Source organism: Lineus longissimus, chromosome 2, assembly GCF_910592395.1.
Source record: "Lineus longissimus chromosome 2, tnLinLong1.2, whole genome shotgun sequence".
Taxonomy (NCBI): Eukaryota; Metazoa; Nemertea; class Pilidiophora; order Heteronemertea; family Lineidae; genus Lineus; species Lineus longissimus.
The window spans coordinates 4,824,768-4,877,352 of NC_088309.1; the positions used below are offsets into that span (position 1 = coordinate 4,824,768).

At 40.1% G+C, this 52,585-nt stretch overlaps 1 protein-coding gene, 1 long non-coding RNA gene and 1 other non-coding gene across 5 annotated transcripts in view; all 3 read right to left on the reverse strand.

Moving 5' to 3' along the window:
- Positions 1-636: 636 nt before the first annotated feature.
- Trnan-guu (transfer RNA asparagine (anticodon GUU)) lies at positions 637-710 on the reverse strand. Its single transcript has one exon. It is a non-coding gene; the product is annotated as a tRNA-Asn (tRNA).
- An 11,308-nt stretch (positions 711-12,018) lies between these two features.
- On the reverse strand, positions 12,019-41,863 carry LOC135502874 (BCAS3 microtubule associated cell migration factor-like). 2 transcript variants are annotated; one of them, XM_064796047.1, is made up of 20 exons: positions 41,684-41,863; positions 40,623-40,677; positions 40,264-40,434; positions 39,859-39,940; positions 39,579-39,645; positions 39,140-39,327; positions 38,656-38,732; positions 38,291-38,374; positions 37,891-38,034; positions 36,807-37,037; positions 36,327-36,420; positions 35,918-36,064; positions 35,256-35,706; positions 34,966-35,045; positions 34,442-34,542; positions 33,916-34,112; positions 33,481-33,614; positions 26,713-26,883; positions 21,895-22,034; positions 12,019-14,889 (listed from the first exon to the last, which is right to left on the reverse strand). In XM_064796047.1, the coding sequence occupies exons 1-19, from the start codon at positions 41,749-41,751 to the stop codon at positions 21,904-21,906; spliced, it is 2,673 nt and encodes an 890-aa protein (XP_064652117.1). In that variant the 5' UTR covers positions 41,752-41,863; the 3' UTR covers positions 12,019-14,889; positions 21,895-21,903. The 2 variants fall into 2 exon arrangements, with proteins under 2 accessions (XP_064652117.1, XP_064652108.1); XM_064796038.1 differs by having other exon boundaries at positions 37,876-38,034.
- Positions 41,864-42,927: 1,064 nt separating this feature from the next.
- The window catches only part of LOC135502911 (uncharacterized), a 14,501-nt gene continuing 4,843 nt past the window's right edge, over positions 42,928-52,585 (reverse strand). For both annotated transcript variants that reach the window (XR_010449837.1, XR_010449838.1), the window contains exons 4-8: positions 51,197-51,878; positions 50,664-50,779; positions 48,911-49,153; positions 48,363-48,614; positions 42,928-44,870 (exon numbers count right to left, since the gene is read on the reverse strand). This is a non-coding gene — a long non-coding RNA (uncharacterized LOC135502911). The remainder of the gene's footprint in view (positions 44,871-48,362; positions 48,615-48,910; positions 49,154-50,663; positions 50,780-51,196; positions 51,879-52,585) is intronic.

Sequence of the window (52,585 nt, forward strand, 5' to 3'; positions counted from 1 at the left end):
ACGAGGCCTCCGGGTAATCGGTCGATCTCATCAGTCACAGATCTGAAACAAAACTGGTAGGATTTCTCCAAGTGATAACGCTTGGCTTTGTCCATCATCATTGTGGAGGTGCTCGAGGAGGGGGCTAAAGCCGCCTGCGATAGAACATCGAGTAATCAGATATATGGCGTTACTTCGGAACAAACCTTGTCGTTAATTGGACTGGACGTAAAGACATGCGGAGACCACCTCTGCGCCGACGCATGACCAATGGTCTAAGAAAGGCTCGGATAAAACATGATCTCGCATATTGTTGCTTTTCGCTTTTGGCGTCAACAGTCATATTCGCTAATGACCGGGATCGTCTCGCCCGTAAAAGGCATTCTGTGTCTTTTATTGTAATTGTCCATTAGCTTATAACTGTGAGCAACCGTCGTATTGAGGTTGCAGATAGTTTAGGGCGGGCAGAGGCCAGGGTTAGGCACCAGGTAAAAAATGCAGATTTAAATCAAAAACTTTTCTGGTCTATTGCTAGGGAGTGACATTAATTCTTTGTAGCCAAGTTCAAAGGGGAATGAGTGATTGATTAAAGTCATTTGCTACTGCCACTTCCCAGAAAAAATTCATTAAAAAATATTTTTTCCAAAAATGCTGGCTCGTCCCTGGGTGGGCTTGAACCACCAACCTTTCGGTTAACAGCCGAACGCGCTAACCGATTGCGCCACAGAGACCTGCATGTCAGAAGCAAGTTGACTCAACCCTTTGTGTTTCTGATCGGCTACCCCGCGTCCAGCAATTTCCAATTGCAGATACAGCGAATATCGATAGAAAAGTGCTTGTAGTGGAAATATGACGACAGTCGTTAGAATTTCACTTGACTTCCCCTCGGAATGAAAAATATTGTAAACCTGGCAGAAGTTAAGTACCACTGGATCCGCACTTTCGCCATTTTGCTTTTCTTCCTTTACAACGATATTTGAACAAATTCGAAGAATGTGTGAGTTAATCTTAGAGACGACATCCATTCCACCACAGGCATGACGGGACTGCAGCCGATCACATTATTCGGTCCAGGGACCGGCCCCAAAGGTCACGCAGGGCTTTTCTCCTTTTGTTCTTTGAAGAGGCTACTTTTCCAGTTGGGTGCAACTTCACGAAACCCGTGTCGCATCACACCACAAGAAAGTCTCAGACTTGTGTATTCTTCTTATCAATTACAACTGTCCTGTATCATCCCGTCTTTGAACCCAACGTCCACGGCCCGCACGAGTTCAAAACTTGTTTTTCTTTCACTTGCCCCAATGACTACATTCTCCAAGAGAACTGAAGCGCACCGCCCGGCGACGAAGAAATCTGCGCGAAAACAGCCGCGAGTCTTCTTCAAATCCTTCGGGAGACATCCTAACTCCTTGTGATGTCCTGATAAAGGTCTTCCCGCCTGATCCCGACAAATTACTATTTTCTTCCTCACTCATTTGTTTTTCATTTGCCTATTTCCCCCACCATTATCAGACTTTATCAGTTGGTTGTTTGTGCAGGGATTCAGTTGGGTATTACGCATGAAACTGGTGCTAACGTTGACACTTGCCATCATGAGACTTCGGGAAATGGTAAACAGGACATTTCTTATTGAGAAAAACTAAAGGAAGAAAGGAACGCAGATAGTCACATCAAGGAAGGATCGACATATTTGGGCCTATATCCCTCCGATCTTTTGCAACTCTAAGCACAGAGCTCCATTTTGGCTCCATTTTGCCAGTTTCACATCTCAAATCAACAAATGAGTTGATGCCCTTTGGAAACCCTTTCTTGCATCTCACACTGGAATGGTAACTGTCCAGAGGTCATAATATAGACTCACTAAAACTTTATTCCCACAGATTCAAATTCCCGAGAGCCAGTGAAAATTCCTCAAGGGTTTTATTTGTTTTGGATGCAGGCGAATCACTGGAAACCCAGTGGACCTGTCAGGAGTGGAACAGGTTGTGTGGTATATGGAAAATAGATAACTATCAACACAATGACACTTTTCGACCTGTAAAAGGGCATTTTGTGGGATAAATTGAATGACCGTTTGGTCATTACCGCACCGCGGACAGTAGAACGCTCCACCTTTTATTGGCGAAAACTTTGTCCATTTGATCCATTATCTTTGACTAACAATGAGATACCCAATGTCAACATTATTAAAAGCTCTTGCAGTGTTACAATGTGGTTTACGGTGCCATCTCTCAAAATTCCTTTGTATGGGGACACGAAAGTTGAGGAATCTGGCGCGTTCCTGTAACATATGGTTCCTTTAGCTACTTATCAGACCTCATCAACTGTACCCGAGGCCAGTGAAGGGTTCTTTGTGTCACCTCAGGATCCATGGGTGAAGAAGCTGGCCAAGGATGTCGTTCACACGGATCTGGCATTGGTGTTTCATCTCATCTATTCCCTGAAAGAAGCAACTTCCCTACTTCTTTTTTTACTGACAAACACTGTTAGGACTGGTTCCTCTTGGGCGTTTTCCCACTGCGGTTTTTTTAAATTCAAATTGAGGGAAGTGTCGAACTATCACCACAAAAAACTCATTTTATGGATGCATACAAAAAGGCAACAAAATAGCATATATTTTTGAATGATTGTAAAAATCGGAGTGATTGGTCTGAGGAGTACAATGAAGCTAGAACAAATCACTCGATAACGAATGATGCAAGAAAGTCCTAATTCTTCCAACGGTAGTTCATCATTGGATGCACTGAAGCTGGGTTTTTCTGCAACAGAAAGGAAGATTAGGGCCAACATGGTACAATAAAGTAGGGGGGAAGTACGATTCAGCTGACATTGCAAGTCTGCCAGTTGACGGTATGCAATAGATTTATGTTTTCAAAAGTGGTATTCGACATGTGCTCGACTAAGAACTGCAGTTTCTTCAGTTCTTCCTCCGAAAGTTGCTGACCCGAAAACCGGGACATCAAATCTTTTTTCAGAAGTGCATTCCTTTCTCAACATAGAGGGGACCAAAAATAACCCGGTGCCTGGGAAATCTCTTGGAGGCAAAAATAGGACAAAATCAAAATTATATTTGGCTGGTTGGTCTTCGGGGTAAAAGATTCAGAAATTTAGGAATCTCTTCCAAGTATACATGTAGATACGCAAAGAGTTTGATTTCCTGCCGCTATGATCAAGATTACTGGTGAAAAATGTGGAGGGAAATTCATCCGGACAGCCAGCATAATTAGAAAATCAAATCAATATGAACATATCATTCAAATCTACCAGCAGCGCTCAAGTAGAACGATAAAGATACTAGAGATCAATGCCTGACGCGGGCTGACAATTAAATGTTCAGTTTGGCGAATCGTGTGTAATTTGGGTGGCCTTTAGCCGCCATGCTCGCCAAGCTTTACAGCGATTCCCATCAAAGGTTATTAGAATTATGAACAGTTTCTCTAATTGGGACTGGCTCATCACTGTTGTATTAAGTCATTACGGGTGATATCATCAAGTAATTAACCAACATTGCCTATAATAAGGCATCTCTCTTTATGGCGCCAACTCATACAGTGATTAAATAGTGGAAATAACTTTTTATGCCATATCATCTTAAATTATGCTTGACAGTTTGAAATGACTGGAATGAGCGCATCGTTTGTTTGCTTCGCCTTGACAATGAGAGATTATTTGCAAATCTTGAATGATGCCATGGTTGGTTCTCTGAGAAGGATTGCTAGTTTGCTATATTGCAAGTTTAATCATTTAAAATGTAATTTGCTTACTAAAAACTAACTTCGTGATTATGAATAACGGCCAGCCTTCTCCAATCACTAATTTGGATGAAATAATAGAACATTGAGTCGAAATTGATGCAGCAGTGCTTACATGTATGATGTGCCATTTAACAATTCCAGTAAAACCTTCCTCTAACATCGCTGAAAGCTCGAACAGGGCGTTACCCAAGATACCACCAAAGGAGCAATATGAGATTCGGCCCAGCTGCCCAGGATTCTACCTAAATACTACTGATCCCTAAAAGCTATGATCCGTTTATCTGTTCAGAGATAGCCAGCTACCCATCCTCCCGTGATGAACGGCCACCCTACATTTTAATTTTATGACCGCGGCTTTGTCTCTATCGGTTAGCAATAACGCTTATATTTAGTCCGACATTGTCTCAAGAGATAATAGCCGGTGTCATCCTTTGCCGCTGGATAAAGGGATGACCATGATGCTCAGATAGGTCGAGGTGTAGCTCGAGGCGACCGACACTTATGGGCCCCAAGACTGTCCCTTGCCTTTGCGGAGCTGCTTCATAAATCGTCCAAGGCGGCTGGGCAGCTTACCCAAGAGTCTCAGTGACGGGATAATTGTAGTGTGACCGGCGAAGATGCCTCGAGTCCGCCTCATCCATAATCAAAGTTGTCAACCTCCGCAGTCCAACCATCTGGGACAATTACACGTGTCACGCCGAAACTGTGACCACACCACACCAGAATTGTCAACTTTTGACCCTCTCCGAGAGTCCCTTTTTCTACTGACAGTGACCGAGGTATTTCTAGTGCCAAACAGAGATATTTTTGTGGCATCCTTTTGAAAATATCAAATCGCTGAAATCAAGGGTTTGTGATTATGTTTGCCAGGGTCACCTGCTCTTGTTTGTCACCGATTGCGAGCACGCCTCACCAACGACCCCGGGGACCCCCGGATTTGAGACCCTGGGACGCATCCTTTAGTTATGCCGGAAATTATCCATCTTTCCTGCTGAGGATACTCCTTTTTTCTTTGGCCCTTTCCGCCTGTAGACACTGACGGGAATTATCTTTTGCCCCTTTCCCATGAACAGAGAGAGAATAAGTCATCGTACATCATGTGCTTGTATTGTTTTATAACACTTGTTTCATCAGTATCGCCCCTGTTTCCTTCTTTAGTCACAAATTGTATAGAAAAGAGACAGATATCTAACGTGTCATGTATCAGGTGACCAATAACAACATCTTCAAGATCTCTTCTTTCACCAAGACTTTCAGCTAGCCCTTAATGTTGATACAGTGTGTGCGCGTGCGGCCGTCGGGGACTCGTAAACTAGTGATGTCCCTTGCACGATGATCCCTTGCACGATGGTTATGAAGAATGAACAAGGGCAGTAAGAAGACAACAGTAGCAATACCTACACATGTACTTCCCTGGTCTGAAAGTCTACACCCCGCCAGAAACACAACTTTACGCTTCTCAACAGGCGACAGAAGTTACGGGCGCATTAACTTATGACACTTGAGGGCAGGCGCTCCCATAAGGTCTAACCACTACTGTGAGGGATACCACCGGGACCTCGATGCCTACACATTACCATCCAACATCTCTCCGGGATGATTAACCCGCGGGCCAAATCCTCCCTTGCGGCAAATTAAACTCTGTAAAATCTGCCCATTAGGACAAAGATATCAAAAATTGGATATTGCCTTTTACGCGTAGTCCCTACTCCCTAGTCTACACTCACCACACATTCCTTAAGCAGCACTTTTTCAGACTTCCAGTCGTTGACCAATTAGAAGTCATCAAACCCGCATCGCCGGTGCAGTCTTCAGAATTAAACCAATCCATCCCAAGAGGATACTTCTTGACTTCCGGTTTGAAGGAAGTGGTCAGTCAAGAATGAATAGGAAACGTTTCTGCTACTGTAGTAAATCTGATTTCTGGAACCTACATTGAAGCTATCTGCATCTCAATCTATGGTAACATGTTTTTAAAAGGGTACAACAGGCGTACATGTACATGTATACTCATTTGAAGAGAAAGGGAAAATGATGGCAACAACAAGACCAGAATTCCTTTAAGAAACAAACATCTTGTGATGGTGATCCTCAACAAGCGGTTAAACACACCGAAAGACACTTCGAAAGACATAAATCATCCACAAGCCCACAGCGACAACAACCTAGTTAATCAGGGGTGATTTTTTATTCCTCCTCTACCGCGGATGCTGCCGAAGACGCGGTCCTTGGGGAGGGGCTAATTAGAGTTAGTTGAAGACAGGCGGCATCTTAATGAAGATGGCTCTTTAGTATTGTTTAAGTTGTCCGTAATGGTGTAGAGGTGTGATCAGTCGTTAAATTAACAGGAATAACTTGCGCCTGGTTTGGAGACTACGCGCGCGTCCTGGTTGTAAAATGACAGTAACTGGGAGCGAAACGACTGACACCATCGCGGCCGGGCCTCGGGAAGATGCTTCAAGCCCTTGGCGTACATGTACTGGGGAATGGAGACTGATCTCAAGAGTGGGATTCTTCTTTGTACCACAATATGAGGAATGCACCTAAAGCGCTGAGGTCAGTCCTCCAACGTGTCCTCCCGGTATACATATAGGTTTCCGTGGCTCAGTGTTAGCCGATCTAGACGACCGCCGTGTGATATCGCCATCCCCGTTAGTTAGTGCGAGCCGTACGTCGTACACTCTATTAGTCCCATGAAACCATCTCATCAAAAATATGTCCCATCTCCCGTTTTGATTAATAGAGACAGATTAAAACCATGAGAGATAATTACCCATCTTATCCGAGCATCTTTAATTCTGATAGCTTTAGTTCAATTACACCCTCCACAGCACTGAAACACTTCAAAAGAACTGAAACGACGCTTCTCACAAAGACATCGAGCGCATCTTGCCTAATTCAACGCGAATTCTTCCATATTTTGCAAGAAATTTATTCCGGTTATGGATTTTCAAAACCTTTGGTCTTCCGTGATGAACTTCAAATTAAAGGGAGTTCGCCGCTGGTTGATACGTATCGAGCGACTCTAAGTTTAAACCGCCGTGAAATCTCCCACTGATTATAAACGTTGAGAGAGAATGGTTGCGTGCCACTTTCAACGAGCGAACAAAGTCCATATTTTCGTTATTTAAACTACATTTAAGCAAAGGGAAGTATTTAAACAGCCCACCCTTTGTCGGGGAGGAGCACGGATTCGACGATAAAGGCAAAACCCGGGAGGGCACGCGCGATTGGCCTTCTCAAGGCGAACGATTTCAACTCAATTTTACGCTATAATGTTGTTAAACATGTGATCATTAGCCAGAATGGTGTCTTTATTCTTGTGATAAAGTTGTATGATTTTATTTCAAGTTGATTAAACTGCTTGGACAGAGATCAAAACTTTTTTATTCGTCTATTGGTGATACCCGCTAGGTTTGACCTTGTGAGTGCCTCTATAATGTAACTGGTGCTTGGTGCAGAGCCTGAACAAGAAAAAGGCAAAACAAATACACAGAGAAGGTTTCATTGGTTACTTCATCTTGTTCGCACGGCTGTCAATGTTGGTGTTACACACGAACACTCAGAGGCGGGAAAAGTCTCGTTAACTAGAATAACTAGACGCCTGGAAGTGTGAAAAAAACAATAACACGTTCAGCAAAAACTGTCTTCAAAAATTAAAAAGGAAAAATTATGCCATTCTGGACTGTAGTTTATTACAGGGGTCAGATGTTTCTAGCAGTTAGCGAGTATTCCTTGTTTTAGTACCAGATGGCGTCAAGCTTCGCACTTTTTCTTGTCTTTTCCTTACTTCTACACCATGGTTCCGCTAAGTAGAATGTAAGGCCGGTTTAGCGTGACCGGGCCTCTGGATCAGCGTCTCTTCCATGCTCCCGCCGCGGGGTCTCCGCGAACGCTACGTAGCCAGGTGCGGCGCACGTTTCAGGCTCCACAACCGCAGCATCCACATCCTTGTTTCGCTATCTCTGGCATTCCTCAAACAAGTTCTTTACCATTAACTCGTCTTAGAGACATTAACTTCTAATCAAGCAGTTGTAAGGTGTCATGTCGATCCTAGCCGAAGATACATGGTATTTCCTTCAGTGAAAACACATGCTCAAGGTGAGAGGATTCCCGGTGTGTAAGGTGCAAGAACCTTACTCCACACAGCCAAGAGTCGTCTCCTCTTCTGCCCAACCTCTTATCTTGGCAAACTTTCGTATTTATTGACGCCAAACAACACCTGAACGCGTCTCGCCTCTCCAGAGAACAACTTCATTGGTGATGCTATACTCGCCGCCATTTACTCAAAGACGCAGGAATTCTATTCAGCTAACTCCATCTTCGCTGTTTCTTCATGGGTACTAACAATCCGAGAGTAAAGAGTATTTAAAGAACTTTGGCAGAACATCAAAGCATGTATTCGCTGGTGGTTGTTTTCGTAAACGCAATCGATGTTGGCAACTATACATGTGTGAAACCCACTTCCAGTTCTTTATCGAAGCCTGATCAAAAACAACCAAACATGATAACATATTAACATTAAGAGTGCCTAAATGATGTAAATCATAATTGGTAGTATCTGTTTTTAATTGGTGATTTTAATACGATAAGTTCAATCTCATTTTGTGACCTACCAAAGAACCACTCCTAGTTTTCTAGTTTTTCTGTTGTTTTTTTTTTACTAGAGCTATAGATCTTCCCCACATCGCTTGGGCGCGACAGAACTCGGGTGCAGCGGTTATTTGGTAGTTCAAATCACCAAATACCCGTTTGGGCCGAACATACCTTTCCCTCGGCGGATTGAAAGAAGAAATATTCAGGACAAGCATGATTCTTTACAGTTCGATTGATCCCGATCTATGAAACAATCGATAACTCATTGGCTATCAGTTCACCATGCCATATCTCCGTTACCTGCTGATGGCCGCAAATGTTTCGATCCTGTATCCAGAAATTCTACATCACCTCTCGAATTCCAATCACTCGAACATTTAAACTCCTCATTTTAGTGGTGGTATGATAACTTACACCTATACCTATGCCCTCACCACGTTCTTTGAGTAAACCTGAGCTTTGACCTGCGGTTGCTGCGAAGACTCAAGGCTGTTTTGAGGGACTTGGATATTTTGTTACTATTTTGCAGGTTGTGGTGTTATCTTCAACTAATCTGAAATACCGAAGATCAACTTGTTTCTTGGGGAGCAAAAAAGCCTTTACATTAGAGACAGATGAACATAATATAATTGGCCAAAGGCGTTTGGTTCTTTTCGAGTTAGTCGAAAGAAAAAAAAAAAGAAAGAAAAAAAAGGCAAGCACCATACCCTTGTCATGCCTGTAATCAATTTTAAAGGCATGGTATATATATCACTGAATTTGCGGAATCTTGTATATGGTATGTCGACAAATCGGGGTTTTTTCTTCAAAGAAGCATTCAAGAGCATTTTGTTCTTTCGAAAAAAACGACGATGATCTACATGTACATTTGTGTCACGTAGAAAACGTCATTGGCCAAGTTCTGGTGTTATATGTAAGGATCGTTTAGGCTTCAGCGCGGAGCCAGGTGGGCCACATTAAGTTTAGCAAATAAATTGATAGGTGTCTCTACTGAGCCTTACTCAACTTCCTCATACGCCACGCGCCATCTGCTAAAGGTAATTTTTAAAAGCTTTCACATGTATGGTTGAACAACTCAAAATATCAGGATGTGGCTTATGCTTGACAGAGACACATTCTTCGCCAATGCTGCTGAAAGAGTAATGGTTGATTGGAATATTGTGTTCAGAGGAAACTGAGTCGAAATCCTCACTTTAAAAACAAAAAGGGACACTCGAATGTAAAAAAATCCCCTTAATCGAAATACCGATGGTGAGATTATTATATTGCCAATTTGATTTTGCTAAAATGCATCTTGTCATGTGTGAACTTCATTAAAGCTGCGCAAAACCACGACCTATTCGTTGTGAAACTGTTGTTTCCGCCTGTTTCGCCTTGTGATATCAAAAGCACGAAATGTTCGCCCTGGGGATTATCCTGTCCTGTTGTCGGCCAGTTTTCCCACACCGCTTTCTCTCTCACCGGTAGCGCCAGTAACTGGCGCTAACCGACCATTAACCGTCCTGGTAACGGGCCTTGGCTCCTACCCTAATGGTAAGCAGCGACAGTCACTCTCAAGCCATCGCCTTCAACGCTTTGGAGGCGACAGAGAGTCGAAAAATTGCAATATCAGTCGCTGCTCCGCGGCTGTGGAACAATCTGTCCCATCAGATCAGGTGTGCTATAGTTCGGTGGATTCAAGGTCACGTAAAAACTCGCCTTAATAATACTTTCTAATCTTTTAAAATATTGTTAATAAAGTACATTGACCAGATCACATATGTTGAAATGAAATTGAAACTGCCCATCTGGTTGTGATGTTACATCTGTCATTGGTTCCTCGTCAATCGAAATGTCAGCGACACCTTGTATTCAAGCAAGCGTTAATACTTCATCTACCCAAGCGAAGAGAATCACAACATAATAAAGGCAAAAATTCAAATTTTCACCTAATACATGCGTGCGATATTTATATATTTGACAGATTTCGATATTCATTCTGCAACAAGCCTGTGACAAGGAGGCCTTTACCGCTATCCAGATACCAACTTCGTTAAATTCACAATAAAAGCGTCTTGTCGCTGGCGTTGAATCTGTCAAAACTGCAAATTTTGTGAATAAAACACACCTGTGCTGATGATGGAGTATGCAAATATGTGTCAGTTGGCAATAAACATCTTCTTCTTTCATAAAAATTGAGGCGAACTAGCGCATCTGCAAGAAACTTTGGCAAAACCATCACTTCTTGATTTCTTCAGTGTTTGAACTTCGCTCGTCTCATCAAAGTCTGTTGGTGATTGGTACGTGGCAAATTCTAGAAACATTCTGAGACAAATTCCAACCTGTATATATGTCAGTTCAGGCAATTCACTACATTACCAACACGACAGGCGCCCCCTCGCCATAACCTCAAGAACGTCTGACGGCTTTTGAACGCGACAGAGAATGAATGCCATTGCTCCGCGCGGCCAACAAAATTTCCGGGAGGCACTTTCTGCTGTTTCACCGATATTCACAGTGATAAATCCCTCCATTTAGCAAAGATTACACGATATGGGTGACAATGAGAAAGAAACGGGCCTTTCAATTCAAATGTCTGCGATATAGGCCTTCAGGGACCTAGAATGGCGCGGCGCAATGTTGTTTCGTCTGTTCGAGAATGTGACGGCCATTCCAAGATTGTGACGACATGGTACATAGCGGGCGAGCGCAACACACTCTGAGCGTCAGCGGACACTTCGAATAGAATACTGAAATTTGAAATCATACACCACTGGTTTATCAATAATTTGCTTCGATGGAGTATCATTTGAGGGTTGAGATCTGTTCACAATATGAATAGAGAATTGAATTCGCACATGCAAGTGGAACTCTTGTCAGAGACTTTTGTTGTGCCTTCGTCACCAAACTTGATCAGATAACCAGTCGGTGGAGGTTGTTGTTCTATTGTCTCACCTGTAGTCTCCAATGGCACCTTATTTTTGGATAACCTTTCTATTTTCGCTGGTACTAGACTAATTTTTACCTGGGATGATGGGACCACCTGTCTTCAAGGGCACAGAAAGCTAGACAGAGGCCCTTTCCGAAGTTCCCTGATGTTGTCCGAGGTACCGTTTTCGCTCAGTCAAACAGTTAACACAGTTAATACAGCCATCCTCATCCACAGTTGTGCCTCCGCCAACCAGCATGATCAGATAACCAGCTGGCTGAGGTTGGTTGTTCCATCGTCTCTCCTGTAGTCGCCAATGCCTTATGGGAAACTTACCATTGGAGAAACTTTGTATTTATTGTCGAGCTTCCATCGGCCGGCATGATCAGATAACCAGCTGGAGGAGTTTGGTTGTTTTATCGTCTCTGTGTTGTCTCCAATGCCTAATGGTAATTTATCATTGGAAAACTTTTTTGTTGTGCCTCCGTTAAACCAACGTGATCGGATAACCAGCATGCAGAGGTTGGTTGTTCCATTGTCTCTCTATAGTCTCCAATGCATAATGGTAACTAATCATTGGAGAACCTTTGTATTTCTATATGTCATGCCTCCAGCAACCAGCATGGTCAAATAACCAGCTGGAGGAGGTTGGCTATTCCATCATCTCTAGATCTCATGTAGTCTTATGAATCTCTGCTTCACCGTATCACAACGAGATGTCTCCATTATTTTTTCAAATCTATGGTGGCAGATTTGGAAAAAACGAAAACGAGTATAATGTATATCCTTGCTCATTGCAGATTTTATTCATTGTCAACAATATAATAAATGGTTATGTACAACCACATTGCGGCATATAGAAACAGTCAAATTAACATTGATAGCAAATCTCCATCACAGATACAAATTTCAAGATCTTTGTACATAAAGAACTGTTATTATGGGCCAATGCCATCCACGAAGGACATTCACAAACTACAGGGTGCCTCAGAATAAAATTCCAAGAAACAGTACACTGTATTGAGTGTCCATTATAGGGACATCTACAATGTACTTTCTGGGTCATCTTTTTGGGGCATATAATAACAGCCAAATCGACCACCTGCAATATTCAACCATTCCCTATTTTTGATATTACATCCTTCATGGATGGCCCTTAGATCTGACATCTACATCTAGAGGTAGAAAAACAGGCAATTAAAACTGCCCTACACTGCAAAGCCAAAATGCTTACTCTGACTATCATCAGGACAAGCTACAAAATGCAAAAGAGCTGAATGTGAGTGTCATGACTTTGACTCACTGGCAAAGGATGCATTACTTCCAAGTCCTTAAGGACTTTTGCTGTGTTATGTAACTCGATTAGCATTTACCCAGTGATCATCTATGCTGGTATATCTACCAAAACAAGTTTTCTACAACAGGTAGTTACTAGGACAGGACAAGGTTTTCAGAGTTGTATCAATACATCCAATGTAGCACATTTAGAGGACATCAAATGCTGCCAGGTATAAACTCTACCATACACCATTTACACATTTAAAACAAGGTGCAATAAAGTACTTCAAAGGGGGACTTAGGCAGCAGCCAGGTAGGTCAGATTATTAAAGCTTCACTAAAGTCACCAATAGGGTTCTCCCATGTCTCATGGTACATCAAAACTTCACGCTTGTATGAGGAATATTATTAGCATCAAACACAACACAGGCCCCTATTCAACTACATATACTAAGCACCTGAAGACTACCAATTTGACCCCCAAGCTCCTGCCTATAATCCCCCTCAAAAAACAGTAATTGTGACGGACATCATCATATTATCAATATTCCTAGGATTGGTGACCAATTCAACATTCCTTCTGCTTTGTTTGCCACCTAGATTAATTCATCTCTTCCCCTCTGAAGAGTATCAACATTGTCTTGTGCATTCAATTATTTCCCTCAACCTCAGGAGCAAAAAACCATCATTACCTTCTCAATCTATTCAAGATAACCCTCCATAAACAACCAGGTTCGCCAAATTGTTGGCAGAACTAATAAAACAGGTACAAGCAATAACCTAACGGTCAAAAGAGTGATCAATATTTGTCACATTTTTATACGTCAAAAACATTGTTGCATAAACTTGTGGAGACTTTTCTTGTTCCGTAAATCAAAAACATTGCTGTATAACTTGTGGAGAGTTTTCTTGTTTCATACATCAAAAACATTGTATTTATTTGTCTTCTTTCATATCACCAATTATGTTAAAGCTTTTTCTCCAGCCACAACAACTCCGACATGGACTTCCCCAAGCCACAATGAAATCTCGCTTGAGTTTCAGACATAAAGGTCCCAAGATCTCACAGAACTATCACAGAAAGGTTGCATTTTTCAAATAATCAAGCCAAATAATAGGGTGAGGCCTACTTACAAAATGCAACTGAAAATCAAAAATGCACACATCACAATATACACAAGTTATGCATAGAATGACACTGAGGATTGAATAAAGCATATACTACGACAATAAAGACACCCTTAATCAGGTGGTGACTGTCGGTTACGTCATGTACCTCAGCCTTTTGACTCAGAAAACCGACAGGACATAACCGATGGTCCCCACCTACCCTATGAAGCTCAAAGTGCTTCTTGTTGTGCTAGCAACTGGAACTGCTTTTTGACGCCACCAAGATACTATCCAAGCCGAGCAGCTCATTTTACAGAGTAGACAGAAAAGATACGCTGTACAGTAAAAATGATCTGTGGCAATATCAGAAAAAAATATCGATGAACAACCAATGCATAGAAAAGATACTCTGACTCAACAACAAAGAATAACGTCCAAACTGACAGTCTATTTACAAATTCTGTGAATTTGAAATTGCCTCAAAAGGTACATGTGTACAAATAAAGGTTTTTGGAGCTTTTGAAAAACCTTTATGTGGTGCAAATATGCACCTGTGGAGCTTTTTCGGTTAATGAGAGCCTGAAAACCTCTGAAAACTCTACGGTGTGCATACTTGTGTTGGCCGAAAACCAATAAAGTTTTCAAAAGCTCAAAAACCTTTATTTTGAGTGTGTATACTGAAGACATGGATTCTAAAAAGCAAAAAAGTTTGATGTGATCACAGACACCAATAATATGAGTGAATGCGTGTATGCTTCAAATGCTTCTTTCTTGATTACCAGTACTTCTACATCGAGATGTATCAAAATTTCTAAACTAAATAGTAATTTACTTTACAATAAAATCATTTTACAATAAAAAGTTCCATTGCTCCGAAAGAACACCCACTGACTTTGTGTTGTGCTAAAGTCTGATGATACATGGTTACTACAATGTAAACCCAAGGCTGATAGAGATTTTAGCAGGACATGCAAGAGAAGATAGATATGCACCACATATCAGGACCAGGAAAACATCCCCAGCAGACCAATCTGCCAAATTTTATTGGGGTATAGATGTAATCCAACACTATGCCACACAATAGATACATACTGCCCTGTAATGTAGTGCATTTAAAAGGCCAACACTAGTCAGTGCTATTAATACTGCAATAAAAGACACAAGAAACGGTCAAAAAAATTAGAAACTTGTCGTAGAAAATGTTCATCTGTGCAATTCCCAATTAGAATATTCCATTTCCTCTATGAGACAGCAAGTCATCATCTGAAAATACAACAAAAGCTTTCTGGCATGAGTGTATATTTGGGTACAATACGAGGTCCATGTTCGTGTCTAGGTTTCCCGTTCAAATTAAAAGTTAGACAACATCAGGACACGTTACAAACATTGGCCGCTTGGATAGGTGGCGCTACCAACCTCGGCATCTTAAGTACACAAAAGGTGAAAGGTTCTTCCTGTGTCTACAGGGGCTGAATTCTATCACAGGTTTCCTCTGACATTCGTCAACATCTCCCCCAAGGACAAGGAGGAACACCAAATATCAATCCCGCTTATCGTAACCGGAGCCAAATCACAAAGATTATGAACCATAACATTAAAGAAGGATGACGGTTTAACTCCGGTAGTCAAGTATCCCGTTGCATTTAATGCCTCAAGTGCAGGAAACTGACTCCACCATTAAGCAGAATGAATAAATGATATTATGTGAATCGGAATGTGCGCTGTGGATGTGTGGGTTTGGGGACCTCCATGTCAATCTGGTGTAAGGTTCATGCCAATACTAACGTGCCCTAATCGCCAGAATGTTGAAATGAACGAAATGCACAGAAGAAACGAGCCAAGTTGAGATGGATTAAAGGAAAGGGGAGAAGGTCTTCCAATGGCTTCTTGCTTACAATATCGCAGTTGAATAGATAAGTATTGTAAGAAGGCGAGTGCTGTCATGATAAATGCACCTGAGGTTACCAGACAATAAGAGGCAAAGAAAGAACAGTGCAGATTCTGGCTTCAGCTCTATTCACCAGCACCAACCAATATTGTCATAATTTGCCAAATGTGGTTACGGTGAAGACACGAGCAGCGGGAACAATATGAAACAGTAAATGCAAATTCTCGCATATGTCCGCTGGGTATCAACGGCTACGGCTAATAGGGTTGCGATGCTCACTATTGTCACCGGAATGCTAGATAATGGCTTCTTTCACAATGGTAAATATTGGTCGAAAGCATGGTGAAAATAAGAGTTGGTATTTTTGACAGGCAGGTTCTATTGATATGGAATGTAACCTATGATTAGAAGTATCGGATTATGACAATAAAGATGCCAATGGGACACCTCTCATTTCACTCGTCACTCAGTAATATTTGACATGAACTCCCCAACTCTCTAAGGGAGTTTGTGGCATTACGAAGTGCCATGATGGTGGTATGCTTTTGTTGTAATAGCAACAATATAGCTATATTTCAGAACTGGTATTAACTGCCACACGGTGTTTCCAGCTGACAACCTGAAATTCTCAACTCTTCACCTGAGCATTAGAAGGGATTTGATATGCAAAAGTGTTTTCTGGAAACAGAATTGAAAACAATCTCAAAATAGTAGTACTATTCCCAAAGAATGTTCAAACGAGAAGTTCAACTTTGAAAGATTGGTGTGAACATCTTATATCATTTGGGACATAAACCCACAATGCTCCCAGGAGAGGATGGCACTAATAAAGAAGGAGGTGCAATATGTCACTCATTTTCTCCTATCTCTACGGAGTTCCACTAAAGAAAGTGCTATGCGTTAATTACAACCGCCTTTGTAGATGAACAGTCTCAATGACTTAATCTGCCATGGGTCACTTTTTATCACATTTCAAGCATGGGCACCCCCGAGCTGCCACAAAGGGCTGGACACATACCACACGATGGACTGGGTGTAGCAGGGGAATCTGATCAAGAAGGCAACTCACTTGGGGGTAGTGCATCACAATACATCAAAGGTATCAACATGGGATGAGGAGACCTAGGGCGCTCTTGTGTTGACTTGTTCACATTGACACCACGTGGTCGTGTTTAAAATATGTTTCCGATTGACTTGTTAAAGAGATCTCCACATTGCCCCCAGTAGTTGAAATTTAAAATTAGCCATTTGTCTGTCATTTCCGTGATAACAACATGGTACACCCGTCTCCACTTTGAAGATGACTTTAATTAACTTTCACTTCATGCTGATATCATCGCCATTGTGACATCTCGGCATCATCAAACTAATCGAATCATTCCAGTAAACTTAAAATTTTTATCCTCAACAACTCAGGTGTGAAATGGAATTACAACCATATTTGGCAATTCGCACAAAAACACCAAATTCGTGGCGATGTGACATCACAGCCATCAGATTTCATCCAATTTTGGGAAATTTAATGAAATTAGTTTGATATTAATGAATCACATAAAGTAACAGAAATTGGACAGAATACCACTGAGCCATTTAATCTGATAAGATTTCAGTTTGATGTAGCAGTTCTTCTAAGTTATCACTTTGAAGTGTCTGGTGTTGACTGTTAATTATCTGGTGTTTAATTCATTAAGGTAACTCTGTCTTTATGGAATGGAATGTTATGCAAATCTAGAGTGTTGGGTAAACCTGAGTGCCATGATAGCAGGGGAAATGATTTTATTATGCCTGTGACGATGTTGCCACGTAATGTTGTACTTTGATTTGGTACAAGATTCCGAAGCCGAATGCCATTGAAAGATCATAGTATTGACACTATTTCAAAGGAACATGGCCTCTTGCTAATCTTAGTACCTCACTGGCCTGTTGATAACTAACTAATGACATAGCCTTAACTAATTATTAGTTTATTAACGCTCTATTACCTCATTAACAGCCAAAGAGACAACCCTGATGAGCACCTGGGACAAGCATGGCTCTGAGGCCCGTTGATTGTCCAGCTCATTTGAATAATTGGTTTTGTTTGACCTCAGCTGATGCCCGAAGGTTTCAGAGGTTTGCGGAGTGATGTTCTTCCCCAGTTCACGCAGTTTTTGAACAAAGGCTCAATGAAGTTTCCTTCAGGTTCACACTACTCATGTACTTGAAAATATCTCAATCATGCCAAGGAAACACCAGCCACAACCAAATCCCAAATTCGTCACAGAAGTTGTTTTTGTAAGATATGAACTGCCATTTTGAATGATTTCATTCATTTTCAACACAGGACTATTTTTTTGTTCTCTTCTTCAAATCCCTAGGCTAGCCTTGTTTAACTTTTCAACCATCTTCCTGGCCTGCTGTGACATTCTATCGACCCTATGGCTTAGGAAAAGTAGCAGCACAACAGAAACTGTCCCAATGGTGCCTTTCAAACAGAACTGGCAACATCTATTACAGCTTCATAACCTTCAACATTTCAAGAAGATTTGAAAAGGACGGTCCAACCCAAAGGAAAAGCTTCAAATTTCAAGGTCAATCTCCACAAATATGCTTTCAATGCGTTTGCTACATCTGTCATTATGATTGGCATGAATCGGCTCAGGATATCCAATTAAATGGTGTCAAACTATCAATTATTGCTTGACTATGGGTGTGAGTTTATGGGAATAACCAGTTAATAGTCTTGTTACAAGTTAGGCCAATGTAAACAACACAGTCAAAAAGGATGTAATTTGATTTGAAAAATGGTCTAATCGACTCCACCAGGAGGTTGGTCCAGTTCTCCTCATTACAAACGGGCATTATGCTGGCTTAAAATATAATGCACATTTTGATAAGATGATTAATCAAAGCTATGAAAGATGGAAATGTCTTTCTTTCGAATTTGTTAATTTCTTGAAAGCACACTATGTCCTTTTCAAGAAGTTGGAAGTTTTGCCAGGTTCTCATAACGCCAATCCATGAGAGTCTTGAACGTATAATTAGAGTTTAAAAAGACGTTCCCTTCCCAAGTGTCCGTCCTTGTATGGCCGTGTCAGGGGTATAATCAGAGACCTGTGGTGGGCCTTTCTCCCTTCTTATCTTGGTCCAAGGGTATAATCAAGAACATGTAATTATTTCAGTGAGGGTGATCCTGAGAACTTAAACTCATAATAGACAATAACGAGATGAGAGATGCACGGACAAAGGTTCAGTAGTTTGGATGAGGCTGACCGGCGGCAGTTTAGCCGATAAGGCCAGAACTTTGTTCACACATCCACGATGGATTAATATAATAACTGATGTCAGTCGTGTAGAAAAACAACCATTTAAGTGATAATTGCCAATTTGTTGTCTGGTGTGGAGGTGAAATATTTGACGAGTTTCGCTTTTATGATTTTTACACAAGTGTGAATTCTATCAGGGTCCAGTAATGAAATTATGGGGTTATGGTGAAGTGACAAAGACAAATGTGCTTGCCTGGTTAGTAGGATGACCTACCGCAATGATGGCTTCGATGGACCCAGTCAGGCTTGTGGAGTTCAAAGAAAAAATAGTGTCTATGCCCCAGAGACATCCCCTATACTGTCTAATGAGAATGCAACATATTCTTTGATCTAGCTCATCATTACATACATGTACTTTGCACAAGCCATCTCCAAAACATTCAGGACATCTCTTTTAGGCACACTTTGACTTTGCCTTGCTGCAAACACAGCCAAGGTGACCCTTGACGGTCACCCAGACTCACTCACTGTACATGTACGCTTTGCAAATCTGACTAAAACATTGCTTATCATTTTTTACCACCTGCAATTTCTCAAGCAAATTTATGAAGAAAATACACTTCCTACTTTAATGCCCTCATGAAAACTTTTTTATAAGACTTCGTTAAGAAGGGCAACGAGTGCAGAAAGTGACTAATTTTTGCCCGCCTTAAAATGAAAAGATTTTCTATCTCAAGTCATCATATGTAGTAGGGCTTCCTATATAAACGATTCTTAATATTCCACAACCAATATCCAATTCAGCAGAAACTTCGTATCTGACAATGATATCATTTCAAGCCTCGTATTTCATTATCACATGAATGATGATCCAGCTAGAGGCAGTCAACCCAAAATACCATCCGCTAAGTTTTCACTTCAATAACGCTATTCACTCAACAGCAGCTCGAAGATTTCACAATACGTTTAATGAAATAAACATCCACTTCCCATTTTGACATGAATTGTACGCCATATGACGATTCTCGTGCAAAATACTTGTCCGGCTTCAGAAAACTTCACTTCTATCATGTCTATTATAACAGCAGAGAGCAGAGAAGCAGAAACATTGTTAAAGAGCAAAGAAAGACGGGAACTGTCATGAAGCCTCATAAAGTCACACCAACAAACCACTCCACCCGCTCAACAAATCAACTTTATCATGATAAAGATGAACAACATGTGAATGACTAGCTTTTCGTATCATTTAATCATCTACGAATGAGTATTTGCAATGTCTTTCTGGAGGTTTGGTCAAAAAATAAGCGACCCTATGTGCCGAGTTTCAAAATCGAGCTGCACCTCTCAACATCTAAAACCTAAAAGGACAGCTGGGACTGATAAATGCTGACACCACTGGGACGGACAAATGCTGTTGGTATAGAGAACTGTCCTGATAACAGAGGAGAAATTGAATGGAAAATATATGGGACTATGCTGTTTTCAAAGATCATCGACATTTAGATAACGTTTTATAGTGACTATTTTTCCACAAAAAATTTACCCTCAAATTGTATCTGATTGCAGTAACAATAGCTTCACTTAAAGAGGCCATTTCTGAGCCTTATATGAAAAGTTTCTTACTGATCAGTTTGTCAATAGCTTTGATCTGACCCAGCCAATCTCAAATCGTGCCGTTTGATCCCATCTTAGCTGATAAAGCAGAACTTTTTACACCCACAGGCAAGTCAAGTAAAATACTCCGGCCCTCATACCAAACCTGTGGATGATGAGAAACCTGACTAGTGGCAAGGGAAAATAGATAATCGAGCTCTTAAATCTTTTTTGTCTTTTGTGCTCAGCATTGAGACTAATGGATATGGATGGCATCCTTTGTGAAACTGAAGAAATCTTTACCAAGCGATTCAAATTCTTTGCCAGAAACTAGCATTTGATTGTTTAGATTCCAAGCTATCATAAATGTCTCTTTGTTTTTATTCAACATGTAGAGATGACTTTTCTGTGAAATTCAAGACAGCCTACCCGAAATGCCGGAGGAAATTTTGCGGAAAACGAATGACTTTGTCATATTTGTAACCAAAGGATGCGCTCTTTGGCAGAAAGGGGGTTTTCTTTGAATAATCTGAGACAGATAATTAATCTTCATTAATTAAAGTTAAAAGATAAACTTTTGAAAAGCTATTTACTGAACTTAGAAAAGTTAAGACTGAGAAGTTGCAAACATTTTCAAGGTATCAAGTTCTGTCACAACAAGAGTGGGTGCACCATTAAGTTAATGGACTGCTAAAGGTGACATATCCACGCTGGCAGATTCCATCGAGGAAAAAATGTCCAACTTCGACTTGGTTAAAAGAGTATTCTATCTGGCCCCAGGCGCATGGGTTGACATCTCCTACTTAAAGGTGGCGTTTGTTATCAGTTTTGGTGAAATGTCTTGGTGAGTCATACGAATAAATTTTCTTCAGTTTTTTTGAGAAAAATGTATTTCCGTATCATATCAAAAAGTCCTTGTTTTTAGCTTGGAAGGGCAAGTGATTCAGAGGACCAGACGAGGTTTTTGTTTTCAAATTTCAATATTTCTCAATTTCAAAAATCCTTTTTCAAAAAAGAATTCCCTAAGTATGCCCCTATGCTGTTCGAATCCGATTTGTTTTCAATTGGTAACAGTCAGTTACAACTGGGTTGGCCTTTTTCTATGTCAAAAGAAATCACAAAGAAGCGAGTTTATAGTCAATGATTCTCTGCTCCTTTTGATGAGGAGTCTGAGTAGCTTGCATGCGGACATCAACATGGTAGAAGGTTATGGAGTTGACACCCGAACAATGATATTCTGTCCAAGCAATGATCCAAGGAACAGAGGCAGTAAGATCAAATGGGTTAAAAACAAAGGTGAAAGGCTTGGTCCTGCTTTACCTTACAATCGTAAAGGAGTCGGTCCGCTTATGTATGGTTGTTCTATTAGGTCTATTCAATGGCTGAGTTTTTATGATTGAGAGGTGCACCCAATGGCCACCAGCTGAGCGACCATGTCTCTGTCTCCGAGGAAAAAATGTCCAGGTTGACAGTATACACAGCATGCTTTGGTTGTAAACGTATCAGGTTCTTGCTATCATTTCTCCGATGAGATGGACTTACCTTTCGGACTTATTGTAAATGATCAGGTGATCCCGAAGCTGTTGGAAACACTAACACATGTTCTATGGAATGAGGTGGTGACGACCGAGCATCGAACGAACGAACATGGGACTTCATCGCATCAGCATTATCACTGCTATCTGAAATGATACAGAATAACACTGACATTAATAAAGACTTCTTGAAAATAAAGACATTTAATTTTTCTTTCTCCATTGAAAGTCTGATGACTGCCTCATGTACTTTTATCACCAAATTGTAAGACAGAGTTGCCAGAGTTTGAACAATGGAGTAATTTAAATTGCTGTGTCAACTGGTTACGAGTATTTCTTGTATCATAATTTTTCAAGACCACCCAGGCATTCTAATCACACAAAAATCCCCCATGAAAGTTTTTTTCAAATTAAAGTAAAAATTTATAATACTCCTGCTTTTCTGTAAAAACCGCACTGTATGGAAAGCCCCGCTGTTATCGCTGATAAGCTACCCACAAGTGTTGGAAAGAATAGCGAGAACAATATTCAATAAACTCAATTGAAGATGTGATCTTGGGTTTTGTTCAGGAATAAAATGGCAGGATTTAAGATGAGAATCATTCGTGTGGGACATCCAGAGTTTTTACTCCAATCCTTTCATTCTAAGGCTTCAATGCAAAAGAAACAACAGGATTCCGATTTAGAGAATTTGAGTTATTCAGAAGGTGTTTGATTGCGAATTCATCACGGTCACTCTTTGTAAAACACGAAATATTGATTGAAATTTCTCGTGCACCTGTATTGATAATTTGTCATAATGGTGCCAATCATGATGGCGCATATGAAAAGCGCCTCATTCACTATCAGACTTGTTCATTTTTATTCCAGTTGTAATTGTCCAGTGGACAACCCATACAGCAGCGTTATTGCAAATGTGGAAATTTAAGAAGAGAGATTACATGTCACATGGTCGCTTGGTTGGCGCTGACTTGGCATGAATTCTGCGTCAATTATCAACCACAATTTGATTTAAATGAAAGTTTTCAGATGTTTCTTGTAATTTATGATTATTTTCAATATGTTCTGTGTAGCCTACGTGACAGTCTATTGACTCATAAACGTGGCAAATATGTTCATTGAAATTCCTGTCACAACCAGAATATTCCCAATTGGCACACATTTGAAAAATGTTAATCAACACATCATTAACTTTATCATTTAAAACTGGATTAAAATGAAAATAAAATATAGATTTGAAAAAATATACAATTGGTTTAGTTCCTGACCAAAAGTATTTTGTAATCTGCCAAAATAAAAATTGGGAAAATTTTCTTCTATCAGAAAAATAAAAAGGCAAAATCTGGAAGTTTGCAGTTCCATACATATTACAATATCATCACAATCATAACGAGATTCATCCACCTAGCAATTTTAGCCGATCCATTCTCCATGCTGACCAAAGACCGTCTCCCCTGTTGACCATCTCGATAATCTCGCCAGATTTCCAACTCAATTACCAACTCATGAAACAATGCAGATCAATTTGAGCGTATAGTGAAATAATAAGATCAAGATGTAATCACTGGACAATCAGGGATAGGTCCGTTGGACAGCTTGGCTCCGACAAATCTTGAATTGTCTTGACATCTAACATGATCAACTCACTTGAATACTGGATTAGAACAGCAAGGGGAAAATGGAACTGACTCCACTGGTCAACACTTAATGGGTCAGGGAGTTCGGCTTCTTCTTTCATCATTGAGATTAGTTTATTGTAAATCTCTATCATCCCTATCTCTGGAACGTGTTTTCGCCACTTGAAAACTTTACCAATTGGTCCATAATAAGAATTCTCTCCTCTTCTGATGCAAAATGCATCAGTTCACCTAACTCTCAACCCGTCAGTGAAAAAACTTATATTTGAAAAAATTACTTATTTTGGTCCTGGTTTTGACCCAGAGATTTTTGATGCTCGCCTCTAGACAATATTATGGTGTCATGGTTTTTGATTCAGCAGGAGACATGTGCATGTTGTTGAAATATCATGTAGACCTCCAGATCATCCACCTCAAAGCAAATACAATACCAGTATTATAAAGTGTTGACCACAGAAATTCAGCTGATAAGAGGCCGTGACGAGAAGTGCAGGGGCGACATTTGATTGTAAAATGCTGTGAAGACATTTGGCCCGTTCAGACAATCTATTGTCTTGTCTCACCTGTTGTCTCAACTGATAGTTATAATGGTGTGTACTCAAATAGAGTCAACAAATTAACGTTATAAATTCAACAAATTAAATGATAAGACTGAAGATGACAAATTTATCAAGACAACCCAAATCGACATCTGTTTCCTGTGGACCACACTTCAAATTGTTCCCACTCTTGAACTCCAGCAGTTCAATTTGATATTACAAGTTGGTATAGGAACAAAGGGAATGACGTTGATTACTCAAGGTGACAGAATTCATCTGGTTTTTCATGTTGCGATTCCGCCCCTTGCTTCAATAGGAGCAATGAGAGAGCCACCTGGCCAAACTCTGTAGAACTAATAGAACAACAGAATCCAAAATGAGTTGCCTGACCTTCTCAACCTGATGAAAAACTAGCCATGTCTGTATAAAAGCGAGTCACATCAACTGTTATGGCACACCACCAAATCAAGCAAGCCACAGAGAACAAAATGATTGGAAACACTTCAATAAAAAAGAACTTGTTTGTCGAATTCGCTCGAGCAGAACTCCGAGCTCATGTCATGAAATTGCACGATTGGTAATTTTTCGCCGGCGCAATCTCAGCCGATAGACAATGGGGAAAGGTTTCTGCATCAACACACTAGATACGAATGGTAAATATCACTAGCGCTGGTATGAAATCTCACGGGATAGGTTCTAATATAATTTCTCCACCACTGTTTATCTAGCGCTGTAATCATTAAACAGTAGCTAGGTGAAACACAAGCAGGTGTGGAATCAGAGGACTCATAAGAGGCATGGTGCTGTTTTATCAGCGTTTAGCGTGAAAGTCACAAAGTTTTGATCAATAATGTGAAAAAATTTTCAGCTCCATTCTAAATTGTATTGGCAAGTAATGATGACAACATTTTCCGGTTGATTTCTCTCTCACAGTGGCAGCCTTTCCAAGGCAAAAGCAATTTAAAGTTATAACTACAGGCAGGAGCTACAGAGCTTGATTGGTGGTCTTCAGGTGATCGATGAATGCAATACACAGAGTTAGGAACATCAGGGGTCTTTCAGCTAAGGACAACTGCATGCAGCCCCTCATCTAACTGCAGAACCCACTATATTCCAACACCACAGCAATGAGCACAACACCTTTTTAGAAGCAAGGCACTTTCTGAATAAACTACAACTCACTACAATTTGAAACCACCAAACAAGTTCATATGCCCTTGATGTTTTGAAAGGTTCAAGTGCAAAATCAGACACACAGGTAGCATGTCCAAACTGCTATTTGCAATGTGAATCCTTGTTTATTCTTGCTAATACATCAAGGGATGATATGTCATACAATAGAAGCTGAGGCTACACATCATTTAATATTTAGGATCTCTTGGGTGTCATCAGATGTTTTCAGAATGATACATTCCCAATGGACTGCCGTCTGAGGGGGTAATATTACCATTTACACAAAATGACACGACAAACTTAAAAGCCTCTGGCATTGTTCTAAAACACAAAAGGTAACATTGTTTCCGCTGTGACATCTGAGGGATATTTACACGAATTCTATTGGAATTTCTGCATCATTAAACCAGGGAAATAGGTGTACTTTTTACAAAAGCTTCTAACATGTTACTGAAAGGTTGATGGTAGATGAAAAAACATCCATCAATGAGACCAATCAGTGCAAGTAATGGATATAAGTAATAGATACATCATGACGCATCGGGTCATCTGTTCTAAACAAACGTCACCAATGGTTTTTATCAAAAGTGTGTTCTAACATCATATTGCTGACCAGATTTGGTGCCTATGATGTACGATTGCATTTGATAACGGCTCACTCACATGAACACGTGTTATTCTGTAGTGAAATTGAAATCAGCCTGAACAAAAGGGTCAAAAAGGACCTCTAATAATAAATATATATGAGCCTGTCTCACAACCGGTACTAACATTTCTATTCCAATCCAAGTATCTGGCGAAATCAACAGGAAAATACTCCACTTTGTGAAATAATGCCCCCTACATCAACAAAGTGCCAGTCACAACACTACACACTTTAATCAAGTTAATTATAAGGAGGCTCAGTTGTATCCAATCTATCATCTTCATGCTAACTATGGTGAATTTCATCATAAAAGCAGCATCTTGAACTCCTTGTGTAGGCCCTGAGCTAAACCCATGGCAACACTCATTTTTTGTCAAGCTCCAAGTTTTGCATCACTATGGCTTTGAAAGTGACACTTCCTCGATCACCTTGAAAAGAGATCATCCACACAGCTTGGCATATTAGGAATAGATAAAAGTTGTTGTTTTTTCTCCAATGCCAAAAGATAGTCTTGTAAAAAAGGACAAAAGGGCAGACAAATCACCTCGTCCAGGATCACATCATAAGTATGTTCTCATAGTGGTATTGTTTTTCAAGGAAACTTACTTTTGCTTGAGCCCTTCTCCACCTTAAGGACTTGATTAGTAATCAGAGAAGAGTATCATGGGAGTTCAAGGACAAGTAATTTTTTTTTACATTCCGATTATTCTTTTGTGCAAATTTACCAATGCAACTGCTGATGTAGTTCAGCGGCAGCCTCTTCTGGGGGAATTTTTCATGTTCTTTACACATCCCCGCATTTCACTGCTTAGTTCTAAGACAAAACCTACCATCTTGATTTGCAACTCCTCCATCCCTGGTTGGGGTTTCAATCATGGCGTCGGCAAGGGTTTCTGTTATTTGATCATCGGTGACAGCCCCACTGGCAGTGGGCAAACTCTCCGGCCAGCTTCCGTGGCTGCCATATACTTCAACCAACTGTGGAGAATGCTCGAAGCTTCCTGCAAATACAGAGAAAGAGAGAGGGTCAGTATTAAGTTATTTGATGATCAGTGACTGCTCCACTGACAGTTGGTAAAATCTGAGGGGTACGCTTGAAAAGTCCTGTAACAGAGAATATTAAAGTGAATAGAAGGGTGATATCAGTAGTTGTTATGTGGCACTCAACACCGCCCCCCCCCCCCCCCCACCGCCAACTATGAATTAAGCAAATTGCGGACTTCCTGCATGAAGACAAGCAATTTCCTGTCACCTGAACACAGGACTTGATGACAGTCAACAGTAAGAGGAGACAAATCAAAGATCGGAATAACCAAACAAAGAGGCAACTGTCAATTGTTGATTCAGGATGATCTGCATCTGTGATTCCTCTCAAGTTAGACAGAGACCACGCACCTAACTTGTTGAGCATCTACAGCGCAGCAGCTATTATGATTAAAATATTCAACACCAGAAGACCATCCTTTGACATTGAAAACATCAGTCCAGAGTAGTTTCCTTGAATATTGGCCTTTTTGAAGATTCTAAGTCCTTAAGGAAAGCAAAGTGGTCTTGGAGAGGAATGCAGAGGGTCAAATCAAACATTTTCAAAATATTGACTGAGCTAGAGTACCCAGTAATAACACATCACTTAGCTGTTAATTTTGAGGTTTTCTAGGCAGTTGCCAGAGGCTTGGATCATTTTACCTTGTAGCCCTTGACAGATTTGCCCTGCAATAAGTTTTATATCAAAACTCACAAATTTCTACCAGTGGGTGAGAAAACTATGTGACTTTAATGAAGTAACTTTATCGTCTGATAATTTTGTTCATCAAACTATGCTTGTGACTATAGAATAGGTCCAGATAGAATGACAACAATGATTGGACCTCTCCAAACAGACATACAGCTGGATGACGATCGAATGATTTTTAAATGTTTTAAATTTCATTTATCAAATCAAACCTCAGAAATCGCCGTTAAACTCACAGAAAACCTGACACCATGCATCCTCTAGTTTAAATTCAACGTGAAGTTCTATTGACCCATGGAAATGAACATGCTATTTTCATAACTTTATTACTTTGGTGATGACTTCATGGCATGAAATGTCACCTTGTGCAAACAAGTCGCAGTTTACTTTTTTAATGATTGTGAACATGATTGAAAAAATTAATAAAGCAGGTGTGGCTATTATTGATTCAGCACCAAAACAGCTTCACTTGATAGTTTTTATTGTTGCTTTCTGATTTTAAACATAACTTGAAACAAAAGATTATATCAAGGGCCAAAATGAAACATTGACCCCCCTCACAAACCGTGAACTGAAGCGAGAAACAACACAATGACAATCATCAGGACAGCAAGGGTTAATTTATAGACGTCGCTTCTTTAACATGTAGAGATTACAAAAGTGCATAAAAGCACCTGCTACTAGTTAGGATGATAATGTTGTCTTATCCCGTGTTAGGATACTTTGCTATCATCATCATCTCTCCATTCCAGTCAATCTGTGCCCATAAATTGGGCAACATATCACAAAAGTCGACAGAAAGAATCACCGACAGCCTAGATAAATAGTAATGAATTCCTCATCATGGACTTGTTGAGGAATAACTTGTTAGATATGCGCCACGCTGGTAGTTATAATAACAGTTTGGTGTTGCGCCTGCGAGTGAATTTGATACATGCTCGTTAGCAATAACTGATTGCGTTATGAAAGAGATGGCACTAATAAACTATGTCTCGTTTTATCATTGACCAGTGTCATAATAGCAAGTCACATCTATCAATTAAGTCGGTACCGCTGAAGAATTTAGATATGACTCTCCTATGCCGAACATGCAATCCTTTTGACATTGTTCATTAATAAGAGCTTATTATATGACAACCGGAATGACTATCGCAGAATGAACTAGCGGTGGCAATTTTCTCGATTAGAAAAAATTTCACTGCTGTTTGTGTATGGTGTTCCTTCAACAGCTTTTGTAGTTTGATTGCCATGAGGAATAACTCAAAACTGGGTGGAATTGGAGAACTTGTATTCTACCATGAAATGATCTAGATGCTGAGCCTTCCCTTTGCGTCGCAGGGTTGCTTGAGGGCCCTACAATTCCCGATACCCCTGACAGAGATTTAGCGATATGTTATGTTTAACGAGACACATAGACTTTTTTAAGCTGTTCTAATGAGTATTTAGTTCCATTGTTTTGTAGTACCTTTGTTTGAAGAGACAAAAATCATTTTTGTTGAAACAATGTTGTGCCAAAATTAACTGAAAATAGGATTGGGTTCGGTGACAATTAAAGTGGCCTTCTCCCACTTTGATGTAAACATTCCCGTGAATTACTTTTGTGGGCTGTGACAATGTACCCACTACTTCCTGTTGTGCATTCTTTCGAAAATAAGCACTGTTGATCTAATATGACCCCTGTTGTGATGGAAATGCATAACAACACATCCTTCAGTGGTACACAGAGAGAAATTCTGTGGCATTGAATAGCTGGTTTTAAACTTTTTAGGACAAAGTCACCACCAGAAGGCCCAGATCAAGAACTGTTTAACTTTTGGTGACATCTATCTTGAGCACTAAAAACTAAGATAATCTTTTATAATAAACTTTTTGTCCTGTCCTGGCTCAATTTGTTGGGACTTCCTTCCCCTGCCACACCCCACTTAAACTGAGATAAGTCATTGTCAACTCAAGCAGTTATGGCTTCCTTGAATGGGATCAGCTGTCCGAGTTATGACCCAAACCGCCAAGGATAGCAATGAAGCATGATTCATCGATCTATGAAGAGGCAGTCACCGACAGGTGAAGACGCAATCATGACCATGTATTGTGAAATATGACCAGCATAATCAAGAAATTACAACTCGTCCCCTAAACAGGTTTCTTTCATTTCCAATTCAACTGAAGGAGTATGATATTGTAATAGCAAATTTATGGTCTAACATCTAATTTAGAGGTTTCTGAAAGTCCGAATCTTGTTTGTTTTGATTTCCATTGTCTATTGATAATGCAGCTAAGTCCACACATCCTGACAAGTCCTATTACCCTTCTTGATAAACCTACAATAAATGAAAACTAGCTGCTAACCTAAGCAAAGAAAAGAAACATAAATTTCCCAAACTTAATAAAAATTATCTACCAGCAGGTTAATAAAACGTCTTCATAGCTTTTAGCGCCAAGTAGCACTGAATTGGCAGCAAAACATGAAATCTTGATAAAGTTAATCTCGCATGATTAATGGCACCATTCACATTTTTTTTACGATTTTCTGCACGAAATTGGTTACATTTATTATGAGATTAGGTGAAGATCAAGACACACCAAACAAGAATAATGATGTCTTTCCAACAGTGACCTGATCAACCTAACCACATCACGTGACATTCACCAGAAACTCACAGAGTAAAGCTCAACCTTCACCTTGAACCCCTCTCTTGCGACCAATCAACAACGTTGTTTATTTCTTGTGTCAACAAACATCCATGTGGATAGGTTCCAAAAAAAATATGTCCGTCCCAACTTACACTCTTAGATAGAAATAAAGGTTTTTGAACTATAATTCTTTATAAACATCATAACATTATAACAACCAAGCGGGAAGAATGGACATACAGGAAAAATCAATGATTTAAATCAAAGATCAATTTCATTTCATGCATTAAGTTTGAAATTTAATCTGAACATTGCCACAGGTGACTTTTAAAGTTTTCAATTAAACCTCAATTCAATTTGTTAATTTCAAAATAATCTGTTGCCCAATCGTCATTGTGATGAAATTATCAACATGACTGAAAACATTTTCTCTTATCTCATTCATTATTCCAAGCTTTTGCATGAAAATGAGAGAGAAATATGTGTCTGTGATAGCGGACACCATCAGTGTGAAATGCTTCAGGCAAAACTGAATCTAACGATTTTGTTTTCAAATCATTCATCAGACAACTACAGGTTTAAACAGGATATGAGAATAGTCTTCACAAAGGCTGACCAGGGGGGATCTTCTAACAAATGTTTCATTTTTGTAAAAAAAATCCTGCGAAATATTATGATCTAGCTGTTTGAGGTCTAAAAGATAGAAAGTTTTCATGAACTATTTTTTCTTAACCAGAGTAAGATTCTTACTGTTCTTAGCAATGGATTCTCACAGGTGTTTAAGAAAGAGTGTCCGGAGTTTTCTTGTAGTTTCCTTGGATTAAATCTGGTTTAGAACAAGCCGTATAAACCCTCCAAATCAGTGGGATGATCAGGGAAGCCTCCAGCTGTTACCTTGGTGGCTGTAAATGTGAGATTTATGACAGCTATACCTGACTATCTAACATATATCAAACTCACATTTACATAATAATATCATTGATATTATCACTAACTTATTCTCAACGTGCAAAGACTTAACGACTCCAAACCCTCAATGAATTCAACAGATCTTTATGAATTCCACATCACATCACATCATGCTTTTAGTACACTGACCCAAAATTAACCAGTCCAAGAGCCAATACCAACCAAGTGATTACTGGTTTTGGCTGCAGACAAGAGTTTCTTTTGTCGCAAATATAGTAGCAATAACTGCAATATAAATCACTCGTTTGCATGGTCCTTTAGCGAATAACAATTGTGTAAATTCAAAATTCTTTCTGGGACAATATTCAATAAACTGATTCAATATAGGAATATAGTAGAATCGGCAATGTGGGAATCGAGTTCTCAAATCAAGATTTTTACAGATAAAACAGCTGGGTTTTTTTAAAGATGGTTTTAATAATAAATGTGATATTTCATGGTGAAGTGATTTAGTGCAAGACCCCTGAGAGGACTACAAGCATACAGAGTTAGTCATAGAATACTTGGGCAGGCCGACAATGAGAAATGAACAATAAGATTAAGAACCTGCCAACCACAAATTATTGTCCAAACACTCATAATCACCACACTAGTGGCATAAAAAACAATCTCATGTCACAGAGTGTAAACTCTAACAGGTTGTTATGGCATTGCCATGGTAACCTTTTTGAGACGATATTAAGCGGCAAAATCTACACCCAAGCAAGGATAAATGGCGCTAAGATCCAGTGTGTCAACTAGATTTTCATCCCGATATTGTTTTCAAGGGTTTACCCATGTCAATTTCAAGTAGAACTGCAGTTGTAATTTACAGCAATATGGTTTTGAGGGCTTCCACAGTATTGTTTCAAGCAAGGGAACATCTCAAACAAAGGATGCTTTCAGACACTTGGCAGGCTGATTACCAGCGCAATTGTGTAATGAAAATGAAGTATTTAGCATGTACAGGTGACAATGCAGATTAACCTCACAGATTGAAAGTCTGGTGTTAAACTTATACTTTGCACTCAATGCCCCAATTTGCTGATCGAGGTCCCATAGTTCAATTTCTCGAATCTGGCATTTGTCAGGATATTTTTTGGGGGGGATGAATGGCTTGAAGTGCACGAGACTGGTAACCCACTTTCGGCAAAATAGAGTTCTTGGTACTATTTTGTTGTCAGACTGCCCTCTATTGATTGAAGTCAACAGCACAGTTCAAATTGATCCATGGTGATTAAGTGAACTGTCTGACCCAGTAACTTTACAGAAACAAAAATTCATGCTGAATTTCTCGAAATGTGGGTTATCCGTTTCTTGCAAGCACAATGTTGATTTCAATACTTAGAACATATCAATCTGTGCAGTGAAATGGTCCCTTTATTTCATTTGGCATTATTTGCAAATAGAATGCAAAATGTAATGTAACACCACTGTGAAAGTGCTGTATTATGGAGCAGCCAGCAGTAACCTGAGCCGACCATTCTCGTCTGTGTCCGCTCTTCATTCTGCATCAGTCTCAGGTGAAGTGCTGTACTAATTATGAAAATATCAATACTCTCATCAATGGTGATCAATCATGTCACAGAATATTCAGTTTGCCTTTGTCTGTATTGCCTCGCAGTATTGCTTTGTTTCAATGAGTCTTGACACTTTGATGAATTCAACTGTTACTCAATCCTCAAATACTTTGTGAAGATTTATAAACATCTGAGAAAGGTGAGGAGGGACTCGAGTCAGTAGTCATCAAAGACTAGATTTCGAGTAGTGTCCGAACTTTGCCAAAATTTTGAATTCAACATGTACATGTACAAATGTAGATTGAAAACAGACATTTCGAACCATTATCTAAATTAATAGAAATAATAGATTGCTCAAATTAATGAGTACAGGTTAACAGTAACTCACAAGAATTTTATGATAACAGGAAGAATGGTTTATGGATAAGTGCCTTGCTTCTGCAGCAAATTCAAAGCCTGATTCTTTAATAGTCCTGAACATACTTTTATTAACTCATGTTTGAAGACAGACAAAAGCTAATGTCGTAATGACAAACGATAAAACTTGCATAAAATCCATCAGTTATTGTTTATAGGCAAAGATCTAACAAATTATGGCTGCAGCTTCGATAAAACTGCCAGCACATGTTCAGCTATTGTACTCTTTGCTAGGTGAAAGCTTTATGTGCGTCCTGCATGATTCGTAACATCATAAAAGATGAGTCAAACAGATTTGCAGTGCCATCTATGCTAAGATGAATGAATCATGTGAACAGAAATGATCTTACCAGCTTCAATGTAAAGTGGATGCCTTGTATGTCCTCCTATGCTTGGCGTTGGGCTTGACGTGTCACTGCTGACTGAAGCTCGGTGCACATTTTTCCCTGGCATTGCCACTGGACTAGAACGAGACTGATGAATCCTGGAAAGAACCAAGGTTTTTTTTGCAATACATCTCCAACCAGTCCTCTCAATTACACCAAGTACATGTACACACCGTTTAATGTTACCAAAATGATTAACGAGTCAAAAACAGAAGTTGTGAACTGTGAACACTACACTGTCCTAATTTGTAAGGTGTGAGAAGGTTAAGCCCCCATCCCCCGATTGATGGGGTTGAGTTTGGCAAGTTGACTCTACAGTTAACAACTCTTTCATGTAAATCAAGAGATGGCCCTCTATTAATCACAAACTGCAGAACCAGAATAGGATTCAACTCTTACCCTAGACTAAGCAGATCTACATCCTCAGACACAATATCCATTGTGGAGACCTGGTGTTGCTCGGGACTTTGAGAAAGTAGTGCGGAGGAATTCGATGAGAGGATTGTGGTATTCTGGGGTGTTTGAAATGTTTTGAAGGAAAACTGTGGTCCCATCCATAATCGCCTGTGAGGGCCGATATGAGTGACTATTTCTACCTGCAATTGAGGAAAACTTTAAGTAGGAAACGGATGTACAGACAACATTTACTCACTCAATCTAACAAACCAATGGTAAATGTTACAGGCTACATGACAGAGACCTATTATCAGCTCACAAAGGGATAGTGATGCCTGGAGTCTTCACTGAAGAAATCATACAGTCCTTTGATTGAGACTTTTTCTATCTACTGGGTACTCTCAATCTATGGACAGTCTTGTGCTGGTGACAAATGCTGTTGTCTGTTTTAAGTCGTCCTGGATTCCTTGTACCTGGTGCTTATGCCAGAGCAAGTGACAGACCAGACCTGAGCAGAAGCATAACCCACCTGTGAAAGCCATTGTTCATCCTGATCTGATTTTGAACTATGATCAGATGAAAGACTATCGTGGGATCCATATCTCGTCACTTGGTCATACCCTAATGGGTCTAAAATTAAAAAGAGTCGTCAGCGTCAAGTGTACATGTACACACAATATGAACAAGTCTAGAGGAGGCCATCGGTTTGTCAGGAGGCTTGCACTGGTAGTGTGGACCGAGTATGGAGAAACAGGAAAAAAGGTAAAGGGAAGTCTGGTTGTAGCCCCAGAAATAAGATCTAATTTTGTAAGTGGGCATCTGATATTGACTAATTGAGTGAACAGATATGCTCCTGGGGTTCTGTTTAATATTGAGTTACAAAACTGTTGCCCTGTTCGATGTCCAGTGTAAAAAGTTGATTGACTTGACGGGCCTGACTGGAGGATCAAGGCAATGGACGCTAATCGGAAGGAAGCAACCCAATTTTCAACATCCAAAGGACTAAATATGATGCTGTCATTGAATACTAAGAAATCTTTCAGGATGTCTTACCTTGTGCCACACCCTCATAAGCCATGATGAGAGGATTGTTGTTTGTCAGAGGAGGTTTGAACTCCACAGCAGTCACAGACCTGAAAGAAGTCAAAATAATTATTTCCAAATCTACATGTACAACTCAAGTCAAGCTTTTCTATAGCATTTAAAATTGACCAAGAAGAATCTCAAGAACTCTAAACCAACTGTCGCTCTAGCCCTCTTTTTAAGTTTCCACAACGAAAAGCCAACTGCTTACAATTACACCTCTTACAAGAGACATATCTGCCAGACACTAAATTACATACCTGATAAGTGTCCACTGTCCCTTGGGTGTTGCCGCTACTTCAATGGGTGAATCCTCGCTTATCTTGTCCTTATCTGCTGACATCTTAGCATGGGGATCGAGTACATATTCTACCAAGTTACCAGAACTGCTCATCACAAATAACGAATCCATGGCCACTTTCCTGTCCTTTTCACGAGTCACATTTGGGCTGCCAGCTGCCCAGAACCTACTAGCACTAAACACAGCAGCTACACAAACATTATCTGCACCATTAGAAGTCTGTCCGCTTGATTTCGTCTTCGTTGTCGTCCCTGTTACATTCGCTAGAGATCCAATTGATAAGGGTTGCCGAATCTGCACAAGAGGGTAAACTGTTGTTGGATGCGGATAAGGGGGCATCCGTGGGTTACCCATATTGTTCAATGTATTTTGATGATGCATCACTGCAGCATGGTGATCAAGAAAATGAGCTGAAACATAGGAGAGTAAAACATATCAAAGGAGACAAGTTAGGCTTCAGGTAAAACAGAAGGGGAATTCTGCCTCTAACTGAGAAAAGTGACATTACTGATATTTTTTTAAGAGATAGAATGAAACTACCCAAAAAAGTATCACCCAATTAAAGTTTTCCAACATAGTCAAGACAAACTTTTTAGAGCACCTGCCCTTACATGTACGCACCTGATGATCCTGGGCTGCTAGATAAGCCCACAGGACTGCTCCTTCCCTTGGGTCGAGACTCCATATCATCCAAACCAGCACTTTTGTGGAATCGACTGGCTCTGTTAACAACATGATTTGATGTGTGTGTCCGAACAGTTACAGGTCCTGCAAAGGTCAATGAAAGAGATTTTAAAGAATAGCCTTATCTAAGCACTAGAGATCTGTGACTGGACATCAGGTAGCCACACCAATATCGTCATGCAAACTGCCTGTAATTTTTCAACATAGTTGTCAGGTGAAGGGTTCTGACAGTACCCTGAAGTCTAGTACTTTAGGAAATGCCTACTAAAACAGGGATGTTATAATCAAAAACCTAACTTCTGTTCACAAGAATTGCACAGCTGCTGCATCTTGGATCTCGTCTTACCTCCATAGGGTGTAATGGGGAAGATATGAGTTGTCCCTCGTACTGAACTGACAGCTACCCATCTGCTGTCATGATGGAATGAAATGTCTTGTACCTAGGAAGCAAAACAAAACAGAATTATTCTAGGCTACAAAACATGGCCAGCTTGGTAGGTCTGAAGATACAAATCCCAAGGAAGGAAATTTACTAGACTTGTTAACTACCTTGGTTGCCAGCCCCCGAGGTTGCTCAGCATTATTGAAATTGAAACTGTTTTGGTTGTCACTATCTGACAATGATAAGCGCTCGACAACTGCAATGAATCTCTTACAGAAGTTTGTCAATGTGGAACCGAATTACATTACTTACGCAAGACAATCCAAAGTTTCCACAGAGAGTATATCATCATTAATATTATTGTTTCAAGATGTATCCGAACTGAACATTCATTTTATGCCCAATGTTAAGATGAGGATTATTCCCATCCCACGAACAACTAACCTTGGCGGTTGTGTCTCCTCTATGAAGGGTGTAGATGTGATGCACAGCTCCATGTGTTGAATTCCATGGATGCGCCATAATCTTGAACACGTGGAAGTTATGTCCAAGTCGACATGCTGTCAGTAACATTGTACCCGAGTTGTCAAATGCCATGGCTGCGATTGGCTCTGTAGCATGGGCAGTGAAATGGGCAATGAGTCCCTCACCCTCCCAGTCTGAGGACACATTGACCTGGAACAGGAGGGGTGGATAGTTTATAGATTCAATAAAGACACCTAGAACAACATTATGTGATATGTACACGTATCTCAAATCAAGTGTACTGTTGAATATATCTATTTTAACTTAGAAAAATAATCAACAGCTGCAGCAACATACACCTTTACAGTGCCATTCTTCAATACGCTACACCAAAGCAGAATGAGAATATCTCAAGTCAATTTAGATGAGAAGGCAAGCCAGTTGAGTCAATCAATATATGCAACCAATCTACTCTTAGACTCTGAACTTGTAAACAATAGTTATTCTATTTCATGCCGCATATAACGTACAACTTGACACTGCAAGCATACACTTAACAAATACCACACCAGCACCAAATAAACGATTCGGACCACAAACAAAAAGCAGCAAGCAACAAAAGTGAGCATAGAGAATTATCAGTGTGTGTCAGATTGAAAAGACATAAATGTCCAACTGAACTTCAATGTCCAACTGAACCTGAGCTTGGAGCTGCACTGACACAGCAGTGACTTTTGCCAATGAATGTGCTAGATATCAACTTTACCAGCTCTGACAATATTGGTACTCTTTTCACGTACTTTTAACAAATGCAATTAGTCACAAGATAGACTACTATATCATTCAGTCACTCAGCAAAAAGTCAGTTACAAGTATTGTGTCTACAAAGTTCTCATCTGTGTCAAAGGGTATGAGGCAGCCCCAACCTTACCCAAGCAACGAAAATATTAAATGTGAAAAAAAAGTGTACAAACTTAATCAAGCAATCCTTGTCATGTTTCTGTATTTTATAAGTCATGCACACCAAATAAAAAGATGGTAACATTACCTGGCCATCACCTACATTGACAATATCTAAAATAGTTACGATCCCTGGGGTATAATCGTTATCAGTCTGAGTTGGACCATCCTTCTTGACTTGTTGAGGTTTGCCTGTCATGCTGCTGACGACTGTCTCACCAAACATCGTCAGGCCTTTTGTTATTGTCTGAAATAGGAAGCAATCAATGAGCAAGGAAAATAACCATCATGTTGGAAAGGAGACTTCAGTGCTTAATGACAAATGTGAACAGAGGCAAAGGCAAGATGTTAACATATAAGATTTCGTCCAGGGTCTATTTTTTCAAAGTTGGATTGCAAGGACAATTATAGCAGTGCTATCATCCAAGAGGAATTCGTTTTCATTCTTCTAAAGCTGTCAGATCCAGTCTGACCACTTTCCAGTTGGAACAGCTTTAACATACCTTTGCTGCGCTGATGACTGTTGCAGCATAAGACTGGGCTCCATCCCCTGTCATGCCTCCAGATGACTGATGACATGATACCAACTGTAAATAGAAATGTACGAAAATTACTTGGATAAAGCTTATCCGTCGAAATATGGGACAGAGAACTACGGAGTACAGGCAAAACACATCTGTACAATACCATGGCACAGGTTAGAACTGTTGGTACATGTACCCCTAACTACAACAGACTTCAATCGCAAGAGGTTGAGAGGCCAGCGTGAGGCTTTTTCACAGAATCAGGTGTTTATCAACTCCACAGAATTTGCTCATTCTTTATATCTCGTCTACCAAACTTTATTGTACAGAATATCATCATTTACCTTTTTGTCAGCATAGGCAAGCCATCGATTTCCCAGTGCCACTGGGTTAGGGTTATACCCTGGAGAAGGATAACATGCTGAAAAGCAGTGGCAAAAATGTTTCAAATAGAAATTCTTGCACCAAAAGTTTCAACTATAAACAAGCAAGTCAATAGAATGCAAACGTATAAAGGCAATTATGCACTCATCAGAGAAACTCAACTCCTTAGTCTTTCTTTGCTGCACCCTACCATTGGTTCTTAAGATAGTCTAGATAGGTAGTCCAAATACTCCTATAGTTTTTTCAACCACAAACAGGCAGGGTAGGTAAGAAAACTGCACTATGGTCCACAAATTTGGGGGGGGGGGATTGCCTTCTCCCTGAGTGAAGAGTAGCTCAAACAGAATCTGTGTCGAATGCACATGCAATGTGGAGAAATTCCTTGATGGTCTCCAAGCTTCTATCCCTCCACGTAATGAGTTTAAATGTCGAGTCTAGACTTACTCGTGATAAAGAATCGCTGTTTGAACTGACAAGCATCAAATGCCGCTATCTTCTCCATGAAGCAAACCAAAATGATCCTACTGTTGCATTCAATGTTTGTCACATGTTTGTTCATGAAGGTGATGTTATGAACTTCATCCCCAGTTTTCATGGAGACAAACTTCACAGAGCAATAAGGTTGTCCAGCACTGAAAGAAAATTAGGAGAATGAACTGAAAAGTGAAAACTTTTTATCAGATTTTCATAGAGCAGCACCAGTGAAGACTTTCTGAATCAGTACCAGTACCCTTTCTTTAAAAAGTACCATGATAATAAAAGTAAATGGATTCATGGCAAGGGTGTTTGGTAGAGTTGGTAGAAACTGAGGTAAGCCAATCAATTTACTAGATGTCGGATAGCAGCGCAGTAGATACTGCAGCTCATATCTCCACGGACATACCTAGATGCATCAGATAGAGCTACCAACGGCCTCTTGTTGGAGAATGTATCTTGGGTGTCATCAAATACTGAAAAGATGATTTGTATAAGGTATAGTAATGCACTATTTGCATTCAACAAGGTTGTCGCAGTACGATTTCAACCAAGGTTTTGTGGGATATATATATTTTGGCCTTCATTCTGTTTAGTTGCCATACATACTGAAACACTAACATGACACCTCTCAAACTGAATATTATTATTAACTTTAATGTCATTATCTTTAAGATTAGAAACCTTACCTGGCTGGGGTGTTGGTAATACCCTCAACACCTTGACTGGTCCCTGCCTGAGAGACAACACTTCTTGGGCTTCACCACTTTCCTGCAACAAAATCAATCTGATAATGGAGAACCTGTGGGGCACAAATATTTAGACTTGGATCAACTGTTCATTGACTAGTAACCCTGGAAACACTTTAGCCTATCATTCATCCACATTAGACCTTAGTAATGAGCTATAACACTCTTCCAGGTAACCCTGGTAAGAAAATGTTATCATCCAAAAGCGGTTGAACTTGCAACTTGGCAAACAGGCCCCGGCCAAAGATGGAGACGTGATTCGAACTTATGTGTAACTGCTTTGAGTGCACAGCGATCCATGTAGAAGAAAAAATATTCCTAAACTATTTTCTGATTGAAACTTACAGGTAAAGTCCATATCTGTACCCCATTAGTATAGCCAATGATCAGTAGCAGGTTCAGGGCATTAGATCCTTCAACACCACTACCAGAAAGGGTATCTGACCCTTCTAAATGCTGGAACTTCACCCATTGCACCTTTTCTCTGTCATCAACCTTTTGTGTTCCAGAATACGCCTGAAATGGTGAAAACAAAATACCCTGGTTATCTAATAATCAACCACTTTTACAACAATTTATCAAATATAACACAATTCACAAATTTACAGATCTTGTGGTAACTATGCCACTCAATCATGTCCTCTGAATGGATTATATGAAAATAGGGCATCACCAGCATTGGTCAGAAAAAGTCATCAATTTACCTGTGGAACCACATCTTGGAAAAATCCAACAACACTTTCCAACACGGACTTGTCACTGAAAGCAGAAATGCATAGTTGGAAAATATTCAGTGACGAGTGATGTACAATGTATTCTGAATGAAAAGTCTTACACGAGAGCAGTACTGGTCACTGGTCAGTCAACATGATATTGGTACACAAAATTGTGGGGCAGTCGGGTATGCATAAGACAAAATGGGGGGGGGGGTGCAGTCAGGTACGCATAGGATAGTCGTCATTGTCATTTCACCATGGCGCTTCCCTGACCTTAGCCCGCCGGGCCCTTGCCAGGTGCCCCTCGTTAACAATGTCTGATTATGAAGTCGGACCCCTCTCCACCCTGATGTCCCGATTTTGACTTCACTTCAGAAATGTCAGCTGTTCTTCTACTCATTTATTTTCAGACTAGTTCAATGAACATATTGACATATGATGTTTGATGTCGCTTGCTGAGTTAATCATAGTCACTGAACCTAATTCTTGCGACAGTCGATTGAAATCGATACCTAGGCTATCCACCAACAGCCGGCGAATTGTCAATACTTTACTGTATGGTAGGGTACCTGGAAATATTTGGCTAAAATTTAGAATCCCCGATCGGAAATGACGTAGTTTGATCGCATTCAACTATAAATCCATTGAACAGTGGTGCTTGCTTCGATAGTCAACCGATGACCTTTTTTTGGGGTGTGATCGGGGATTCTAAACTCGTTCCAAATATTTGTGTCCTATGTTTTTGCCTTCGTCCTAATTTGATAATCGCAAAATTTATAAAAAAAATTGAAATTATGACCCTAACAGCGCCCCATAATACCAATAGGAATCTACAACAAATTTCAGGTCGCCATCAAAGGGTTTTTTTCGTTTAACCTGGGGGTACCAGAACCCGTTTGAGAACGTCTACTTATCATTTTAACTATTTGATGGTACTTTCAGGGTAAAGATAGGATAGTGACTGGTAAAATTTGTCCAGAAAAGTTTATTTCCGAATGCACTACGAAATGCACAGCAGTCTGCAAATGAAATGCCCGAACTGAACTCACCAAACTTGATGTGGGCGTACGACGGCCCCTCCGCTTCGTGAGCTTCTTCTAGGTGATTCTGCCGACATCCTCTTTATCTGAGGATTTGACAAATCACTAAATTTATTATTTTAATAATGTCTGATAGGGTGAAAACCGTGTAATTATCGACAAAAGTTGAACGCGCAAAAAAGATGTCTCGGTGACGTCACTTGTTATGATTTTTGGTACTATTTTATGCCGAGGGCGGCGCTGGCTGTAAGCAATCAGCTGAGCTAAAGGGAGCCAACTCTGCAAAAGTTGTCCCCACCCTTGTATTTATAAAATTGCTCTGTTGTGTGATCAGCTAAGGATTCAGCTCATCAGTCGTGGCTTCGCTGGTTATTGATAGTTGGACCCCAAATCCACGCCAGCGAACATATCAGTCTCTAAACTGTCCAGCAAAGTTTCCAGCAGAAACCGTTGTCATTCTTGATAGTCCAGAAGACATTCCTTGCCATAAAAAAATAATATGAGGAAGACTCGAGCCTTGATAGGGAGCTCTTCGTTAATAGGGCTGGTGAGCAAGAAGACTCAGGTTGGGGTGGGGGGGGGGATATAGTTAGGATGATGCCATCATGGCAGTTGACCCAATAGACGCTGTCGCAGTATAGAAAATAGGCGAGGAGAATGTGGGAAACTAAACACAACAGGATATGAGCATAATGATCCCAAGTCTGGTTCCATTTATCAAGAGATGGGGATGACCACGGCGTACATCACCTGCACATTGTGTACACAGTGCATGGGTGGTGTAAAGTGAAAGCTAGTCCCTCAAATCGGAGTCTTTCACAAATGTCTTTGAATGTTTATTCATTCTCAGGACCTGCTGTAGCATCTTGACAAGATAAACCATTCAATGTGAACTCAAATGATTGTGGCCATCTGAACTTGGCGATATGAATTCATAGTCATACTGGTGAAAAACCATTCAATGTGAAAGTAATTTAGGTGATCTGAGAAATATGGATTCACAGTCACACTAATGATCGTAAACCATTCAATGTGAATTCAATGTACATACAACGATTGTGGTCATCTGATAGATTTGGATTCATACTAGTGATAAACCATTCAGTGTATCATACGCTGAACATCCCATCATTGGGTCACCAGTTTGTTGGTTTAAATGCATTACCATATATAAAACAATACTAGTTGAAGTGTCGCAGCACCACCAGGCAAGTAAAGGAGAAAAGCAAATTTAAATCATTTTCTTTTGACAATTATTTATTGTTGCACATTACAAGAATTATCCTCGCATGGCAACTCGAAAAGTAGGAGGAAAACCGTTTCAACGGGAGAAAACCTACGCAATTAGAGTGAGTCGTAAACTCCATCACACAGGTGACAGGCACAGCGCTTCCGACCATAATGACTTCATACATGTACATTACATCGATCATAGTCACTGTGCCACTCCAACGCCCATTAAAGGACGAGACATGGAGATAATTGTACTATCACACATGTTCTCCTCCTTTAAAATGTCCAAAAAAGACACTGCTGAATAGAGATCTTACATGAGATGACTCAATAATTCCAACAATGAGCTGGTACTTAACCTCTGCATGCATTTATCATGTCCCTATACATTCTATACAACTTTTAGCTATTGTACATGTATTAAAACCTATTGTGTATGACTTCAGGAGAGCCATGTTCAGCGAACAATAGGTTAGGTCACTGCTCTCATTAATCCATGACTAAACAGGTTTAGGGTCCAATTTGAATAACAAAAGAACCACATTTCTCATGGCCAGGAACTGGACAGAGGCTGCCAGTTAGCATGACAAAAGGAGCAGAGGTGACATGTATTTGCATGACAAAAGAGGTAGCTTTGAACTGGCAAGACTGAATGTTGGTCTGCCAGGTTTTTTTTTCAAGTTGAGTCTTAGATCTCTTTTATTTTACTTACAAGATTTACATGCATTACAAATATAATTACAAACATATATGACAATATAAAACGTCTTACAAGTTGACGTTACACTTTTCTCAAATCATTCAGTACCAAGTCCAATAAAAATGTTCTTGATGGGGCAAAATGATATCTTTCATAACCTGCAGAACATGATAATTATGCTCTTGCAATGAAAGTCTTCTTGAATCGAAACAAAGAAAAAGACTAAAATTCTTTCCTGTGAGACCGCTATAGGTAGGATCAAGAACCAGTCTTTTTCTGATAAGTTTCAATAAAACAATAGTTTTATTGACACATTTCTATTTTAATAGTTTAATATCTTAATATTGACTATTTTAAAACAATAGTTTTATTGATAAAGCTTATCAGTTAAATTGGTGAAAAGATGTTTTGTATCCCGAGATTTTTTTGTTCACGGGTATTGATAAAAAAGTGACGAGGAAATAAAAATTCACTAAATTTGTGTTGTTGGTCAGTTGTCTCAAGTATGAAAGTAAAGACACTGAGCAACTGAGCCAGCCAATGATACGAAGGATCTTTGGCGCCTGGGCCCAGGTGGTGTTTAAATGCCAGTGGATTCTGTGGTACTGAAGAGATCAAGAAACAGTAAAAAGGCCTACAGTTCCATCAAGACACACATGTTCATTCGCTTTGCCTGGGGTTAGAGCAAAGCGATTGTCATGTGAACCCCATGTCTCATGTGATGGACATAATCAAATACAATATCTGATGAATTAGGTGATTTTTAAAGCAGAAAGATATTTTTTCCTTGAAACAAATCTGAAGCAGCGGGTTGGGTCCCAAAGTACCTTACCCTAGGCTATTGTGAATGTTTTGTTTGGGTACCAACTAATACCCAGTTGGCTGTCCTGTTAGCCAGATCATCCCCTCCACAATTTGATTTTCCTTATCAATCTTGCTTGAAAATAATTTCTGGGTTTGTGATAGGCCCTGGTTCCCCCTGGTCACCTTATTACACCCTCCCTCCATTTTCTTAACTCTTCTTTAAAATTATACGATTTTGAGCCATGGCAAGAGTTTGTCATTGCCCGAAAGAAGGCAAATAATTGCCTTATCGCAATCAGAAAATAAATTATCAGGATTTTTATCAAATCACCTTTCAATCAGATATTGCAATAAAAGGGTAAGGCCTATGGTGACAAAACTCCTTGACGGCGACGGGAGCATGGTAGAGATGTGCTGGCTTAGCAACATCCTCCTCCCTTCTGTGGGATGGCGCATCTCCTGAAAAGAAACAGACAACATAATATTATATTTGTAGGTGCACACCATCATCAGAAAAATATATGATGCACTAGAATGCATTAGTTTCCACAATAGTGAGGTTAAGATCAGTACAGAAATAATAAAGCAACAACTTTATAGACATCCATTTCGTTACCATAGGGGAAAAAAATATTTTAAATGTAAAATGTACGCTAATGCAATTGCAAAACTTATGATTAGATTTGATGATTGGGGAATTGTTTGCAATCTCAGCCCAATGCACAGGTTACTCAGTGAGTTGCCCTAAAATTAATTGCAGTTGGTTAGAGGGGGGAGGGGGGCATTCAAATGTTCCATGTTACATCATCAATGAGCTGCTCTTCTTTCCACAATGTCATCAAATGAGCCAATCTCGGAAAATCTGGTTGCTTATACTGAAAACACATCAGTAGATCCAAGAGATGGGATCCGGGATCCAATTAGGATGAATTGAAGCAATGGACTGCCCCAGGAGTGTAGGGCGTGACAGAAGAACTTTTGAGCAATATTCTATACCTCAGGCGACTGTAATCATATATATGTCAGAAAAGTTGTTGTTTTTTGTTACCATTCAAACCTTAACCTCACAAATGAACATCTCCAACACTGCATGAAGTGGTCCATGTGCTCACCTGGGTTCCTACAAGGGTCATTATTTGACATGTGATGTCAAGAAGAAGAGGTAATCAAAGTTTGCCATCAGTGGCCAAGTGATGATTTTCACGAATAGAGAGGGGTTTCCTCAAGTTTGAATGCCAGACATGTGAGCCTAAGAACCATATTAGACCAAAAATTTGCTTGGGAAGGAGATGTTTCCTATTGTGCATAGTTTCAGGACAAAGGCCCCACTCAGTGGTTACAAAACTCGCCCTGCTGATGGACAAAAGTGTTCATCTCTGAGTTCTTTGACCTTGGTGACCTTGACAAGGAGGTCAATCAAATCAAAGCCTGACTGGAAAAATATGTTTCATCATCAGATACAAAGAAGCGAGAATTTGACCATTGTCAAGGAGAAGTAGCTGGTTTTGTGTTTTTTACATTCCCCCTCCCCGTGGCCAATGGAACCAAAATTCAGTCAGGAAGGAGAGCTTGCCTTTTGTTGCACACTGTGTAGACACTATTTAGCCTGTTTTGGTGCATCTGTTTCACATGCTGACATAGGCCTGTTGCACGTAATATAGGCCTTTTGTACAGGTGCCCTTCAACCGGCTAAATAGCGTCTCCACACAGTATGTTCAAGGGCCAAGTGGTTACAAAATGTGCCCTACCAAAGGACGAAACATTGGAATTTCAAACCTTGACACCGTGACCTTGAAAGTAGATCAAATATAAAACCCTTCTGATACATTATGTCTCTCTCTCAGTTACACACACAACAGAAATTTCTTGAGAATCTGACTATTTCTTAAGAGTTAGACCGCTTTTTGTGTTTTCAAATTTTGCCCCTTGGTGGCCAAACTAAGAATTAGATCGAAGCAAAATTTGGTCTGGAAGGAGATCTTGCCCAGTGCGAAGTTTATGGACCGATTCATGGACCAGGCAGTTATGAAACGTGGCCTGCTGACGGACAGCCACTACGAAAGATGACGGACGCTCCATGATGGCTGTAGCTTGCATTGCAGGCGAGTATCAATTTCAACTACAGTTTTCATTGTAAATCCAGAAAAATTTCTATGGCCAGCAAAGTTTTTCCCTTTCTGGAGAGTGATTTGAAAACTTTACCTTCCCGCATTTTGAGTTTTTTCAGACCTACTTAGGGGGACATGTGGCGGCCTCTTACATCGTCAAATGGTATGAAAACTATGCAATTGAAAGGCCTGCACAGTCTACGGAGCAAGCACTGAAGGACCGCATATGGCAGCAGCAGTTAGGCCTTGAAATTACATTAGAGACGATAAGAGATCATTCCGCTAACACTAACGCTACCATTTTTTATGGTTTTGTTTGGTGTAATTACAATTGGGAAATGAAACGGCCAGGGGCCATTGTGCTCATCGTCTAGATATTTGGTTGTTAGGAATTCATCCTGGTTAAGAAACATGCTACATGGTATAAGTCAAACCAAAGTCGGTATGACATGTGATGTATCGTTGCTTGGAGTACCTACCACAAAAAAATCATCGAAAACAAGTCACTAATAAGCGAGATATTGCACTTGTTACCTTTTTTGTTTTGGCCTCCTGGTGGCCAAGTCAAGAATCAGATCGGATCAAAAATTAGTGTCAGAGGTTACATGTGATAGGGAGTCATGTGTACCAAATTTCAAGTTCATAGCTTTAGCGGTACACTCAAACGGTCAATTCTGTGACCTTGAAAACTAGGTCCGATCAAACACCCATAGGATATGTGATGTATCCTTACTAGGAGAACCTGCCACAAAAATATCATCGAAAACAAATCACTAATAAGCGAGATATTGCACCTTTTACCTTTTTTTAGTTTTGGTCCCCTGGTGGCCAAGTCGAGAATCAGATCAGACCATATTCGGTGTCAGCGATTATACGACGTCGGGAGTCATTTGTAACAAATTTCAAGTTCATAGCTTTTGCGGTTAAGAAACGTGCCATAGTAACACTCAAACGGCCAATTTACGCCATTTGACCTCTGTGACCTTAGAAAATCAGGTCAATCAAAAACCTGTATGATATGTGATGTATCCTTGCTTGGACACCCTACCATAAAATTTTTATCAAAAGCGAGTCACTCATAAGAGAGATATCACACTTTTTAGGTTCCCTCTGGTGGCCAAGTTAAGAATCAGATCGGACCGAAATTCATTGTCAGAGGTCACCTGACCAAGGGGTCCTGTGTACAAAGTTTCAAGTTCATAGCTCTAGCAGTTAAGAAATGTGCCACTGTTTTTGAAACAGGATACAGACGACGGACGCTGTGGTATTGTATAGACCCCTATGGGGAGCCAAAAATAACGTTGGCGGTGAAATAGCATGTTTTCTAAACCTGAAATACATGATTTGATGCGATAACTCTAAAAATAGTTATATCATTATTGTGTTAGCGGAAGAATCCCTTAAATCTTCTCATTGCTGGCAGTGGCAGGTTCACCGGTCTGCAGACAATTAGAAATGATGCGGTGAAGGTGCATTGTTTTTTCTACATTTCTTAAGATCAAAAGGGATCATGTACAACACTGAAAATTTTGAGAAAACTTCAAAGGAGGGATCATATTACTTCAAATTATCAAATTTCTGGTAATTTTTACAAATGTGGTGAACTTTCCAAAAATATCATCAGGACTCTCAGCACTGCTTAGATCAACAACAGACACAAATCTGTCCCTCCTTGAGGTCAGATATAAGCTGCAAACTTCTCAATATCAGAGGTCTGATCAATCTAAGAAGTTTTCTCTTTTACAACGTTTTTAATTGTTCACAATCCCTAAATAAGGCTAAAGGCTACACCAAAGCAATCCAATGACATAGAAAGTAGAAATATATTTTTTTATATTATTACCGTATGAGATGGCATCCTTCCATATGTAAGAGATGAGCTGGCTCCATGGTGGCTGCTGGATATGGCGTCACATTACATAACGAGAAGGGCTCTATGTCCTTAGAGTCATCAGAGTCCCCTTACAGCATCATTTCGATTGTCATTATGTCTATTCGAATGACACACGATGTAAGTGTCCACCGCCGATATCCCTGAGCGAGACGATTCCATCCATTGAATCTACACGACTCTCAGGCCCTCATCCAAGCATGGCTGGAAAACAAAATATCAAGGTCAATCCATTGTTTACCAACATTAAATCTTGAGCCATTTCGATGCAATTACTGCTTGTCTGTCCAAAGACATTTATGACCACGCTTTTTCAAGAGGTTTTAGTTCAGTAGTGCCTAACTGCAGGAATGCAATGAAGATTAGCTCAGCCTTTTTTTCAGACGCAATCTTCAGAATGCCATTAAACACAACCCAGAGCAAAGGAAATATCTTTTCACTGGTAAACAGCTTTAGGGCGAATCATAATATTGAATTTTATGTACACCACTTTATCTTACTGTATACGCTTTGAATCCTTCCTCATACAACATCTGCCAGGAAGATCCCCATGAAGGTCAATAAGGCTGTCTTCCCCAAATTGTTGATGGATGGGTATGAAGGTATCTTATCATGGGGCGAAGTGTTGGCATCTGTTGCTTTCTGGGTCTTTGAGAGTCGTTCTTGCTTCAGTACGCATCGTAGATCGTGGTGGAAGTCATTGGGTCAACTCAACAGCCATCATCTCCAATCATCTGCATAGCCTAGAAAACAGTAAAAACATTTATTCAATACACTGTATTCTCTACAAAGATTGAAGCCAAAAGAAACTAAATATTTGTTATTCACTTGGGGAGATGGTCATCACTTTTAGTGTCAAGTTTTGTTTTTGCCAAACTTTCCGGCTTTACTGTTTTCAATGAAAGTGGTCAGGTTTTTTTCTAAATTTTCTGTTTTTTGTGCTTTGCCAAATGGAGTCGACTTCGGTTGACAAGCTATTCTTGGAGTAACATTTCGATAGGCCTTCCTTGGAATTTTTAACGAGCGGCGTAACTATACATTGATGTTAGTTCAAAATTAACATAATCTGTCCTATCAATTTGCCTTTTTTTCATCAGGACTTCAACTTCAACATCTTGAGATATCAACAATGTTGCAATTTTAATCTTATGCACTGGCATCAGTTGGGGCTCTATATGTCCCTGTTGTCAATGAATGTCACTAAAGCACATCTCTTAACCAAAGTTCGATGTGGAGAGGGCCATTTTTATTCAGCGTATTGCCACCACATTAATTACTAAGGGGAAAAGATGCCTCTTGGCAAATTTTCCCACCAAAACGACAAACTACAGTCCAGATTTGATTCCAAATGTGGCCACCAGGGGGCAAAGGTTAAAAAATCATCAATGAATTCAAAGCACCCATCATGTACGAGTCCATTTTGTTCCATGTCGACAGGTCAGCACAATGGCCCTGGTCGTTTCATTTTCTAAAACGTCTTTGGTTGACGGTTTTTTTCCTGTGGAAAAATGCTGATCAGCCACACTCTTTGACAATGACAGGCATAAATCGTCATGATTCCTGGCCAATTTCATTTGTTGAAGACAGAGTCTTCAGTTTTTAGTAATAATAAGGGGGTAGAGGGTTCACAGGAAAGAAACAAATTCTTTTGGCTTCAGTCTATTTGGGATGATTCCTAAGTATAAGTTGACATCAATTTCAATGACGCCCTTCAAGTTCTATTTTTTTTTTAATCATTTTTCTTTGATTGACTTCTATTCTTTGGTCGTCAATGTTCAGATCGAAATTTCAGCTTTAAAACCAACTTTGTTCTACGAAGAAAATTCTCAAGCTGGCTACCTCTATAAAAGTTAGAACGCTCAACGTTTGTTTGGTTTTGACTGATAACATAACAATGACCACAATGTCACTGCAAGCATGTGACAATGTAAGTGAGGATTTTGAATAAAAGAGTAAAGTTACCAATGCTTGCATCCTCCTTTAAACCCTTCTTTTTATATCCATGCTTATGTCTGATATTGCTTATAACCATACATAAGATGTAACTCATGATTTGTCCAACTAATCAAGATGCCCATTTTGCTGTTACTTGAGCACTCGTTTAGGTGGTCTCACTCGGGGATATAAGTTCATGACTTGGCCACCAGATTGCGGAGACATGAAAAATGATATTTTTTTTCCCTCCTTAACGACTGGTTGGAAAGTTTGTTTCATGAGGAGATATAATATCAACCAGGACTAAGTGATGCTCACCCTGTAGACTGCAACATCGTCTTTTGTGTCCCTTATCCTTGTGTCCCTTGTCCTTGTGTCCCTTGTCCTTGTGGCACTTGTCCTTGTGGCCCTTGTACAATGTTGGCTCGGGCTGCCTAAAAAGAATCATATTTTTTGTTGAGGGGTTTATCTAATTTCTACGAGTTTCTACTGCATGCTGCGTTCACACTGAATCTGATTTAAAACTGTTTTCCAGAGAGCACTCTCCGGAACACGAATTGGCTACACCACTTTCGAAATGGCTGCACCACACTTGCCTAATGCGCATGCAATTCGATTTGAAAAGTGCAATCCTTGCCGCGTATTGTAGTAACGTGCCTTTCACGGATGAATGTCCCTGCTCTTTCTTGTAATTAGAAGATAATCAAGACAGGAACAAGCTAGTGTGCATTCCCTCTGTTTTGATACGTATTAACGCCCATACTACACATTTCACTTTTTTTGGAGTAATTTTAACATCTTTGTAATGTTTCTTTTAATCCAGATGTAACTGAGGACTAAGTGATGCTTACCCTGTATGGCTCCAACATTGGCAGCAACATATCCTTGGGGTCCATCCAGTGTCTTCTCGGCTGACAAGCTGGAGGCCGGCTCTCCTTCTTCATCGCCGTCTTGTCGATTTCAGGGGGTGTATATTATTAGCTTTGTGAGGCACAAGGAGGTCAAGGACACTGTTGTTATTCAAAGAGCCCAATGTCTTCGTCATATGTACTAAACTGGTTTAGCACAAGTCCCACACGGACACGCCTGACATTTCGTCCGACGAAATTCCGCAGGTTAACAACAGGCCTCGAACCCCAGTCATTCCATCCCCCTCGAGATCAGGTAGGGGGTCGCCGGCCGGCTATTGCTTACTATTGTTAACAGTCGCAAGACTTATCCCGCCAACACTCTAAAACAAGGGGACCAATTGAATGACTAGCGACACGCAACCGTTTATTGCCCCCATCAATCAACCACAATGACTCAAGGGGATCACGTTCCTTGAACCTAAGTCCATGTCATCACCGTCGAAACTTAGATGAGGACCGTGGAACAAAGTGGCAAGCATGCCTGGGACCCAGCCACCGCGCTTTGGACGTGAGTTAGACTCAGTCGCCAGTCACGATAACCAAATACACCAAGCGTATAGCTTGAATCGAACCCGATCTATCATCGTCATTGGTCACCTGGCCTGGCCTGGACAACTGAAAGCTGAATAGGTTAAAATAGATGATAAGCAGGAAACACGAATAACAACTACACTAGCTAGATAACTACGATAACTACTCTAACAACTATACTAGATAGATAACTACGATAACTACTCTTAACAACTAAACAACAAAAGCCACAAAACTAGCACAACAGTCACACTTCCAGCACTCACTACAGTGACTAGAGTCCCTCCTCCCCCCAAGACCTCCCACACCCTTTTTCAATCCCATCTCACACAGACACACACACACACACACACACAACATCTTACTATGGTTACACCTTTTGAATAACTGCCCGATTTGCAGATAGAAGTGTCACTGTCAATTCATTTAATTTTCTTTTAATTACATGACCAAAATATGATTTAGTAGTGGCTATATGATGTTTGCACCGAGTATATTACTGCATTTTATAAACATTTCTTTGGGTAAAAATGTTTTATTTTGAATATGCAAAATATGAATAAGTTGAAAGTTTTAATATCTTTGATCTCTTAGCATAATAAAGTTGCAATGGGGATAACAGTTAGATGTGTTTCGTAATGTGCATTCTTTACGCCAAAATAAATCGTTTCATTCATTTTCCATATATCTCGCAGATTATTAGTCTGTAATTTTTTTCACTGCCTTGAGGCCCTGTGGGGGTCAAGTTACAGGTTTATTTTACCAACGATAACACAGATTTGACAGTGGCACCTCTTT

Bases quoted from the DNA above. Each gene is read 5' to 3' on its own strand.
- LOC135502874 (XM_064796038.1), bottom strand. From the start codon at position 41,751: ATGTCGGCAGAATCACCTAGAAGAAGCTCACGAAGCGGAGGGGCCGTC. The intron at 39,328-39,578 runs GTATGTCCGTGG...ATTTTCTTTCAG, and splicing joins GCTCTATCTGATGCATCTAG to TGCTGGACAACCTTATTGCT. The intron at 33,615-33,915 runs GTAAGAGTTGAA...GGTTCTTTCCAG, and splicing joins GTAGATCTGCTTAGTCTAGG to GATTCATCAGTCTCGTTCTA.